Here is a 72,089-nt window from a genome sequence, read left to right on the forward strand (position 1 = left end):
GGAGTTGAGGGTAAGACAACTTATGGAGATGAAATGGCTTATTCTTATCCTCACAGATACTTGTCAAATTCAAATGCCAATAGAATTTTGAAGTCAAAGGGATTAAATATATTTCCAACAATCACTTCACCTTGGAATCTAATGCTTCACAAAATATTAGTATCAGTAGTAGCCAGGATTCTATTTAAAAAATGTGATAGGTTGGTTAAAAAATACATGCCCTGTAAATTCACAATTTCTTTTCACTCTAGTTGCTCTCTAAACCCTCTTTTACCAGGTAAACCTGCTCCAAAGGGGATCCTTTCTACAAAGGTGACCACATAGGCAGTCTGGGATGTGTAGTCCTCTGAGCTTGTCTAATGTTCTCTTGGAAGTGCATTTGTTACGGATACAGGAAGGAAGAGAAAAAAGTACATCTTCCGGTTTTTAATCTTAAACTAGTAAGTGCATAGCAGTGTCGTTTTTTGAAAGTAAAAATACTAGTGTGAAAAAATTACAAATTTATTATAAATATACTTTACTACTTCTTAGTTTAGTGAACTCTAAATGTTTCACTTTGAGAGAAGGCTAGGGGAAAATTGAATTTTAATCATGGACAATTTAAAAGTAGAATCAGTCAACTTTCTATATCTAGGGGTGTATACCTCCAAATTCAACCAAGAAAGAATTTTTAATTATATTAATGCTAATATAATTAGTACTAATGATTGTACCATGGACAAGCTACATTTTTATCCTTATTCTCTAAGCAATGTAATGTAACAATGTGGTAATGGTGTTTACACTGTGCTAGGTGTTATACATAGTCCATAGATTATTTAAAGTACATGAGAGAATGTGCTCAAATTATATGCAAATTACGTGTCTTTTTGCATAATAAACTTGAGCTTCCAGTGACTCCCGTATTTGCTGGAAGTCTTGGGACCAAGTGTACATGGATGTTGATGGATGTCTACGTGTCTTCTTTATGTGCAACATTACAAAGCGAAACCCTTAAACTTGCTCAGTTTCTTAACTGCACTGGACAGTGTTACTTATATTGCTTGTAAGCACTTCATAGATTTCTTTCTGTGACTTTGTTGGGGCTGAGGTCCTTATCAGGAACACAGACAATGTTGCTTCACTTAATTTAATGAACTCTTCAAGATGAAGTGGTTGTATTTGAAATCTTTGAAAGACAACATTTCAAGGACCAAATTTATTGATAGAAAACAGAAGCTTTCTTCTTACATCCAACATCAGAAGCAGCCTTATTCACAGCCAAGTAAAGCTATAAAAAGGAGAAAGCTACAACATCTGACTTTCCATTGCCTCCTCCCTAATAAACTGGCTTTTATTCTCCTGGGCCTCTAAAATGGGTCTTTGCTGAATGAGATTTCCCCTTCCCTGATAAAGTTTTCAAAGATTCTTGTCCTGGAAATTGAATATAGTTACTACAATGAGGGTAAGATTCATCAGAAGATAAGGTCTTATCTTTGCTTCCTCTCATCCAGTCTCATCAAATTGGGCCAAAGCAAGAAGTAATATCAATCCACTGCTGGGACCTGACAATGCTGACTTCTTTGATATTGGTCTTAAGACACCTCACTCCTCCCTGGAATGGGAAATCTTCCACGTGTTTCCAAGCATGGGAAGTTGTTCAAGAAAGAGAAAGAGGGAGAAGAAAGCAAAGGTTGCATTTTTCTAGCAAAACAATACACCCCAACACATTTACAGAGTATTTTCATTTACCCCAGATCACAAGAGCTTCTCTGTTTACTCAGCTGCTCAGAAGAATTAGTTCCCTGTGGATATCATCTAAGGCCCTCATGCACACCATATCCAAAAGGTGTCCTTAGTTCTTTGGCATGTGTTTTACAACCTGGTATTTAGCTTTCTCAGAGAAAGAAGTCAAGAGAATTACATCAAGAGAAAGGTCATAGATGTTCCCATGCATATATTATATATATATAATTATTAGAAGCAAATCAATAGATATACACTCAGTGAGAAGTAAGTGCTCAAGGAGTATACTGAGATGGGGTGAATCCCACACCACCAGGGAAGTCTGCCTGGAACATTCCATTTAAAAGCAGGACAACAGAACGATCCCTCAGGACCTCCGCAGCACAGAAATTCCTAATAGTATATGTTCCAATCATGTTCTTTGTCCTCATATGATTGCTTTGTTTGTTTCTTTTCTCTTTGTATAGTTCAAGGAAATATCTCAAGATATGACAGGTCCAAATATTGGCATCTCCAGCTGGAAATGCATTTGTTTCAGTGTCTTACATGTTTGAGAGATTAATTATAAACATAATGTGTGGTAGCTTGGCTCCGAGTCCTCAGAGTTTTCCTAATTTCTTTTTCTGTAATAGTCACAATTCAGAAAATGCCAGATGCTAAAAGAAGGAAGGAGAAATTTACAAAATTAGGACATACCTGTAACGAGGTGTATAAGCAAGAATAACAGCAATAAAGACACGGATGACATATATGGATTGTGATGATTGAAAAATCGGTAGTACATTGGAATTTAAATAAAATCATTTCCCTTGCTTTGTGATTTTCTAAAAACATTAATGAGTGAAAGATACAAAAATGTCAATAAAGTGAGATTCAAAAGAATATAGCCTGATAATATTTTTGATAGCATATAAAATTATATATATACATATATATATATATATATATATATACATATATATATATTAGTGAAACAAGTCCAAAGGCTTAAAGATCACAGATAAGTACTTACCAACTGTCTTATAAAAAGAAGTTGGAGTTCTTTTCATTGGCAAGAAATTGTTATAGAAAGGTTTAAGCCTTTTGTAACTAACGAGCAAACTGGGAAAGATTTGAATGAGATGAAGTAGAGAGCAAATCAGAAAGCTGTGCTCTAATTATATTCAAAAGGAAGGACATTCTGTATTTCAGGGCTACAGCTGTGCCTTGGACATTAATCCTTCTAAGTTGCAATGACTATGCAAAGGTTCTGTTCTTACAGATTCATCCATTTCATAGGTAAAGAAACAAATCACTAAAAAGTTGAGGAACTTATTCAAAGACTAAGGCTGCCCATGGCAGGGCTGAACGCCACCCTGTGCAACCCACCTCGTCAATCATGGACATCTGACTTCAGAGCTACATGGGTGACAAATAAATCGGTCCTGTGGTATTTGACGTTGGTCACTTCGGCTCGTGCTAAATGACCTATGAAAAGGCATGCGCTGACAGGGATACTTATGCATAGAAGAAACATATTTTCAGAATATAATGGAAAGTTGATAAATATGCCTGGTCTCGTGATGAATAATGGGTAGTGAGCAGGTTAACTCTCCACAGAGAATCTCTGACATACGCTCTTTCAACTTCACGACGATACAAAAGCAAAATGTACTCAGTACTTTGAATTTTGTACTTCACAATGATGTCAAAGCGGTATGTATTCAGAGTTTCAGTTTTCATCTTTTATTTAGAAGTCTAAAATTATATATTCTGATGCTTCCTTGTGTGTGACTTTGCACTCTTGGGTAGCCTTGTCATCTTCACAGCAAACCACCAACGTTCTACAGCCTGGTTTCTAAAACTGTGGGTCACATCCCTCTAAGGCTCATGAAGCTGAATTTGAGTGTCATGAAAAAGTTGGAAACAATAAAAGGTTTCTGAATATGCAGCAACCAAAAATTGATTCACAATCAAACGAGATGTGAGCACATGGTGTTTTTGCCATGCTTGACCATGTGGCATGTGTGCCTTCTCTACAGCCATGCCTCTCAACACAGAATATGATCACTGCACTGCATGACACATGTCTTCACAACGTGCAGCAAATGCTAGCTGGAACACCTCGGCTCTGATCGGAGACTGGGATATTGTGAACTGTAGTGGTAGTTTTGAGGGGGGTCTGTTTGTTTTGTTTTGTTTTTTATTACATTTAATGTTTTCTCTTGTAGAAGTATGGTGGTCTAATTATGAGAAACAAATTTTAATATTTCCTACCACCATTAGTCTGCATGTAAGTATCAAACTAGTACATTATTGCACTAGTATTATGTTAGATGTTTAATTACAAAAGTGATTTTGGACTTGCTGACTGGTCTCTCACCCCCCCAAAAATAGTTTATGAATTTTGACTTCTAAGTATGATAGAATTTCTAATAATTTTTGAAAAATCCTTAAATGTAATTCTGCTGGTTCCTACTATGAATATACCTCTAGCAGCATTATCAGCATTAACAAATATGAAATTGATTATGACAAATATTGACAGTGCTCTTTGTCCTGCACTGTCAAATTATTAATCCAGAATTTAAACCTTTATATATATAAATAAACCAGCACACCCATTCCATTAGTATGCAGCATTGCTTTTATCTATAATAAATGACAAAATTACAAGTTTGTCAAATATATTAGCACACAAGAATATTATCCATAAATGTTTGATTTGCAGTTACATTATGTACATATATACACATATATATGTATATATATACAAGCATAATCACATGAACTTTTCTCACACAAAAAGAAGTCACAAGTAGAAAGTTTAAGAAGTCTTAATGTACAGGCACTTTGTTGATAAACTATGATGTTTTGTGAGCTACATGTATTAAACATGTTTCAACTCATGATATTTGACATTTGACTGGTAACTGTAACTTTAATGTTTTACAAATCCTATTTTTAATGATGGTTCTTAAATGCTTAAACCTTCCTTGTACCCACTAGAGGTAGTAGAAAAAAAAGGATTGGGTGAGGGGTGGGGATTGACCTGTTTATAAAGGTTCTTTGGAGCACTCCTACCTCTGTTGTCTAGAAGTCAGCAGATCAGTTCACAGGTTAGTCAGCAACTTGATCCACTCACAAGCACCTCATGGATCTCATGAAGTTCAATAGAGTAGCAGTCTAGTTCAGTAGAGTCAGGTTAGCAACAGTGGTGGTGACATGACTTAGCAGAGAGAGCCAGGCCTCAGCCTCAGCTTAAGTCAGCAAGAGGCCCAACAGAAACACCAGGAGAAGTTCTCGGCTGTGCCTCTCTCAGGGAAGTGAAGATCAGCGAAGAGGCAAGACCCACAGGTATTGCACGGCTAACTGTACCAGCAAGCCAAGCTGTCGCTATCGCACCGTGAAGTCCTATTTAAACCCTCCAAACACCAGGTGTCCTCCACGTCTTGCCTCAAAATGGCTCTTGCCTTCACTCAACAAGTGCATCCAATCAGCCTGAGTCCTTGGAAGCTGCAACAAACTGCAGTACACCACCAGAAGTTTTTTTGATGCATTTCTTTCTATGGCACAACCAATGCACCTCAACTACGAGATGTAAGGTGAATCAATACATGTATGTCACAAGCACAGAATCTTTCATCACATATTCTTTCAAGTGCTTGTTTAGTAGGACATCCTCTCTCCTGAGTCTGCTTCAGCGAAACGTTCCTTCATGAGTCAGCCTTAGCCTTTCACACCTGTGTCCACTTTAACGAGAGTTCCTTTTACTTGTTTGCCCCAGCAAAACACCATCCACCTGACCTTCCAAAGAACCATGAAGTTTCCACTTTAGGGACAGTCTTAGCTTGCAAAATGTTTATATGGTTGTGATTCAGTTGAGCAACTGCAAGAAGTTTGGTTGCAAGAAAGCATGCAAACAGTTGGAGAAGCATCATGAGTAAACCATTAGATATTTTCCCAGTCGAATGGACTCAGAGCAACATGGTAGAGAATTTCTCATGGTACTCAGCTTGGCCTTTATATCCACAAGCTTCAATTCCTTACAGTCAGCTTCCTGGATTAGGATCACATTATCCAGGCTTTCTGGAGTGGTAGATCAGCCCAGTGCCCCATCTGTTAACTTTCAGTGAGAAATAACAAGCATCAAATAAAGCAAACTCACATACACAGATCAGCACTTTCTCTCCCAGGAGATTTGCAATGTTGGACATGCAATCATACTCAGAATATTGCTTGATTAGCACAGATTTATGGAAAGAATGAAATAATTTATAAGATTTTTAATGGCAAGGTTTTAGGCTCAGATGGTTCATACTCTGGATTCAGAGAAGTCTCAATTGGAATTTCAGTTCTTACTGATATCAGTGTCGTAGTGGGCAAGTTATTCTAATCACCTTATACAAATTGAACAAGAATAAGGATAGCTAGTAAAGTTTCTGTGACGATAAACTGAAATGCTATATGTAAAATATAACTCAACCAAAGTCTGGTGAAAAACTATTCACTAACAAATATAGGTTCTTATGACAATGATTAATGCAATTACTACCTGTCTACCGAAGAAGCATGACTTAGGATGACACAGGACTCCAGCAAGATTGCCTAAGAATGCCTGTCTTCTTTCTCATGGATATCTTTCATTCTGCTAAGAATCTTAGCGAAAGTCAAGGCATGAAGTACTCCCTGGCCTTGAGTTATGCTAATATATACTTGTGATTAAAAAGTAATATTAGTCTATTAAAAAAATAAACTTTTCTTATAAATGATTGTAATAGGCTCTCTACACTTTCCAAACTAACCAATACCAATTTCATAATAATTAGGAGTCTATGACTTCAAGAAATATTTATTGTACTATCAGGGTAGGAGATGATCATGAATCTAAAATTCTCTGTACATGAGTATAATGCCTAGCTAAGGCTCTCATTTGTCCTTTTAACAGAAAACTACTTAGAGGAAACATGAATCATACATCAAACAACATAGTAAATAATCACTCTATGTTAGAATCCAACACTCGGTCTCTTTTTAGGTGGTTTTTGGTGAGACGTTTCAAAGCGAAACTACTGAAGAATAGCAGTTCTGTGTTGAATTTCAAAGTCCTTCCAACCTTTGTAATTCTCATCTCCTCCTCTTTGGAAGAGGCAAACACTGGAGTTAGGAGAAGAAAGAGGATGCTAAAACAAGAGGAGATGATGAAAGTCCCTCTTCAGATTTGGCAAGGACTCTTAGATCATTTTTTTTCTCTCCTGCATCAAGACGAACATTCACCAAATGACACAGATTCATGAGAGAGAGAAAGAGAGAGGGGGGAGGGAAGAAGAGGGAGAAAGAGAGAGAGGGAGGGAAGGGCGAAAGGTTGTGTTTTTCAGATTCTAGAGCTGTCTGGAATATGTTAAATTGAAATTGCATAAACACTTTTTATTCCATTCTTCATAAAATATTTGGTAAGGACCTGGATAGCAGAGATGGAAAATAACACTAGATGAAAGAAAGACCTAGGAACAGCATACGACTTTATGGTTAAATACAACAAGCATGGAGGAAGGCAAACAGTGACAGGACAGAGATGTGGGAGTAATTTTGATTCAGATATAAGGAGGTTCAAATAGCTTTTGTCAAAGTGTGTGACATTTGTGGAGAATCTAAAATGAACTTCAAATTTTACCAAAGTGACAGGTTTCAGGCAATGTGCAGAGCCAGAGGGTAGAAATAGCAGGTGATGTGGTACCACACAGATGAAAGCATGACAGAAACCCAGGCAAACCCTGTTCAGAGTGTCAGGAGATCTTGTGTGAGTTGTCTTTTCTCAAAAAATATATAAAAAAAAAACCCCACTCACCCACTCACATCATTAGCAAAATGAGCACGATAATAGTACAGAATGCATAGGACTGCTATTTAAATTAAATATGTATGCGGACAATGTCTCTGAAATTACTGTTTTGATTCTATGTCCTCCACAGAATACGCACCAGATAAAAATCCAGGATGAGCCTCACAACATGCGCCACACATCAGGGCCACAACTGACATGGACAATGTCAATACTTTGCCTAACAAGCTCACCTCTGGCTTAGCAGATGAAAAGCCCATGAAGGCTGCAGGTTAGCAAGGGTTACCTGGGGGACATTTACTCTTCCAGCAGAATTCCAGAGACCCCGAGAAATCAATCAGCTTCCTTTACTCCAGCCCTGTTTGTGTAAGAGCCTGGAGATTGCTTTTCTTTCTGCAAACTAGCAATACATTGCTGAGTCCAGTTGAGGTGGAAACAACCCACGGGATAGTCCAGATGTTATGAAGGCTCAGGGTAAAATGCACCAATGGCAGAAAGCCTCAGATGTGATATAGACAGTTTGTTAAAAATGATAATAAGACAAATCCTACAGAGACCCAAGTTTCTCCTTTGGCTATTCCAGCATCCCCAGTCTGGTCATATGTGGCTCCTGCAATCTTCATGGCCCTACCTTCTATCTCTCCCTTTCACACTATGGTTCAAGCCCCGCTCAAGTCTTCATACATTTACTATGTTTTTTTCTCACTTCAGATGTTTTCTTTCAGGATCATATTGACATGGGTCTTCGCCATCCTTCAGTGAGTTAATATCCATGTATAATTTCCAAAGCCAGTGCAAATATGCCTTGCTTTCCAGGAGGTTTCTTGCACCATTCCCTTCCTACTCAGACTCCGGTGCCCCATATGTGCCTTTCTTATGCATCCATCAAAGGCCTGAGAATTATTCATTTCCCTGGCAAGCCGTGCAATCTCAAGGATGCTCGCTATTAGGTAATCTCAAGCTGTTATGGTTGTGTAACTGTTTGTCTGTCTTCCTCACTTGAGTATACAGGGGATCATGTGCCATTCATCTCAGTTCCCTTGATGACTAAATAATTTATGCAGAATAATGTTGCTTAATGGGTAGATATATGAAAGAATGGAAGAAAGGGAACAAGAATGGGGAAAAGAAGGAGGAAAGGGGAGGGGAATAGAAGGAGAGAGGGTATGAAAGATGAGAAGTTTTGTAAAGGAGGAGGAAGAGGGAGAGAACAAAAAGAAACAGAAAGGAGTGAAGGATGAGAAGTCTATCTCCCCTCCTTCTCACTAACTACAGCCACAGTGGACAATGGTAAATATGTAAAGTACCAGCCTGCAATGATTCACATTCTGCTCATGGCGCCCCTCCATTGGAGCTTCCAATTTGTTCTAAACAAGTTCCTCTCTAAGCATAGCACAGTGCAGCTAGAGCATGTGTTTTGGGCTCCTCCAGCCATCTGCTCAATTGTTCTCTGCTACTCACTGTCTCTGATGCTAGCCAAGTTATTGTATACCTCTGCCGCACTTCTCTCACTGGTGGAAGCCAGTATTTATGGTGCCCATCTTGAAAGTAAGGAAAGAGTGACATGAGGAATGTTTGACCTGCTTGTGGGCCTCAAACAATCAACAGGGGATCGCTCGACTCAGCCTGTGCAGTTCTTATGAGATTTCTTCTCATTCCCCTTCACTTTTGGAAAACCCAAGGAAGTTTTTGTAAGCAAACATTGTAAAACTGTCCCCTGCTTCTTGCAATCACATACCAAGCAGGCTAATAAAATTAGACCTGCACTTTGCAGAGCTTACGACTCCCTGAGCTTTAATATTTCCTGCTAAATAGATCTTTTTAAAGTCCTTGGGAAAAATATCTGCATTAAATATGTCAAGATAATAAACACGTACCTACAGCATAACAAGAGTAAATTCAAATTAGTGAGAAAAACGTCAGCTTCACAATAAATAATCAGGCGGCAACCATTCAGTTCCTGCAAGGGAATAAGTCATGTGCACAAGGGTTAGCAGACCCTCAGTCCTGACATGGCTCCTCCTTACCATTAGACCTCTTAGCATTTCCACATTTTCTCTCTCTCTCTTTTTTACTTGGAGCATAGATATGAAACTAATACCCTCATCTGAGAGCTGGGGTAATGATTAAAGAAGAATCTAATCTACGCTCATTATCAATTCTAAATAGCTCAACTTACTGAGCATTTAATAAAATTTAGATGGTTGGACATAATAAATGTTCAATAAATTGAAACCTTCCATTTTTGTGGAAATTACTTTACAGATAACACTGTGGCTACTTCTTTGGGTTTGCATGATGAATTACTGGTTGCTCAGCTACTGTCAAAATTGTAATTCTCAGTGTGTCTATTAAGAGTATTTCCAAACTAGATTATAAGTTGAATTATAATACAAAGCAAAATACTTCCTTGTGAGATTGAGCAGGCAGCATCCCATTTGCAGATATATCAAATGAAATAAAAACTGGCAGAGGAGTGAAGTCATTTGTACCACTCTTCTTACGCCTAGACATTCATCTTACCCCGGGACATTAGAAATTCTAGTTCTAGAATCTTGAGCCTTAGACAGAATTACTCTGCCATCTTCCTATTCTCCAACTTGCTGGCAGTAGAGACATTTCAGACTTCACAACTTCATTACCCAGTTTCCAGAATCCATCTGTCTGTCTGTCTGTCTATCTATCTATCTATCTATCCATCTATTGTCTGCCTGCCTCTCTCTATATCTATCTATCTATCTATCTATCTATCTATCTATCTATCTATCTATCTATCATCTATCTATCATCTATCATCTAGCCACCTACCAACCTATCATCTGTCTCTCTGTCTGCCTGCCTGCCTGTCTGTCTGTTTACCAATTATCTATCATCCATCTATTTTCTATTATTCACCCACCAATTACCTGTCTACCATCAATTTTTCTCTTATTTTGTTTCTCTGCAGAATTGTGACTAATTCTGATTCATAAATAGAAAGTGATATGTCACCTCTACCAACTGCATTAATAGGATTTATTAATGTGACAAAATTCATTGATAACAGTGTGTATGTGGAACTAACTGCTCTGCTTATATTTTGCTGAGAATATTGTAAACCTTTAAAATTTATGTCACTTGAGATTCAAATTGAAAATATAAAAAGTATTCATATTAGTTCTACCCATGGTTATTTATTTTAAATAGAAATTGCCAGATTTCCAAAGGAAGTCCAGGATTGTTTCTGAGATGAAGAATTCAAATTAATTTCATGTACAGTAAATTTTGTGGGACATTTTAGATAGAAAAGAGGCCTTTCCTTCCAAAGCAAGAACTTATTCTAGAGAAGCTGGTGCTCAAAGCAAGAATTAAATGAAAAAACAAAAGAGTTATAAACAAGAAAGTTTAAGCAAAGATTTACATAAAATTGAAAGAATATTACTTACATTTGTTCCTTTCAATTCACTGTGTCATTCATTTGCTCTCTAAATAGTAATATAACAAAAATATTTTTGAAAATTAAATTGTGCACTTGACAAAACTCAGAGCAATTAAAAATTTGACCACTATGAAATTTTGTCCTATTATAATAATAAACCCAATGGAGTAGAATGAAAAGAAAAGAAGTTAATGTTTAAATATTTACCTCCAACTATAAGAAATTACTTAGGAAACACTTGTTGTAGCTATAGCAGTTTGAATAAGAATGGTCCCCATAGACTCAAATACTTAAATGCTTGGATACCAGGAGGTTGGAACTATATGAAGGTTAAGTATTAAAGGTGTGTTTTGGAGTAGATCTGTCAGTGCTGAATAAAGTTTATCACTAGCATAGGCTTTGAGTTTTCAAAAGCTCATGCTAAGCCTAGATATCTCTCTCTCTCTCTCTCTCTCTGCTCTGTGTCCCAACATGTCTCTCTCTCTGCCTACATGTAGCTCTTCTCTAGCACTACAACCACCTGATTTCATGCTTCCATGATGATGATGATGATGATGATGCAGTAAGTCTCTGACACTATAAGCAAGCCCCCAATTAAAGGCTTTCTTTAGTTTGTAACAGTTGCCTTGATCATGGTGTCTCTTCACAGCAATAGAATAGTGACTAAGAGAGTAGCTATTATGCTGAGAACACAAACTTCAACATATTTTAAACTTCAATGATTATAGATTGAACCTAAACTTTTATGTTCATGATCACTGACTGCAAGAGACTGTAATAATAATGAAAGTATGATGTTTTGAGATGGACAGATTATATGAAATTTTTTCCTTTTAGCATCTTTGATATGGGTTTGAAATAAAAGAAAATTATACCCTACCCTAAGAAGAGTACATGCACACACACACACACACACACACACACACACACACACACACACACACACTCCATACCATAATTTCTAATCTAAAAGAGTACAACCAAAGGACACTGCAGTTTATGAAATGGCCCATAAATATACTGTTGAAACTAATGCATCCTATATCAAACACTATTTTTTCTGCTGTTATTTTTTATTTTAATTTTGAGATTTTAATTACATCATTTCTCCTATTTTCTCTCTCCAAAACTTCCCATATACCTTTACCTTATCTTTCTCAAATGCATGGTCTATCTTTTCATTAGTAACTGTTACATGAAGATATAGACATATACATATAGACATATTCCTAATGTAATCTGCTCAATTGGTATACTATTACTTCTGTTTTTAGAGCTGATCATTTGGTATTTGATAACCAACTGGAGTGCTCTTCCCTGGGACTTGAACCCTCTCATCATTTCTTAGTTGCCTATAGTTATTTTTGTAGGGTTGAGGTCCATGGGCATGTCTACTGTTGCTTTTAGTTGGTTCATGTTTGGGCAATCATGTGGGTGGGATTTTATGGGGTATCTTCTGATATAACTAAGAGATATGATCACTGCCAACTCCTGGATCCTCTGTCTCTTACAATCTTTCTGCCCTCTTCCAAAATGTTCCCTAAGCCTTTGGTATGAGAGTATTCTGTAGATTGATCCATTGGGGACTGCTCTCCACAACTATGCATTTTGCCTGGCTGTGGTTTTCTATAGTTTTTTCCATTTTTTGCAAAGACTTCTCTTTCTTAGTGAGGGTGAGGACTACATTGATCTGTGTGTCTATTAGGGTTTTGGTACAGGTTATACTGTTTTAGTAAAGGGGTGTTTCTAGGTTCTTCCCCAGGATCCATTACTTCAGTAGCCCTGAGTAATTAGCTAGGTTTAGAAGGCATATGGAGTCCAAGGCTCCAAACAGGAAATGTGTATTCCAACAAGCTCCAAGCTTCCGTTCCTGCCCTCCTTTGATTGATTCCACTTAGCATCCACTTCCATGACAAAAACTTGCAAAATAGTCCTTGTCCATTGTAAAAGAATGCAGGCTCCTTAGTTTGGTCCATGACATCCACCTACTTAATCTTCATCTCCATCTCTAGACCTTTCTCTTCCCATCCTCTCCTGGGACTATGATATTCTCCTTCTTGTTGTTCAAATGTGCTTCTTATTCCTGTCTTGAAGATTGTATTAATTGCTATTTCACTGCTCTGATGAAAATTCAGAGGTTCTATAACCTCCCAAACTATTGAACTCATTTTTGGAAGAATTAGGTGAGGTCTTATAGGAAGAAGTATGTCACTGAGGGTGGGCTTTGAGCTTTCCATACCCTTCCACATAAGCTTCATTTTACTTCACCCCTGCTTGTATGTCCATCAGTAATTGTAGCCAAGATATGTTATCAATCTAAATGTGCAGTATCTGAGAGCCCTGATTACTCGCCTGATGCCATGTTTCCAGCCAAGATGGTCATATTCTAACCCTCTGGAACCATAAGCTCACAAATTAAATGCTTTCTTTTATAAGTTGCCCCAGTCATGGTGTTTTGTCGCATCAACAGAAAAGTAACTAAGACATTAGTTCCTTTTATCTTTTTAAAGATAACAATTATTCTGAATATGAGGTAACATCTCATTATAATTTTAATATGTGTTCCCTGGTAATTAGTGATGTCTAAAATTTTTCCCATACCTATTGTCAATTTGTATATCTTCCTTTCAATAATGCTTACATGTCTATTACTAATTTTTCATCAGATTAGTTTTATTAGAATTTAATTATTTGTGTTTCTTATATTTTGAATTCTAAAACTTTACAGAATGTATTTTTTTCCAATATTTTCTTTCATTTTGTAGGTTGTCATTTTATTCTATTGACTGTTGAGTTCCTGAATTTGGAACTAAACATAGACACTAGAAATACATCCAGATATTAAAGGTCAATCAGTTTTTGACAAGTTGCCCAGAACACACAACACAGAAATGATGGATGCTTCAGTAAGTTCTGATGAGATAAATGGTTACCTATATACAGAATAAAAATTAATGTAGATTATCGACTATGGAAAAAATGAGCACAGAGGATGCTTAAACTGAAAACTTAAAACTTCAAAAACTACCAGAAAAATAACCCCACATTGGACAGCTTTCAGGACTTTAACATAGCTCAGGGTTCTTTTAGATAAAACTGCATAGCCAAATATCAGACTGCCCACTGACTAATTTTCTCTCAATAAAACCTAAGAATGTAGGTGTCATTAATATCCCATTTACAAATCAGAAGACAGAGATCCAAAGAGGCTAAGATAATCACAAAAGAACAATGAAATAATCTGACAGGAAAGACTAACTATGTATGGGGCAGCTAATCTTGACACCTAGGTTGCTAGTGTTGTTATGGCTGGGGTAGGAGGGTGTAAAATGTTTTTTGGTATGATCAGAATAGGAAAGGCTGTGAAGCCAAGGCACACAGTTGGTACTTCATAGATAGGTATCAAATGGCTACATTAATATATTGTGAGATCTAAGCTTCCTAGTTAAAATCTTTGCTTGGGAAGGGGCCACATTCTATGTGCAGAAATAATTTTCTATTCATATCATTCAACTTCTAAGGGACTGAACCCACATTTGTGGAAGGGAATTTAATGACCTGAAAATTGTTGTTTTCTAAAACATACTGATTGGCCAAGGAGCATGTGATAAATACAGTTCTAAACAAGACAATTAAGGGAACAGCCCTGCAATTATGGCTACTGTAGATAAAGGATGCATGTTCAAAAATGTCATGGTAAAAATTCAGATGATAGCATAGATCAGTGAAATAAAGGAGTTAATTTCTGTTTTCCTCAATCTGCATGAATGAGGCATATAATTAAGTCAAATCACCTTCACCCACTCCCACACATGCCAAGCACGTGCATGGTTTTACACACACGTGCGTGCGCGAGAACACACACACACACACACACACACACACACACACACACCAACATCCTTCAGTGTATTCAAAATCTCTTATAGTAAAATAGCATTGGCACAAAAATTTCAATTCCACAGGGAAAACCGCCACCATCTTTATTCCACACTCATCACTATGCTTCAGAATTAACAAGCTTCTTCATTAGAAACCCAGTCAGGGAATTCAGACGGAAATCTAATTCTGAAAACATGGAGAGGAGCTGAGCTTTCCTGGGCTCTCAATTCCACACCATGCAATAGAAAGGATAATATGAAAAGGGGTCATGATTTACTTTAACCTACCCTGCTACCCTTGCCTGACAGATGGTGCCTTTCGAAATGAGAACCCGAAGAGCTACCGTAAATAAAAAGGTAATATCCCCTTGTGGTGGGATTTTCTAGGTGAGTATACCTGATCCAGGGAATATTCCCAAGGTCTCTATATCTGCTAACTTGAAAATTTAGCTTTAGACATCCCTAAATCAAAACACTTGCAAGGATGTCACATCATCCTTGTAAAAATGACAATTCCTCAAGTTTCTGTCTTTCTCAGAAGTGGGATATGGGTGTGCTGAACACTACTTCTTGAATATAGTGATAATGACATATATGTTCAGGGTCTGAGTTTTTATGCCCTAAGTTCCCCCATTCTCCTTTCTTTAGTTATACTGTTTCTTCCCTAGATCTTAAAAAGTTCCAGTCCTTGATTCATATTTCTCTTTTTAATATTTATTAATTTTTAATATATATTGCAGATCTATTCTAAGTATGGCTTCAAACCCTCTCTCCATGATCAGTCTGTCATTAATGTTACTTTTTATACAGGTTTTGATATCTGATATATTTGCTATTGGATAATAGTTCATATATCTTCCATAAACAAATCTAAAGTTTGGGGTTGATTAGTCAGTGGTATAACGTTGCCTACAATATCAAGGCCATTTGGGTTCGGTCCCCAGTTCATGAAAAAAAAAAAAAAAAAAAAAAAAAAAGAAGAAAGTTTCTTCCACTCTCAGCATTACTTAGTTGTCTATAGTTCTTTGGGCAGAGTTGAAGCCTTTTGGAATTTCCCATCTACTTTAGCATGTCTACTGTTATTTCCCTCTTTCAGCTCATATGTAGGCAGCCATATTGGTAGTATTTCATAGCAACAGCTTCTGACATTACTAGGAGATGGTTATCACAGCAAACTCCCTGTTCTTCAGTTCTTGCAATCTTCCCTGGATAGCTGGCTATATTTCCAGTGCCAGGCATGGTTAGGTTACTCTCTTGTTAAATGTGTCTCAAGTCTAATTGCAGGAGCTGGTGACCACCAAGGTATGTGTGCTACTACTGGACACTTAGGGTTATAGTTCCATGCTGACCATTGCTCTGTTTTATATCTAGGTAATAATATAGCTTGCTTGCATGGTGTCTTTTGATACCACTAAAACTAGTCATCAGGGAGTACTCAGTCATCAGCTCAGTTCCAGCTCAGAGGTCTCTGGGCCCTGTGTCTGAAATTCATGGGATCTTCAGCATTAAGAACTTACTTCCCACCTCTAGGGGATGGGGAGATAACTAAAGGCAATAGTAATAGGCTGTACGTTTTGGGAATCTCTTGGATAGCTCTGACCAACAACTCAGAAGAGGGTTTTCGTGTCTGGTATTATAGTTTTTATTAGGCGGCCATTGGCTCTTAGAGGGAGTGTGGTCTTATTGCAATATCCCATTGAAGAAACATGCTAATAGCCACTTACTGATATGACATTCTATTCCCCTACCATGTATTGATTGCCCCCTCAAAAGCCTAAGCAAAGATACCAGAGGTTAAACCTATATCTTATGCAAAAGGCTTTGGAGGCTAGAGATGTTGTCAGATATGTCTATGTTTCCACTCCCACTTCACCCTTTTGTTACTGAATTTAGAGCATTCTAATCCATAAAATGAACATCCCACTTGTGGACCCAATATGAATCCATCAATGAAATCACTAGGAATGTTTTCCTTGATTTCATCATTACTCACATGTTCTGAGCCATCTCTCATATTTGCATTTACAATGGTAGTGATAGTTCCCCATAGGAATTTTATAGACTTTTTGACCGATGAGATTTTCTAAAAACTTTATATAGGTTCTTTATGAATTTCACATCATGAACCCCATCCCTCTTATCTTCCAGCCCCTCTACATCTGCTCTTTGCCCTTGTAATCTCTTCCCCAAAAGAAAAAAAAATAAATTTAAATTTAAAACAATCTCAATATGGAAGCTGCTGTGTGTCATTGTTTGTCCCACAGTATACCCCTTTATCCAAATGAGTTTCACTTGCAAACGCTCATTGGTCATTGGTCTCGTTCAAGGCCTCTGGCTTCCGGTATACTTTCAATGCACAATCCTCACCAGGACTCCATTTAGATATCCTTTTGTAGCTCTGTGTCTTGGAGATCCAGCAGCTTTGCTTCTACAGGACCAGCTCCTTTCATATGTTCCAGCAGTTCATAAATGTGACAAATGTTGGGGTGGGCCAACTCAGAGCCTTGGATCTAGGCCTGGATGAGAGCTGAGTTGATCTGCCTGTCAGCTCTCCAGGGGTCATGTCAGCAGGACAAGTTCAACCGCTTTACTGAGGTGAGGGGCAGGGCACCCTTCCTCTACTCTTGCCATCAGGGCCAGCTCTCCAGTGCTGCCCTGGCAAAGATTGGGTGCAGCTCACCCACTTGCATCCTTTCCGACTGGCTTTCCTATACCCATGCCACCAGGGCCAGCACTACCTAGCTGTCCCAGTGAGCAGGGCAGGTGCTGGGGTAGGGGTGGGAGGGGAGTGAATTCTCCAATCTGCAGCATGCAGTGAGGGACAGGGCCATCTCTCATGCCCTGAGGTAAGACATACTCTTCTGAGTGCTGCAGCCAGGAAGGGGCAGGGTCAGTTCTCCTATTTTCACACCCTGGGGCCAAGCCAAGGGGTGGGGTCACCTCTATGTAGCCCTTGGACATCAACATGGTTCCAAGTGACAGCCCAGACCGGGGACATTGTATAGCCTTTCTTAGCAACATGGGCCTCTATTGTCTATACAGACCTCCAGCTGCTGAAAGGCCACAGATTCAGACATGGGCCTGTGAAACAAAATGGGCCTGGCTATCACCATGGCCTCAGAAGGCAGCACAGAGTACTCACATTAGGCTGATCCTTACCACCTTTGTGTCTCCAGTTCCACCTCTCCTCACAATGCTCTATCTGCTTCTCTTCCTCTACTATTTCTTCACCACACACTTGCTCATCATACAGGTGCCCACCCATCCACGTCACATGGCAGTGGGCAGGCCTTCGGGTGGCCTCCACCTATCCACACCACATCAACAATGACAGGTTTTGAAAGGTAAGATGACTAAATTTTTGTTCAACCCAAAGATACTAAAGAAAATTAACCCCTGGTCAAAGTTAAACACAACACAAAAGAACTACAATTCAACATTTTGACAGGCTATAGGCATTACCCTCTGTCACACAACCCTTTGGGGGACATTTTTAGTTGAACAGAGTCATCATCTATTCTTGTGCTTGAACCAAGCAACTAGAGAGATTAGCAGCTAGGCCGAGGATGAAAAGCAAACAGAGCAGGACATGACGGTTGTGCATCTCCACTCTGAAGGTACTGCTCGTCTTCCTGGGCCAGGATGCAGCTCTAGGAGTCAGCAGCTCTCACAGTGGTCAGTTTTATGAAAAGAGGAAGTCATAGGCCCACTAGCACCACCATTGGTTCCTGGCTCTATTGATGGACAGTGCAACTCATCATTTCCCAAGGAGCAAGAACAGCAACCTCGTTTCATGTCCAGTTCCACCCATCTTCAGAGCACACAGACTGTTTAGTTTCCCTTCCTCTCCCATCTTTCCACCACCTACTTGTTCACTCCTGCCATGCCCGCCTGGAAAGGGTCAGACTGGTGGAATTTTTGCATCACAGACATAATACCTGTTTAACTTGTCAAATAGAGCCAAGCTTTGGAGGTCTACAAACTACTGTTAATACTGGAGACTTTTCTCCATACTCACTGCACAAAAGTTGTCCTGAATGATGGCACTGCCTCACATCCACCATGGAAAATGCACGTATTACAAAATTGGCCCAGGCAGTTAGTAGTCAGACTCCCCTTAGGTGGGAGAAATTCTGTTGAACTAGCATTATACTGGCTAAGCAGATAAAGGAGTAGAAAGCATTACTAAGATATTAGGAAAAGTGAGTTCTTTACTATTTTCCCCCAGATGCACAGTTCTATATAGGAACTTCTCTTGCTTATTTTCCTATAAGCCAAAGGAAAGGTTTAATAGATACAGGCCCATATATCCCACTAGAATTTGCAATCATTAAGAATACAGTGCCTCTGAGGGTTCACTTTTCCATTTTCTTCCTGGCCAGATCTGGTGTAAAACTGTGATCTCACAAAGGTGTGCTTGCCAAGTGGTCCTAAATGATATTCAAATGGAACAACTTAAAGTCTAGATTGAAAACCAAGAATATTCTTAACTTCTTCTAACTGAAGACCTAAAACTATTCTAGCCAACTATTTTTCAAATTCTCTTTATTGCTGAGAATCTCATTCATGTATTCAAAGAAATATGATCATATAAACTGACAATTTCATATCTGTCACATCCATATCAATTCTACACCCCTATGTTCATCAGCTTTTCTTAAATTGCTGTTATAAAATATCTGATATAAGCCTATTGAAAAGGACAAAAGGTTGATTTGGTTTCTAGCCTTAAAGGTTTTAGCCTCTGACTTCTTGGCCCTGTAGTAGTTTTTAGATCTGTGACAAGAAAGTACATCATTGTGTGGCGCCCACTACAAAGTACTATTCATATTAGCTGTCCAGGAGTGAAAGTCAGAGGAAGAGTATGAACCAGGGATCCATTATTCTATAAGAGCATGTCCACAGAGGTCTAACTTTCACTCAGTAGCCTCTCTCTAAGAAAGATTCCACTACCTCTCAATAGTGACAAGCTACAGGCATTATCCTCTATCATATGACACTTTGGGGAACATTTCCAACCCAAACAATAAGTGTTCCCCAAGACTCGAACGCATCATTTCCCCATATAAGTTGTGGATCTCAGAGTATGTATTGTGGACATCGCTGTAGACAAACCTGAAACAAAGTAGGTCAGAGAGTAAGTTTTATTAAATTTTTGTTGAATAATCCACGGATTGAAAAATGATACATCAAATACATCTTTGAACTTTCACTTTAACTAAAAAATTGCTGGTATCAATCTTTACTCTGAAGCAAGTTATCTTTGTGTTCCTTTCCTCTTATGTAGTACTCAATTTCTTTCTGGGAGAAAAAGGGAAGGCATATTTGATAGGCTGTGGGGCTTCCTTTAGCTTTGTTATTCTCATAGTCTGGGGTACAGGTGCATAAATAAAGAGGGGTCGAGCATTAAAAGGGATAGGATAGCAGGCATGATAAGAGATCCCACAGGATAGCACATCCTGGATCAAAATTGCTTTTTGACTAATATTCCTTTTTCCCAGTCTCCTAAAACCTAGTGACAATTATCTAACTAGACTTATGAATCTTGTGGTAATTAACAGAAGAGGTTAAAAAAAAATACAGATGAATGAAAGAGGGAACAGAAAAGTAAGGAAGTAAGAGAACAAGAGGAAAATAAGCAAGGAAGAGACAATAAGAGTGATAATAAAAAACAGAGAAACAGATACAGACAGGAAGAGATGAGGCAGAGGCATACCGAACTAGGAACAGAAATACAAAAATAAAATAAAAGTCAGCAAGTCAGAGAAGGAAGTTTATAGGTTAGGGAAAAACTAGAGAAAAGCTCACAGTTGCCCAAGAAGCACAGCCATTGAGATTCCCAAGGAGGAGAAAGATAACATTTTTATATCTCTTTCAAATGATCACCATTTACAAGATGATTTTCCTCTAGGATATTCTGAATGAGGTAGAGACCTTGGCACTCTCCTGTCATTTTTCCTCCCAAAGCTCTGCTTATACTCAAAAGACAAAGTTATTTGAGTCCTATGTGCTATTAAATGCTCTCTTGCCTTCATTTACAATGTGCTAGAACACGAGGTTCCCCTAGAGCTTTCGTGTAGGAGAGAGTCAGTAAAGCCAAGAATAGCAGAGACGGGTCTGCCAGCCACACTCCAGGAGCCACAGCAGAGCCAAGAGTGGGAGCACATTCACACTTCAAATTCATGAGTTTGCATCTTCAGCTTAATAGGCCCAACAGTGCCAACAGCAAACAAACCCACCCTGGTCCGGATGCAACCCCATCCTCAGGCAGAGCTCCTAATAGTCACTTGCTCAAAATAGAAGACCCAAGCCTGGTGATGATTCTGTCTTCTGCAAGTGTTTGCTGACTGACGGTTTCCCAACAGTTGGATTTTTATCATCTTGGCTTTTGTGGACTTCCAAAATTCCCAGTGTTCAATTGAGTTCCAATGATCCCTGTGTTCAAATGATCCAGGTTACAGTTCAGCATCAAGCCAGAAACACCAGACTTCAGTTTATTGTGATTTTTCTTTTCAAGTGTTTTTGTGTGCTGTACATGCAGGTTGGCATGTGCATGGGCACCTTGTGTAGTAGATGGTCGTTTACATGCTTGCCCATGAGTGTAGAGCCTAGAGGCGACATCAGAAATCTTCCTCCATTGCTCTTCCTTGCTATTTTTTGATACCAGGTCTCTCACTCAAACCCAGAGCTCACCAATATGGCTTGCCATTCTAGTCAGCTTTCCTCTAAAACTGGAATTACAGGTATACCTTCAAACCCATGGGTCATTTATGTGGATCCTCAGGTGTTCTTTATTGTATGAGAAGTGCTTTAATCAGTAAGCCATCTCCCATGGCCTTATTTGAGTTTTAGCCCCATGATCCAGCCTTTCAGTACCTAGGTATCTGCTTTCTTGTTTATAGTGACTTATATACCTGTACATCCTTGAACATGACAGATACACTGTCAACATCAGCGCTAACCCACCTGTAAGGAAGAAAAAGCTTCCTAAATCTCAAGAAAATTCCAAGGAAGAAGAAGCATTCCTTTGTTTCCTCCGAGTACTTCCACTGCTGTACTCGGAGACTAAAAAACAGCTTCAAAATGCAGACTACGTTTAAGTCCAAATTTTCAAGCCTTTGCTCTTAATCCATTTTTAATTGACATGGAATGCATTCCCAATTATTAGTGGAAAGTGTAATTTTGGAGCTTAATTAAATGCTCAAATCACATTTCCGCCACTAAAATGGTTTTAGGGTTTTGTTGTTGTTGTTTTTCTAATGAGCTGTTTGCTGATAACTACAGTATGGATGGAAGGAGCAAGAGGGGCTCAAAAACAGCTCCAGACACTGCAAGAGAAATAGCTTTACTATTGATAAAAAAGAATAACCCCATGTACAGCAGGGGGTGGTAAGAAAGCCTAAATTTATTGCTGCTGTGTTGAATGTGCAAATGTCACCTCCTTAAAGAGGGAAAATTAGTTTCTAAGCCTGGTTTAGCAGCCAGCTCTGGCTGTCTGAATAATATTGGATTTTTCAAGGCTTCTATGATGCCCTGGGGTGGGATGTTTTGCATGCAAATTGCACATTATATAATGCTAAAGATGTTATATAAGGAAAAAAAGCGAAGTCTGAGGCTCATCCTTTTTTCTTTTTTTGTATTATACTTTTCGAGCTCCCTGGTCTTTTAATTTTGGCTAGCATTTACTGAGCACCTACTGTGTCTTCGGTGTTCATGTGGCATTTAAAACTCATGATAATCATTTTAAAGAGGTATAACTATTCAATTTGTGCACATAAAGAGACTGGGGTTCCCAGGGGTTAACTGACTCAGCTGTTCCTTGGAAAGGGGTATTGCCCATTGATCCACACCAGAGCATTGCCAACTGGGGCATGCATCCGTATTCCCCAGAGAACTTGTTAACATACAGATTGTTGGGTCCTAGCCCAGACTTTATGATTCAATTAACTATGAATTTTTGCTAAGTTCCTATGTAGCTCTAACACTGATAGTCAGGAGGTCCCACTGGGAAAAATCTCTGATCAGCAACATACTTTTGCTCCAAATATGAGATATCAGGGACAAAGGGGATTTTTAAGACATCATTTGATATATGTCTTCCTTGCTGGGGTAGGGGAAGGAGAGAATGTCCATCTAGAGACAGCAAATAGTAAAGTATTCTCATCATTAGGTTGACGTTCAGCAGACAGATTATTTAAAGTACAAACTTAAATTATGAGCTGATTCTCTCTCCAACCTTTTGCCCTGTGAAGGCAACGTGAGCATTAACATACAGTTTCTTCTTGACATGAGAATCAAGACCTTCACTCATGATGAGATGGGGAGGAAGAAAAGAGGTGTTGGTATAGACTTGGGCTTCAGATCTACAAAGGCCTCACCCATCGCAAAAAGAATCACAGGTTGTTCGCACAATCGAATTGAGACCCAGAGAGACTCAGGAAGATATCTCATCACTTCATTTTTTACTTGTATGTTCTTCCTGTGCATGCTGCAAAATAAAATTTTCCTGATTTAATAAGGTTATTCCTTTTATAGTTTTTAATTTGATTTTTTTAATTAAAAAGGGGGGCTCAAGGGCCTGGGGACATGGCTCTGTTGGTAAAATGCCTAGTCCACCCTGGATTTGATCCACACAGCTACATAAAACCAGGCACAGTGAAACATGCCTGAAACCCCAAAATTGAGAAAGCAGATCATGGTTATCGTGGTTAATGAGTTTAAGGCCAGGCTATGACACAAGAGACTATACCAAAAATAAGGCTTATATGTTTCAATATAAATATATAAAAGAAGGTTCAAGTTTTGTAGGCTATTCGGGTCTTCTCAGGTATTCTGTTGAAAGGGAGCTTCCAAAGAGAGTTCTGGACTTCTCTTTCAGCAATGGAGAAGGCAACCATGGTACCTACTCTGTGAAGAAACTATGCATCGCAGGAATATTTATGAATCATAATGAGAAGTATAAAGAAATCCTGCCTATGACACAAGCCTGCACCTCTCAGGATTGATGGTGCTGCAAAGCAGGCAGAGCCAGGGTTAGGCTCAACTTGTGCCCTCTTTAGAAAACCAAGGCAACTTTTATCTGCTAAGCAGTCACCATGGCAGCCCTCCCCGCAACATCTGTGCTCCATTGTGCACTAGGGAACTTCAGTAAAGCACACATAAGAACAGGCCATGCCCTGTGTGGAGCCTCCATGGTCCTGGTCCTGGGCACTCCACACCCCTGGGCACAGCTTGCAAAGCTGTAATACTTAAGACCAGAAGCCAGGTTCTCTTCCCATAACTATTGTTTGATATCACTGGTTCTAATGACAAGCAAGTTTGGAGGGATTCTTAAAAATAAATTGATTTTATTTTTGATTACTTTTTGTATGTGTATTTGGATATGGAAATATGCACATAAGTACAAGTTCTCACAAACGCATTGGATTCCAGGACCTGAAGCCACAGATAGTCATGAGCCACAGGATGTGGATTCTGGAAACTAAACTCAGGTTTTATGCAATAGTAGGGCAGGTTCCTACCTTTTTGTGGAAAGGACTACTTTATAAAGCAATAATCAAAGAATTATAGAAATTGACATTAAGATTTGTGCCCCATTATTTGTATAGGTGTATAAGAAAGAAAGGACAGATCAAACCCTGTCACAAAAATACATTTTTATCTTCTTGTCTTACTTTTTTAAATGAAAATTTTTATTTTATTATATAAGCTACATGAGGCCATTATTACACAAATATATAATATATTTTGAGAATATTCTATCTCATACTCCATTGTTCTGGGGTTTTTAAACCTACCATTAGTCTTTTCTCTTCTCCTAGATGGTTTCTTACATTTCATGCCATCTGGACCTTTATAAATTCTCTCTGTGTGTCTCTGTATCTCTGAGTGTCTTTGTCTCTCCCCCTTCTCTGTTTCTATCTCTCTTGCAGCAAGCTAAGGCCACCTGGCCCTTGTTCTGCCCCTTCCAACACTAACAGCAGTCCTGTGCTTTTCTTTAGCACGCACACACACACACACACACACACACACACACACACACACACACAGAGAGAGAGAGAGAGAGAGAGAGAGAAATACGTATAATCATAAATAAGAGAAAACATGAGATATGTGTCATTTTTAGACTCTTGGTTCACTTATACAATTGCATCTTTTTTCTAAAAAAAAATGACATAACTTCATCCCTCTCTCTACTTTTAATAATATCTCAGCACCCACCCTAATGTTTCTCTTGAATTTGAAATAACCCCCATGTTAGTCCAAAAGGGCTTGATCTAGAACAACCTTAAATTCAGAAAATACAAGCATAAAAGAACCTAGGAAAAAAACATGGCCAGGCTCTGTCCCATGCCACTGTCATTGCATCCCTGTTGTACATGGCCACATCCAGTGTACACAGAAGATAAATGGAAGAGAGTGGCGGCAGATTGACTAAATCAATGTGGGGCACGTCTCCGGCAAGTATAGTTAACCTAGCATCTTAGCGCGCTGAACTCACTGTAAGAACTCCAACAATGTCTGTCTTGATTGGTCCTCACATGCCTTTCTTCTGGTTTTTTTTTTTTTCCAGCTTTGCAAAGCTGATTCACTATAACTACACATTTTTTGACCTGTATTATCTTCAGCCTCTAAAATGCTCTGCTTTTTCCCCCAAAATTATTATAAGCCTAAGTTGGAGTTTAATCTTCCCGATGTCCTTTTGTCTTCCTGTTCCTGTGTTGGTCACACATCCTCTTGATCTTTTAATTTATACCGTTGATTCCACTCTGACTTGCATGCTGTCACTTATGTCCTTTGTGACTACTCTGCTCATGGAACTTGGAATCACTGATGCTGCTCTGTCCCCTTCCCTCAAAGTTAGCATCTCTTCAATTTTCATTGTGACTCCACAGTGGTTATAAGATTTTCCAGGACTCTGAAGTGTTCCCGGCCATCTGGAAGAATAGGTGAAGACCTTAGGTATGTCTGGCACTTGAATAGCCAGATAAATGGTGCCAGCAGTGACTGATGAGAAAGATGAATTCGGCAACCAGAAGAGCTTGAGGGCACTTCAATAGCTCACAGATGATGGACCCGGGAGCAATGAGCAACATGAATCTATTAATGATACATCATATCACAGGAAATGAATCAGACTTGGGTTGTGCTTCATAAATGAGATCATGAAAGGAACAGAATGGCTTTGATGTTATGTACCTAAGGGACACTTCAAGTAATAGCCTTCTGAAGTCATGAGAGTGATAGGCAGGGGTTTAAGAGAGAACACAATTATACCTGTTACACAGTTGCACAGAACATGTAATTTTACCAAAAAGAGAGCCAGCGATAACCTCAGAAGAACTCTATGCCAAAACCTATTTTACTACTTTCATATTAAATCGTTCTTGGTGAACATAGTTTCTACCTTTAGTTTCTTCATGCCCATAGGTTTATTAGAATTGTTGGTTTGGAGAGTGTAACCATGTATAGGTCAGGGTGACTGCTTACTCTGCAACACTACTACTTGTGGAAAGAGAATCCAAAGTGGTTCTGATCAATGCAGGAACAGTGTGAGAGGTGGGGGTCTAGCACCATGATGAGAACTGTTATGCTATGTCCTTGCTGTCCCCTGGGCCTCATCTCCAGGTATACTAAACACCAAGTTGACAAGTGTGCATTCAGCCATTCCAGCTGAAATGCTTCTACACTGTTTGCCAAATAGTTTCAGAAGCTACTCTTTAGATTTTGGGCAAGGAACCACCAAATTTTCAAAAGAAGATCTTAAGGGAAATATGCTATTGAAGGAAATTGGTCAGGGTGCCCTTTCTATAGCACTTCTATTACCAATTATCTTAGTCAGCATTCAGTTTCCTTGCTTTCACTATTCAGTCAGTGACTGACTTTTTATTGTTTTTTGTTGTTGAGCCCAGGTCCTACACCAGTTTATTCTTCTTCTCCCTATATCTGCCAGGTCAAATGTTCTAACTAGTGTTTAAGATGAGTACCTACCCAGGCCTTTTATGTATGGGTAATATAAGTTTGGATTTGTTTTATTCACCAAGAGGACCTGCTTCTAACTGGCTTGCCTAATCTCCTTCTATTCTCCTTTGCCTGGATATGAGGTCTGTCTTATAATCCAAACATTCAAGGCTTCCTTGTTCTGGTGCCACCTGGATAAAAAGTATAACAGTGTGTGTTGGCTAGTCTCCATACTGATGGCAATAATGCCAATCAGTCAGGTTTTCTCAACAACCCATAAATACTGTGCCCATTCTCATGCCTGGCACTCCTGTTCTTAGGAATTAGACTTTCCTCTTGACACCCTCAAGTTATTTGCTATGAGTACTTGATGGGGCTTCTCTTACAGATCTATTTATACTGTGTCCATCATTGATTTGATAATTATATCTGAAACTTCCCAGCAAACAAAGAGCATTAAAGTGAACTCACTGGTGTAGATTCTTGAGGATTTTAGGTATACGTGTTCCATTTTAAATCATTCATTTGCAGAAGTCAGGTACACCCTCAGAATATTCACCGTTTGTCCTAAACACCTCACTCTAGTGCTGTGTCTATCAAATGCACTGTCACTTCATTGCTGCCCCCAAGTTTATCAGTCTCAGACTGATAAGGTTTTAAAATACTAGTTCTGAATTTGCTTTTCCAAAGGCATTTTCCTACAAGGATAATGAAAATAGGTGCTGTTAACATTTAACTCACACAGCACAAATGTCTAACTTTATTGTAACATCTTTGGGACAGGGGGTTTATACAAAGAGTAATTGCTTTCAATACATATTTGACAGAGAAGTCCCCTGTGACCTCTAAGGACTGAAAATATTAATGAGGATCATGTTACATTTTGGCTAAAACATAATAGCATTGGATTTTGTATGTCTTTTAATGTCTAACTTGTGGGATTTGTTTTTCTCAATTTCAATAACAATGCTTTTATCAAATTAAGAGTCAACATGATATGGCTATGAAATTATAGTTGAATGAATTGTTTATTCTTCTGAGTTTTAGAGTGGAAGGAGGAACAAGAAAGGGCCTTTGGAAATATTCTTTTTGATGTGTGTGTTCAGTGTTTCAATCATTAAGTATCCAGAAAGGAGAAACAAAGTTAGGACTAACTCAGATTACTTGAAGCAATCAAAAGGAACATTCCCATGAATAGGCAAGCCAAATTGGATGTGCCCATTAACGGAAGAGGAATTATCAAAAAGTGGTCTTAGAAGACTGAAGATAATCAGTAAGATAATAGCATGTGAATCATACAGCCACAAGAAACTGAATTCCGCTGATAATCTTGGATGAAGAGCTTCTGCCTGCTGTGAACTCTGGAGAGTTACAAGGAAGAGCTGAAATTTACCATGAGAAAGCCAATCATTGAAACTACTGAGCCCTAGAGAAATAACAGACTGGGGTTCTATTTGAATCGGATTGACCCTGTAGGAGGATTACCTTGAAGGTGAGGGACTACACCTTTGGAAATGTGGCTCTTAACATGAAACAGAGAACAGAAGAGCAGACAACATGCAGTAGCTGTTACTACATTAGTGATTACTTATCCACCAGAACTCATCTATCAGACTCAATATTGCCAAGATAGCTTATCTGGAAAGCACAAATAGATTTTAAGAAGTGTTCTAGATTCCAGGAAAGAAAAAAAATATCTTTCATGGACTTTATTCAATTATATAGACAGTTATAAAGTAACACAAGTCTGATTGTAGTCATTGATCTTTGTTTGAGATTATCTTGTCTAGCCATAGTTTTCCCTTGTATGTATAGCCTTGATGTATATTTATTCCCAGTTAAACTGGTATTCCAGTATCTGAATTATGCTTTAGTCAAAAGGTGCTACTACTTGAAGAATATGCCATATTCTTGCACCCCAGTTCCTAGCTTATATTGCTCTTGTCTCCATGTCTAGATTATTTATAAGTGTTCTCTGTATTTCAAGCCTAGAATTTTCTAATTATGCCTCCTTGATCCTGTAGAGAATCGAGGTGTCCATTTCAAAGTCCCTTGGACTTTTCCTCTCCATACATACTTCCTATCTTTGGTATTAATGTTTAATTACCTAGCCTGTGAAGTAATATATTCTTCAAATGCTCAACATATACTACTACTTCAAGCCAAAATGTCAGTGTCATGAGTATCTCCTGAGTCATTAATAAATGCTAGAATATATGTATATTATGTTAGAATATATGTATATTAATGACTAAAGGGAAACAGAAAGTAACTGAGGCTGAGAAAGTAAAAACAATTATACAGCTATAAGGGGATCTAAAACCTATTGTGTGGCTATAAGAGATTCTGCCCCACCTAGGGATACATATATATATATATATATATATATATATATATATATATATATATATATACACACACACACACACACACACACATACAGCAACCAAATACCAAATCCAGGCAATATTGCTGATGCCAAGAAGTTTATGCTGACAGGACCATGATATAGTTGTCTTCTGAGAGGCCCAGCCAGAACATGACAAATATAGAGGTGGATGCTCGAAGCCAACCACTGAACTGAGAACAGGGTCCCTATTGGAGGAGTTACAGAAAGGATTGAAGGAGCTGAAGGGATTCGCAACCCCATAAGAATAGTACCAACCAACCAGAGCTCCCAGGAACTAAACCACCATCCAAAGAGTACACATGGACAGAACCATGGCTCCAGCTGCATATGTAGCAGAGGATGGCCTTGTTGGGCACCAATGGGAGAAGAAGCGCTTGGTCCTGCCAAGGCTTGAACCACCTTCCCACCCCCAGTGTAGGGAAATGTCAGGGCAGTGAGGCAGGAAGAGGTAGGTGGATGGGAGAACACTCTCATAGAAGCAGGAGGAGGGGAGATGGGATGGGAGTTTATGGATGGGAAACTGGGAAAGGGGATAACATTTGAAATGTGAATTTAAAAATATCCAGTAAAAATAAGAAAGGAGATCCTGAAAATCTTCAGGGTTACTTTGATCCTTGTTTCATATGCTTATGATAAGAATACAATTCAGGGAGATTATCGTCCTGAATGAAATCTTCGACTAACAACCCATTGGAAGAACTACACAGATCTTAGTGCAAATGTTTGCTAGAGCTAGTTTTGTTCTATAGTCTCCCCCCACTGCACCCTACCCCGCCTCCCTTCCCCCACCACCCATGGATTTGTTTTTGCTTCATGTACTGTACAAGTAGAATCCTCAGTCTCCAAAATTATAGATCTATAGGTCAGCCATGTTGGACTGCAGGAAGAAAAAGAATTTCACAGCTGAGGATATGCCCTAAAGGAATAAATCTATTTTGTCATTGTTCTGTTCCAGTAAGTGTTCTGAAGATTCCAAAGTAAAGTTATAAGCAATAGAGAACGGAAGAAGTGACATGGATGGAGATATATATATATGACTTTTACAAGGGTCTTTCAACCATCCTCTCATCAAACAGGTCATTGCCTTCTCAGTCCATGCAATCTTGGAGACTCCCTAGGAGACCTAAGTTCCATCACAGAGAGAGTCAATAAGTATCCCAAGGTTCAGAGCCTCAATCTATGCTCACATTTCTTAGAACGATTTCTCGTAACTCCTATCACTTCCATTTACTTGTGATTTGAGAATCAAAGAACAAAGTTCAAGTACAAATTTTCCAACTTTCTCTCTCAAAGTTTGTTCCTTACACAGTCAGAGCCACAACTTAAATACTTTTTTAATTAAAAAAAGGTTCTTTCATGTTAAATTTTAAAACTTGAGAAGTTATTTCATAATTAGCCATGTCACTAGAAGGATTCATTTGAGAAAATATTAGAAAAGGATAGACAACTTCAAAATGATTTTCTCTTTTTATCCCTTAGCAAGCGCTCTCCATATTTTTGTTTAGCTAACATTTTCTTAAGAATGAATTATATTTAATGACTGCAGGCATCTCTGGAGCAGGAAAGTAGAAAATAAATTTTAAAATATATTCATAAATAAAATAGTGACAAAGCAATACGTGCAAGTGTGTTTCAGAATCCATGTCATGTTCTGTCGGTCTTTCAAAACCCTTGAAAGGGTTTTCTCTGTAGGTGAGGGGGAAAAATCACTTCCTAGAAAAGATAAAAGTTTGAAAATTAAAGTATCTTTCTTTTCAGTTTCAACTGTGCCATTTAATAGCAACACAATCTCTGGCTTTTGTCTTGCCTTGTCCTCACATCAATTTACCATATATCTACATCATCAATTAAATGTCTTCATCATTCTCTCAACAACCAGTTGCTGACTGTCAATCATGCTGTAGGTACCTGTGAAGGTTTGGGGACACAGATGGTGTGTGATGAAAAATTCATTCATAAACATTAATATGAAGAGTAAATAAATGATTCTTTGTTGATGCTCCAAAAAATGTCATTATCTCCCTACAAAGTGGGACGTTATAGATGAAAATACTAAATTCAAAATAGTTACAAGATTTCTCATTGGTTTTTTATCCAATTGGTGATGTAAAATACATTACTTTTAGATGGTTGGGTGGTCCCATCCCTCGACTAGGGGCCATACCCAAAGTTTTTAACCCAGAAATGTTTCTATCCAAAGAAAGGCAGGGACAAAAAAAATGGAGCAGAGACTGAAGGAAGGGCCATCAGAGACACCACCACCACCACTACCTAGGGATCCATCCTGTCTGTAGACACCAACCCCCTGACACTGTTGCTGTTTCCAAGAGGTGCTTGCTGACAAGAAGCTGGTGTGGCTGGTGGAGGTTCTGCCAAGCACCTGACCAATGCAGATGCTGATGCTTAGGTCCAAATATCAGACTGAGCTCAGGGACCCCCGTGGGGAAGCTAGTGGAAAGACTGGAGAAGCTGAGGTGCATTGCAACCCCACAGGATGAACAACAACAGCTGGCTGGATCACCCAGTGCTCCCAGGGACTAGACCACCAACCAAGGAAAGTGCAAGGAGGGCTCCAGGTCTCCAGATATATACGTAGCTGACGGCCTTGTCTGACATCAATGGGAGGGGAGGCTCTTGGTTCTGTGGAGGTTTGGTGCTCAAGAGTAGAGGGATGTTGGAGCCGTGGGGCAGGAGTGGGTGAGTGGGAGGCTGAGCACCCTCATAGAGGCAAAGGAGAGAAAGGAGAGGGTGGATGTGGGATGTGGGGTTAGTGAAGGGGTAACCAGGAGGGGAAATATCATTTGAAATGTAAATGAATGGAAGGATTAACAAACAAACAAATACATACATACGTACATACATACATCATACATACACTACTTAAAGCTAAATACAATAATATGTCAATTAAAATTTGGGGCAGGAGGGGCAACGTTCATCTAAGATTTGGGAGAACGATGGAAAGGTGAAACCATTCACATGAATGTTGGTTAAGTTAAAGGGGTCCATAAGATTCTTTAGTCTGAGACTAACTACCAATGAACAGAAGCAATCTATACTCCTTAGTTATAACAAAAGGAAGACAGACCAACCAGAGATAGAGTGTGGAATAGTTCAGTCCCTTACAAAACCACTCTGAATAAGAACAGAACAGAAGAAATAAAACCTAAGACTTAATTCTTACCCTGCTCTCTAAGTTCTCTCTAAGGTCAACTCCCCATGGCCAAATTCAGGGAAAAGTAGAGGTCAAGGGGGTCCCGAGTGCTGCAATCTGCAGCATGGGAGGGATAAAATATGTGATTTTGTTGTCAAGATCCACAGCCCTTGGTATACAAACTACACTTAGTTTCTCTCAATTCTCAAAACCCCAATCTGCAATCTATGAACAGAGCAAGCATAGATGTAGGCAAAAGTTCTAGGGGAAGTCCTTTGCTAAAGGTCTTGAATCAGTGAACTGAAAAGACAATTCCAGTTCCCTCCAAACACTCAACCTAACAATGGTGAGACAACAACAAAAAAGTGAGGTCAGTGAGATTTTAAAACCATTGTAATAGACATGTGTTTCAAAGGGTTAGGAACAAATTGGCCATCATTAGTCCAGAACAATTGAGAAATTCAACATGGTGGATCTCCTGATTGAATGTGAAGCAATGTTTCTTCATGGGGATCACATAACATGAAGATTAAGCCCTTCTTCACTGCCCTTTCAACTCTGTCCTTTCGTTGGGTGAAAATTTAAATAGCTTCCCTCACTATAATTCCTAGGGATCCATCAAAACTCTGTCTTCCTGTACCACACCCAAGGAACTTGCTTGACTTCGACTGTTTATTTCTCAAGGGATAAGGCTTCCACCAGACACTACAACCATAAAACCATTAAGATTCTGAGGATGGCATGAGGACACTTTACATTCTTCATACCACTCACTGAAGGTACAAATGTGCAAAGGCTCAGGGTGACTGACATCAAACTAAACATTTATTCCTGGCTAACTGTATTTTAAAGGTCCACGCAGAGTATGTTTGGAACACAGACTCCTTTGGGGTATGTAGTTGCTCCTATATCATATGAACAAGATGAATGGTAAACTCCAAAGGTGAAGTACAGACAGAACAGTAAATAGCACACTTACTCAGCAGTAACTATCTGAAAAATGAAAGCTTGAAGGCATTGTCAACTGAGGTACTAATTAAGAGCAATGAAAATACAAACCGACAATAATAGAAGTCACAGATAAAAGTCATGATCATGTGACCATGTGCAAACGAAGAGCTACACAGTTAAATATTTGCTTTGATATAATTACAGTTTTATGTATAAAACAAGTAATTATATTCTAGTTATCCTATCACCCTCTTATTTCCTATACATAGCTAACAGTAGTTACCTTCACATCTGTATATTTAATTTTCAAATACCATCATAAGATCAGTTGGAGAACTGAGCAGGAACATAGTATATATTGGCCCATAATAATATAGTGGCCATTCTATACATCATATTTTGGAAATACTCCTAATATATTTTTAACTTTGTAAGGGAGCACCACTATGCAAAGTTGCAACATAATTTCTCAATTATTTACTTTCAGAGTTTAGGGAGGGGAAGTAGAACTCAGGAGAAATTAAGGGAAGATGTTGGATGTGGTGGTGCTGTGTCCAGGATGATAATGAATTCAAGCTCTGGAGCTGGAGGTGAACTGGTACAACTTCCAGAACAGAAGGTTGCTTTTCAAGGAAAAGCCAGTGATACTACCTGACAGTGAGTAAACCAGATGTTCCTAACAGTTCCCTCAGATCTACCATGCTTTGGTCCCTCAGACTGTCCCCCTTATGAACAAAAGCATGGACTGTTGCAAAGTCGCTCTATGGTTTGGTACCATTGCTGCAGGCACTTAAAATGGCTGCCTGAACTTAAACTGGGCGGATAGCCATTAGGAGATAGAAACCTCCCTCTAGTATCTCTTAGGAATCTTGTGATTTGGAGACTCTGTTCCTCATTCCTTCCTAAATGATCAACTGCCATGGACAAGGGACCACCTGCCACTTATAATTCCAGCACTCACAGAACAGGAGCAGGGCAGGAAGGCTGGGTGGAGCTAACTGGGTTGCCGAGGGCCTCCCCTAGAAGCAGACCAATGACCTTATACTATACAAATGTCTCCATATCTTTATTATTGAACCACAAATGGGACCCTGAAAGCCCCTGAAATATGTAGCACACCAACATACAGTATAAGTTCCGGATTAAGGCCAGACTTGAGATCATCCCAGATACAGAAGTGTAGGGTGGTAACATTGCATTGAGCACAAAAAAACTGAAATTCCAGGCTCAGAATTGGTAATGTATGCTCAGAGTGGCCAGTCCTCAGGATGGAGTTTAGGGAAGCTTGAGTCCAGATATACCAAGTTTGGAAGCAGCGAAAGAAATAAGTAGAAGCATTTTGTAAATGTATGTAGACACTGAAGAAGGGAAAGAAAATGTAGATAGTTAAAGAGAAAGAAGAATCCCCAAGGTTTGCTAACTATGCAGTCTATCTCCATCAGTGGACTCCAGGTTCATTGAGAAACAATCTTGAAAAGTATGGTGGAAAGCAAAAAAGATACCAGCTATGAAAAAAATAGAAAATATTAATATTTGAGTATAATAAAGTAAAGCCTCTGAAATAAGAAAGAGCAAGATTTGAAAAGAAAATGTTAAAAAATGGAAAATAATATAGTAGAAGGCACCTGGACCCTAATAGTTTCATTTTACTTATCTTGAGGCATATGGGTTACAATAGTTTTAGCAATCTTTCTAAGAGGGCTGGAGAGATGGCTCAGTGGTTAAGATCACTGACTGCTCTTCCAGAGGTCCTGAGTTCAATTTCCAGCAACCACATGGTGGCTCACATTATCTGTAAGAGGAATCTAATGCCCTCCTCTGGTGTGTCTGAGGACAGCTACAGTGTACTCATATACATAAAATAAATAAATAATTTTAAAAATCTTTCAAAGAAAGATCAGGATAAAGAAGAAAATAATAAATCTTACTGTCCTCTCTCAATTTCACAGGAAGCAGACTTAGAAAAGGACAGGAGGAACACTAGGGTACAACCTGTAGAACAGAATTTAGAGGATCTTTTGAATCAGAATAAAGAGTTTTCTCCACTCAGGTCAGACAATTCCATCCATAGCCTACAGTGCCAACTTATGACAAGATCACAGGTTGGCTGTCCAAGCCTGTTAGAAAGTCCACAATGACTTTCCCATTCACTAAAAGTTTCCACAGATGAGAGAAACTCATACTGTTACAATGAATTTGGTTGGCAACACAGAAATGTTAAATCTAAGGAGATTTCAGGAGGCAGTGGTTGTATGCTGAACATATCCTATGTGGAACAAATGTATAACTGAGTGTTTACCAGTTATAAGCTGTAGATAAAGCAATATGGGGTCCAAGTGCTAGAGAACTTTCAATTAAATCTTTAGCTTTGAGAATGCTAATGCTGAATGCAGAAAAGCTATTAGACTTTCAAGGGTCAGATCTGTACCTATTTATTTATGGATTAAAACTACAGTGGATATTGGATCTAGTGTTTCCAATTCAGTTATGATTGGACAGGCAATTGCAAAAGGTGCTTTGAGTCCCCAATGCTTTTAGTTGTGCCCCCCCCCACCTTTACTAAAGGCCTGGAGACAAGCAGTACCTAATGAGAGAACCTAACTCCATTTTAGAACAGGCAGCCATGTTAGGCCTTAAACTTCAATTTCCCAGAAGGACAGCCCAGCTTCTTTTTGTAGGAACCAAACAAAAAGGGCAGCCAATTAGCAACTGCCCTGACATCCAACCAGAGACTTAGAACAGGTCTGAAAGAGTCCCTATAAGGTAACAATCTCTCCCTTGAGGTACAAACCAAATGTACAAATATTCCATACCATAAGCTCCAACAATCCTGGTGAAGGTGACCCAGCAGCAACTGGAAAACCCCAACTGGTTCTAAAAGGGCCTATGAGCTTCCCTCACGGTTGCTGCCATTTTGCTTGGATGGTTGACCCCTACATGCTGACTGTCTCTGCAGAATAAATGCTGTCTTTGTATACAAAAAATAAAAAAAAAAGAAAGAAAAAAAAACAAAATAAAATCTTCTCAAAATAATACCTATTATTAAAAACAACATTTTATTAATGCCATGTTGACAAGGAGTCAACTGAGCTCTATCAATGACTTTTCCTTCCCTATAATAATAAGGGAATAAGTAATAGTAAGCAAGGCCCAGCAAAAAGAAAAGGTAACAGGGTGGAGAGAAGATGGTGGTAGCCAGCAGCACCAACAAGGGCCATGGAACCATGGAGCTGCTGGAAGGAGTCTGAGAGACTCATGGAGATTTTACAGGAAATGGAGAATGGGACTTCAGAGTGCCCAATATCTCTGAAATAATGACAGCACAAAAGGCAGATCTTATGGGAAGATGCTTTTAAAAAGTGGATTCCTGGATTTCTAAGGGAAAGATGGTGGAATAGAGGCGGGAGAAGCAACTAGTGATGGTAGAAAGATTGAGTGTGGCTGCAATCGATAGACGATGGAGCATGTGATTAATGAGTGGGGCAGGTCTTCAGGTCACTAGCAGGCCCACCTCTTCCTGGCAGGACAAGTAGGCCAATGTTACCACTGAGCCTTCAGTGACGCTGCCTTTGCTGCTGCTGCTGCTGCTGCTGCTGCTGCTGCTATATCTTGCACTGCTCACTCTGCCAGGGGTGGGGGAGCCATAGATTCTCCCTGACTGTCCTCAGGCTGCCAGCATGTACTGTATGTGCTAGACAGCTGCCAGCACTGAGGGCAGGGTGGTGTATGGAAACCTGGAGCTTACATAGGCCCTGCCTCTGGACATCTTCCCAACTGCACTGATTCTGAACGACCAATGGAGGAATGGATACAGAAAATGTGGTACATCTACACAATGGAGTACTACTCAACTATTAAAAACAATGACTTCATGAAATTCTTAACCAAATGGATGAAACTAAAAAATATTATCCTAAGTGAGGTAGCCCAATCACAAAGGAATATAGACGGTATGAACTCACTGATAAGTGGATATTAGCCCAAAAGCTTGGAATACGCCAGATATAATTCACAGACCACATGAAACTCAAGAAGAAGGAAGACCAAAGTGTGGATGCTTCAGTCCTTCTTAGAGGAGGGAACAAACTACTATAGGGAGGAAATATGGAGACAAAGTGTGGAGTAGAGACTGAAGGAAAGGTCATTCAGAGACTGACCCACCTGGGGATCTATCCCGTATACAGTCATTAAACCCAGACATTATTACACATGCCAAGAAGTGCTTGCTGACAAGAGCCTGATATAGCTGTCTCCTGAGAGGCTCTGCCAGAGCATGACAAATACAGAGGCAAATGCTCATAGCCAACCATTGAACTGAGAACAGGGTCACCATTGGAGGAGTTAGAGAAGGACTGAAGGAGCTAAAGGGATACCAACCAACCAGAGCTCCCAGGGACTAAACCATCATGGACAGACCCATGGCTCCAGCTGCATATGTAGCAGAGGATGGCCTTATTGGCCATCAATGGGAGGAGAAACCCTTGGTCCTACCAAGACTGGACCCCCCCCCCGCCCAGTGTAGGGGAATGTAAGGGCAGGGAGGCAGAAAGGGGTGGGTGAGTAGGTGGGGGAATAAGCTCATAGAAGCAGAGGAAGGGAAGATAAGATAGGGGTTTCCAGAGAGGATGGGAAAGGGAATAACATTTGAAATGTAAATAAATAAAATATCTAATAAAATAAAAGGAAAAATTTTCAAAAAAATCTGAGATGAAGAATGACTCATTTTCTGGATTAAGTCTCCTTGAAAGATTACCATTATTCCATGCTGCCACAGGAAGCCATGTTGGTGTCCACAGTCTGTGCTGCGACCTGAGGTAATGCTGATGTCCATGATCCATGTTACCATTGCCTGTCATGTAGATGACCATGGTTCATGCTGCTCCTTTAGACCATGTTGATGTTAGTGGTCAGTGTAGCTTCAGGCCAAGAGGATGTCTCTGATCTGTGTTGCCTTTGGGATAGGGCAGGGGTTGAGTCATGTTGATGTTTGTGGTCTGTGTAGCCTCTTCAGACCAGGATGATATCCAGGATCTAAGCTGCCACTGAAAACCATGTGGAAGTCCCTAACTCATGCTGCTGCTAGCTGCTATGGTCAAGGAAGCTTCTTTTGCAGTGGTATCAACGACGAATGACTGCAGACACATAACTGAGAATGGGAGACACTGAAAGCTTCTGTGGCAATGCCTACTCCCTCACTCCAAAGGAAGCAGTCCAGATAGGAAGCTATTGATGAGAGTCCTTAAAAATCTTAACAAGGATTCTGGGGTATATCTCTTCACGATTGATGGCTTCTGCTAGTGGGTTTAGAGAAGGACTTAGTTTTGTTTAAGAAGCTAGCCACTGGAAGTTTGGCCATGTCCCAATGACTATATGAGCAACACAAGTTGGACTTGGTGGGCTTGTTTGTTTGTTTGTACTAGGGTGTGTGTGTGTGTATGTGTGTGTGTGTGTGTAAGGGTGGTAGGGTGAACCTGGGGAAGGAATGAGAGGCTGGTGTACAAAATTCCCAATAATTAATAAAAATGTTATGTCAGAGGGTCATGTGGGGGTCAGAGAATATAATTGTTTAAACTTCATGTTGTCAGACACATGTTTAGACAGTCCATATAACTGTTGGCATGAGCAGCCAGATACTTAAGGCCATCCTAAACTTCCTCACACAAACCAATCATCCAACCTACATTCATTTTGTGTGTGGCCCCAGGCCAGACCAGCAAAAACTCATCTTTGCTTTGATATTAAAACCACTCATTGGCTTCATATGTAGTAATAAGTATTCTGTTTGGCATTAATGCCAGTAGATGATAGTAAGTAGAAACTTTAAAAATATGTGACCAATGTTCCAGTACATATCATTAATATTTTGATTCTGAGTTAGAGACATTTACTGATGAGTACTATAGAACTCTAAAAGTTTTTGTTTACACCTGTTCATCAATGATCCACATTGGAGTACTTGCAGTGTGTGTGTTGTCTTTCCAAAACACATTATAAACTCTGGAATATATCAAGTGACCAATAAATATCTTTAATGGAGTGGAATGGAGCAGAGTGGTATTGATCAGAGTGTTAAACCCAGTTTAACACCACCAAACTGTAGAAACGCCATGGGTGTCAGATTTAGAGCTTCCCATTATGTATCAGTTAAGATAATATCAAATATAGTACTAAGTGTACTAATGACTCATGATTTGGGGTTACCTTCCAGTTCACCGATTTACTAATGGTTTCACATTGGAGCTCTCTCTCTCTCTCTCTCTCTCTCTCTCTCTCTCTCTCTCTCTCTCTCTCTCTCTCTGTCTCTCTCATTATCTATTTCTTCATCTATAAAATCAGAGTGATTCAGAGTGATAACTTACCCATTTGCAAAGCCACTGTGAAGACCAAGCAGTTTAGACTCAGAAAGCACTTAGAAGAGTTCCTGCCATGTGGATGTGATAAGTGTTCAATTACTATATTTTAAATCACATAATAAACCCCAGTCTCAATTTCATCTGTAAAATTCATCTATGACAATTGTTATGCCAGAGTCTTAGGGCTGCAAAAAATTGCAAAACAAATATGTGCAAAGGATGTTAGCAGAAGGTCCACTCGCAAGGACTTTAATCATTTTCTCACTCATTCCCTTTCTTCCTTGTTATTAGTCATCAACAACACAAGCCCAGAAGCTGCTTGGTTCTGCAACATGGAAACCACATCTGTTTTAAGGTTATATGAGGTTCAGATAAGCATGTCCATGCTTATCAAGTGTCCTTTATACAGAAAAGGCCAGAAAATAGTCTCTTCTTTTCCATTAGCTTTATTAGGAGACGTGAGACCTGAACCAAAGAAAGACTAAGACACTGTCTTGGTGGCAGTTAGTCTAAATTGTTAACTTGATTGGTTCCAGAATCAACTTAGACACAGGCCTATGGGTGGGTTTGTGAAGGTATTTCCAGGAAGAAATAACTGAGCAAAGAAAAACCTTCTCCAGAGTTGATAGCAACCCCTGGCACTGGCTCACGTGTGGAAAAGCTCTAACAAAACCTTTGACTCTGGTTGATTGTTAATAATAATAATAAAATTAAGTAAAATTTAAAGACCTAAAAGTAGTCAGACTAATCAAAATGGTCCTGCAAATTTCTGACAACACATACACAACCCAGTTTTTGAAGTCTAGACAATTAGGTAATCACTAAACTACACACCATATATTTTCAAAAACAATGAATCCTTAAGAAAATGTAAGGTGATATTTTCACTGAATATTTATACACATAATGAGGACATAAATAGGAGCAAGTTCTCCTGACTAAACAAATATATCTTTGTTTGTACTTTCCACATTTTTAACTTTGCTTTATTAATTCACTGATGAGGCTTTATGTGTAGGATTTCAAAATTTAAAAGTTATATTTTGAGGTTAAGGATGTAACTCAGGGATAGAGTACTTGTCTCTAACTCATAATTCATGTACACACATACAAATGCATACATATCATGTACATACATATAATGTATGTATGTATGTATATATGTATGTATGTATTATGTGTTTAAAATTACCTTCCGCATACTTCTGTGTTTGCCATCCCAGAAGGCACTGCTTCCCACCAACAAATCTACTGGCAAAACCTGAACAGTGATTCAGGCTGGCTCACGACTTGATTGGGAAAGCATCACAGAAGTTGAAATGGAAAATGGTAAAACCAGATTCTTATCATGTCACTCTTTTACTCAAAACTCTTTCAGGTCGACTTATCAAAATAAAAGTTATATTCTCCTGCCTTCCGTGATGGAGAGAAGCCACATTTCCAGGCCGAGCTCATTCCATGTACACATCCTTTATCAGCCCGATAGTCTGCTTTTCCCTAGATGGATGCTCAACCTCAAACCACCAATCTCTATCCATACATTGATTCCTTCCAAGTACTACATACTTACTCCCAGTGTACCTGCCATCCTAGAAGAAATTATGCTATCCAGAATTAAAATATAACTATTTTTAAGAGCAAGGATGATATTCTATTGGATTTTGACATACCTTACTGGAATCAATATATTGTCTTACATTCATTGCTTGTTAAATATTTATTTTTTCTTTTCTCTTTTCTTTTTTTCGGAGCTGGGGACCGAACCCAGGGCCTTGCGCTTGCTAGGCAAGCGCTCTACCACTGAGCTAAATCCCCAACCCCAAGTATTTATTTTTTCATTTGATGATAGAATGGGCTTGAAAAAAATCAGAGATATAAGAAATAATGTTAATTAAGGACAAAAATATCTAAAATAAGAAATTAAACAAGTTCAAAATTAATTCCAAGAAAACCTTAGATCTAAAGCATACACCTAATCCAACTTAAGAAATTAAATAAAATAACTAACAAACCATAAGCAACAAAAAGGATGTTAATTTTATTGTTATTTTGTGTGGTTGAAATTCGATTGCTGTCTCCCTTGGAGAAATGAAAATACTAACTAAATATAACAATTTGAATGAGGTTGCACTATGTAAATAGCATTGATTTTGATGTTGTTGTTTGCATTAGAGTAAATCACTGTTAGAAAATAGCCATCCAAGTCAATGGTTCTAATTTAAAACCTAATTATTTTAATTATTCCCTAAAGCTATGACATTATACTCTATTCATATGTCCTGGGGAAACATACCAAGTTTATGGACATATACATATTACACTACACTCCCAGATAAATGTAGAGATTTAAGCTTATTGCTTTCTGCTTGAATGTGCCCTACCATCTCATCTTACGGCAGTACTCCTCTGCCCACTCTTACCTGAGTAGCTTTATGGAAAACTTCCTACCACTACCACAGCTGAGATCCAGCATCTGTACTTCCACCATCATTTATTTCATGTGAACTAGCTTACAGGTCAACTCAAGGCAACATGAAGTTGATAGAACTCATAAGTTTATGAGGGTGTTGAGGGCTACCCATAAGAACAGATGGGTAGCAGCCCAGGTCAATAGACATATACCAGCGTACCTATCTTAAGGCAGAACTGGAAGGGTTATACTTTATAATTACCAATTCACTGGCACTGAGGACTTATGTCAGCCCAAAAAAGAAAAATACTACCTCTACCTGCCCTAAAGCAAAGGGACACATCATCAAATTTCGGCACCTACTGTAAATAGCACAGGAAATGAGGCCTACGAGATATCAAAGTACTCTGATGTCCTCTTGTAAAATCAAATGCTGGTTTCTGATCCCATGAAATGTTCACAACTTTGGGAGAGATACTAGCGTGTTGGAAACATCAGTATTCAACAATGGCAGGATGATGGTCCTTTCTTATCCTTGAGCACATCAGAGAATGAACTATATCCGAAAGGGATACATTAACTGTTAATGTCACAGAAAATTCTGAGGCCTCAAGAATAAAGGGAAAGGGTACAGGCAAGCCAGACACAAGGTCTGTCTCTCAAGTCTTAGTGTTATAGGTAAGTGATACTGTAAATGTGATGGTTTGTGTATGCTTGGCCCAGGGAGTGGAACTATTTGGAGATGTGGCCTTGTTGGATTAGGTGTGTCGCTGTGGGCATGGCTTTAAGACTCTACTCCTAGCTGCCTGGAAGTGAGTATTCTGCTAGCAGCCTTCAGATGAAGATGTAGAACCCTCAGCTCCTCCTGTACCATGCCTGCCTGAATGCTGCCATGTTTCTGCCTTGATGAGAACATCTGAACCAACTAAATGTTTTCCTTATAAGGGTTGCCTTGGCCATGGTGTCTGTTCACAGCAGTGAAATCCTTACTAAGACAATACCAAACCATTTTATCATTTAAAGCCTATTTGTAGACTAGGAGCAAGAATTCGGCTACAAATCATGTGACAATTCCAGTCTATGAGAGGACAACAGTCATCAGAGTTGGTTTACAAGTTGAAGAGCTACGGTAGATGGCATCAAGTCATTCTCATTGGAAGAATGTAAGAAGCTGGATCTCATCAATGTGATGCTAATCTCTAGGCTGGGCCTGAATACGAACTATGATTCCAGAGAGAAGAAAGTCCATGTGGTTGAGGCTACAAAGAAATTTCATTTTACCCTTTAAAAAGAGCTTATTATCCTCAGAGTGGATGATACAACTTGATGAAATTGCTCCTTTGTAACCAAGCATGTTCCAGTAGAGTTTAATTCATTATATCACAAGACTGGTTTACTCTAGGTAAAATTAGAAAAATCCTCTCTGTCTACATGTACATATTTCAATATTCTTTTAAAAGCTAAGTTTTCCAGTAAGATTAACTGATATTTGTGATTTCAATAATGCTGGTGTAGTTGCTAGCAACCATGACAGAACACACACTTAGTGTCATCAACTGTTAAACACAACCAAGACCCCTCTACCCATGGATTTTTTTTCCCCTGTAATAACCAATTGGTTCTTTTTTTAATCTTTATTAACTTGAGTATTTCTTATTTACATTTTGATTGTCATTCCCTTTCCCGGCTTCCAGGCCAACATCCCCACCCCCTCCCCCTCCCCCTCTATATGGCTGTTCCCCTCCCCCCATTACCGCCCGTCCCCCAACAATCATGTTCACTGGGGGTTCAGTCTTTACCCATGGATTTTTAGCCACAGATTCAAGCAATCACAGATCAAAAATAATTTGAAAACTGAACTTTAACTACAGGCATAAGTTTCCCCCATCATTGTTTCCTTACAAAAACAACTATTTAGATGACATATACATTGTAGTAGGTATTAAAAGTATACTAGAGATGGTTTAATTAAGGAAAGGTATTCGTAAATTATAAACAAATACTGTCCTATCTTAGACATAAGAAACACTTGAGATTTTACAGACATTTTAAAAATCTGTACAAAGATCCAGGAACCAATTGATCCATATTGAGGGTCAACTGAAATAAATTCATGAAATCCTTATACAACATTCAACAACAAGTATTATTATCTCTACCTCATGTATGAGAAACTTGAACACAAAGATTGATTATCTTACTCTAGCTACTAACTCATAACCAAGATTATACCCACAACTATAGGTATGTTATCCAGATTTTAAATTGTCAAACTATATTAGCTAAAGTGGAATAGGAATTTTCAGAGAATTTCTCCATTAGCATTGACAAGCATAAGGAACTGGAAACTTTTCTACACTGACTTTCAGGAATCCCCAAATATATTATTCAACTTTGAGCATAATTTTAAAACCATTGGACTCCTTATGCTAATTAATTTCTACATGAAGAAACTCATACACAGAGAGCTCAAAGGACCCAGGTTCTATTGAAGAAAACACATGTCATGTGTATGCTTTATCTTTGAATTGTGCCCAAGACGTATGGCCCCCAACTGGTCACACAGAGCTCCATGGATCATGATCTCTGCTCTTTATGGCTTTACAATACTTTCTGAAAAGAAAATGAAAGAAAAAAGAAAGGAAAAACAATGTTTTTATCTCCTGGATCACAAATTACCTCTAAGTAACTCATTGGCAAAATGAGGGTAGTGAAGAGTGAAAGACTGAATCAAGCGATAGAAGTAGGAAGGACTTTAAAAGAGATGGAAATAGGAAAAAGAAAGAGAGGAAGTAGGAGAGGCATGGAGGAAAGGAAGGGATGAGGAGAAGAAAGACAAAGGACAAAAAGACAGACACAGCAAAAGACAAACATACAGCTATGCATGGGAATATGACACAATGCATTGAATGCTAAATGTCAGAAACCTCAGAGAATGAAGAAACATAGATTCGCTTACGTAATGTCCCTAACTATAATGGTGCCCTCATTCTATTCACTCCTCTGTCATTTGCCAGAACTAGAAAAAAATGCACGAGCCAAGGATCTTAAAAAGAATCCAGACTTCATTCCAAAACCACCATATGCTAGACTTGAAACTAAGCTCTCGAACATATGTGCCCTGCAGCAACTGAATTCCAATGGTCACGTGGAAACACTAAGCATAGTAGAGATTGGTGCTTTTTTTCTTCAGGAATTTCCTTAGGTTTTCTAAGCTTTATAAATTCCACTAGCATACCCTGGCCTTCTTTGGTACACTTCTGAGTTTGTAGACCATGAGGCTAGAGTGTTTCAAGTTTTAAAGAATTCCTTACATGATATATAGTACAAAACACTTACCAATATTGGACAGAGATACTGAGAAGTATATGGGAAGTAAGAGGAAGGGATTCTCCAAATGTTTTTAGTTTTCAGACACTGAAAAGAACTACACAGAAGCCATATTGTCTAAGGAATCCATGTTGGGTTTCATTGGCTTTTATTTTTTTTTTTATGTTACTAATTTTCCTGAAGGCCTAAATAAGGTGAATTGACAATATCTTATTCTAACTAAACCAAGGGAGTATATCACAAGCCACTGACACTTACTTATACTTGGTAAGCAGTTTTCAAAGAATATTTTTAATGCCCTGTGTCAGTGGTTCTCAACCTGTGAATCACAACCCTTCAGGAGTTAAATAACCCTTTACAGGGTTCTCCTAAAACCATCATAAAGCAGATATGTACATCACTATTCATAACAGTAGTAAAATTACAGTTATGAAGTAGTAATGAAAATTTATGGTTAGTGACTACAAGAACATAAGGAAGTGTATTAAAGGGTCAACTATTAGGAAGGTTGAGAACCACTACTATATGTAGTTCTATTCCACCTCTTAGTGTTGGTTCTCTCATTCTACCTCCTCTTCTCCCTCTCCCTTTTCCCCTCTAAAACTCACTATTTTCATATCCACAAGCTAACTTCAGTATACCAGACTAAATATTCAAATAACAGAGAATGTTCCTTTATGCCTTGATCTTAAAGTTCATCTCCAAACCAACTTCACATTTTAGCCCACAAAACTCCAAAATACCCATCAGCTCCATTGATATATTCACACTGGTAATAAGAAAGTGTTAAGCAAAACAAAATTTGGGGTCAGCATATAACATAATCAATCATCAGTCATTAGAAGTGTCAAGATCATGAAAAACAAGACAAAACTAGAAAAAAAACTATTACTTTTGGTGGTCACTAAGGAAAAAGTTCCAGTACAATGTAATGCCAGATTAAAATTTTAGTTATGAATGATGTAGATATTATTAGAAAAATTAATGAATTTTCAGCCTCTCTCTACCTGAGGCTCAGGAAACTTCTTGGAAGAGAGGCAGAAAGATTATTGACACCAGAGGTCAGGGAGAACTGAGAAGAGAAAGTGTCTTCTGGACATGACAGGACCATTGTGCTCATAAACTGGCAGCAGGCATGGCCCCTGCACATAATACACAGAAAACTAAGCTGATTGTGGATGGGGAGGTGCTCACAAAGCCCCACTCCTAGCTGAAAAACTATTGACAGAGCTGCTAGGGTGTAGAGAGCTGATTTTCATTAGGGATATGGCCTCTGAGACTTTGGCTAGGTTCCAGTGTTAGTCCCGCACCCAGGTGCACAGAGGCAGCATTAATTTGAATCAGTGGGTGTTGGTTTTCTAGAGCAGTGTGGCCTCTAGAGGTTGGCCATGCAGCCATCTGTCCAAAGGCAACTTCAATTAGACTCAATGGGCAAGTTATTAGAAATCAAGATGACATGAAGAGGTGTTAGAGGGAGAAAGTAGGGTGTGAATATGTTCAAATTTCATTGTATATATGTATGAAATTCCAAAACAATGAATAAAATATTGTATACTGTAAAAATAAAAATTAGTGACTTGATAGAATTCCATTTAGATATAATACCAGTGTTACTTTTTGGTCCTGATCATTGTACTAAATACTGATACTAATCTTGTTAATATAAAGGGAGGGGCAAAGATAAGATAATTTAAAGAAACTCCTTGTGTTATTTTGGTTACTTTTATCTGGATCTAAAAGTACTTAAAATAAAACATTAATTTGAGAATGCTACTTTGATTCTGTTGTGATATAATATCTAGTGCCCATGTTCAAAGGATGAATGTCTGAGGCACAGTATTAAAAACAACAGTCAAACTCAACATTGATTTCTTGAAGAATTTGTAACAACAAATATATAAACAAATAAACAAACAGTAGAGGAGGTCTAGAAGGACCATTGGAATTGCTCACCTAAGCAACTATTAGGGGGGTTGGGGATTTAGCTCAGTGGTAGAGCGCTTGCCTAGCAAGCGCAAGGCCCTGAGTTCGGTCCTCAGCTCTAAAAAAAAAAAAAAAAGCAACTATTAGGGCAAGTAAAAACCAGAAAGAAACATAGAACCATCATCAAAGTTTCCCTTTATTGTCTGAACCTTGGTTTCTTTATCACCTTAATTGTGATAACAGCAATGTTTATAGGTAAAAGAACATGAAATTGTGTCTCCAACCCCAGCCCGGATCACATATCCTGTGCTCTGATCTGGCCTGATAAATACAGCTCTCTCCTTTTATCCAAGAAAGCTACATTTTACAGCAGGCCGAGCCAATTACAGAAAGCTATAACTGCTGATCAAACTTCACAGAACAGTGTACCAATGGGTGCACATCCACCGTACCTGAGATTCAAGGAAAGTCCTGGAGGAGGACGCAAAAAGATTGTGTAAAAGCCAGAGAACCAGGATGCCTGTAGAGATAGTGTCTTCTATATCTGAGAAAGGAGAAGCTCCTAGGATATCTCAGGAGCATGGCTGCCTAACAAGACCTGCATAATGACAACACTGGTTGCTGTGATGTTATGGAAGGGGAAAGTCTCCTGGCTCCCTACCCCTAAATGAATATCTACAGGAAACCAATGGCTGCAGAAAGAAGGAGAATCAGTACCCCCCGCCCCCGAGATGAGCCTATAATTGGCTATCCAATACTCAGATCTAAAACCATATGTATTTGAACAACCCTAAGTGGAATCAGCAGGCTGTATTTATATATTTAATTGTTTAAGTGTATGTGAATAAAAAAGAAGGCCGTGAAAAACAAAACAGAATTGTCGCAAGCAGTTGTGTTTTCAAAGTATATGAGCTTCATAACATTTATGTGCTTTTAAAAAGTAAATATAATTCCATTTTAATTGTTCATTCCCTTGAAGTTATAGTCTTAGTATACTGTGACTTTACTAGCAACGATCTTTTCAGAAAAACTATATTCCAGGAATATAATCCTTGTCGCTGGCAGGAGTTATCATTTCCAGAAGGATGGAGTAGCGTGCAGAAATGGATTTTTTGTCTGCAATGGGCTGCATTTAAGACCATTTGCATAAAGAGTTTTTATATGTGTGTAATGAGAAGAAACTTGCTGTTTCTTAGAAAGAGACTCCAAAATGGCCCCAAGGACAAACAGACATTTAATAACAGCTAAGTTCATCGAATATGTCTGAATCCCAAGGGAAAAAATTTTACTTGACCTTCATATCATATCTATTATCACATTTTTACATTCAATATTCCTACCACCATAACCATTTAATTGGAACAAAATTATATTCTGCTTTCACAGAAGTAGCAGACAGTGTGAATCAAAAGCCCAACTCTGATATAACTGTCTTCAAAGCCACAACAGTGTCTTTGTGACAAGAAACCTAAACTCATCAAATGTCTGATATTTTTTAAAACAGGTTCAAGAATATTTCCCCAAGTGAATACCTCGAGTGTATCCAGAGACCTTCAGTCTGATGTACTGATGATGTTGCTTGTCTTGTGTATATCAAGGTGATTGAACATTTGCTGGGAGAGCAAGTGAACCATTCAGTTTCCAGTGTAAGAAATCCTAAGGAATCCAGAAAGCTAAAGTCTCCCAGGCTTCCACAGGCACAAACATCCCATTTCAGAGCAGGTGACATTTAAAAACTAGCTTGAGAAATGAGGTGAGCAGCCAGGCATAATTGTGCTGGCCAAAAGAATGCTCTATATGAGATAGAGGCATCAACAGAAAAAACCGCAGAGCGACCAGTTTGCATAGAGTGAAGGGACTCATTACATCTAACAGTATGCATGAGAGGAGCATAGTAAGCCAAACATAATTTGCACTCTGTAGACACCACAATCTAGGCAAGGAAGAATTCACCCATGGTGCATGGATTACAAAGTAAATGGAACTCCTGATACTCTGCAAAATGCCTTTCCAACGTTGTCTTACTTCCTCCTTGGCCTCCTCCACCCATTCCCAGTTCTACACCATTAGGCAACTCCAAAAAAAGAAAAAAGAATTGCCCAATTCTGAGTAGTATCCACTCTTAAGAGGCAGAGGCCCAGACATCTGCTACAAGACAGTGATTGTCCTCTAGACATGACAGAAAAGCAATATTCATGAAATCTCAACGGGATGAGTGCCTGAAAAAGACCTACATAATGTCAGCAGTTGATATGCCAGCCTGGACAGACGAAATTCCACAAAGCCTAACCCTAGAGTAAGAACAGGTGGTAAATGCTGTGAGTAGGGAAAATTAGTGTTTTTCAGATATCATCTCCCACTCAGGTGTTCTGATCTCAAGTGATCAGCCCTGACCCCATGCACCTATGGGTAAAGCTAAATGGACACAGTTGATTATAGTAGACTGTATATACATGCATGTAGTGTGTGTGTGTGTGTGTGTGTGTGTGTGTGTGTGTGTGTGTGTGTGTGTGTGAAAGAGAGACAGACAGAGACAGAGAAAAATATTTATGAAGAGGTCATAAATTTGGGAGGAATAGGTACATGGGAGGAGTTGAAATGGAAGTTAGAGGAAGTAGTGATGTAGGTGCCACAATCAATGTATGGCATTTTTAAAATAAATAAAACCAATTAGGAAAAAAGCTTTCTAATTTTCAATATGTGTTAAATTAAAAACTCGCTGGCTAACTATGAATTTGTAGGGAAGGCAGCATGTAAAACTCACGTGCCTAAAATTTAAGCCTGTTGATAAAGAAGCTGATTCTAGTTAGTACCAATTTTACTTTGAATAAAAACTACTAAAAATTTTTTTACCATGTATTGAGCCACATGGAGCATTGAGCAGAGGGGAGCATCACTATTACCACTGATGACTACTGTGCACATTAAGCCATAACAATGAATGCTTGCTCACTAATGTTCTGTCTGCATCAAACCCAGACATTACTATTTTTCAGTGATATTCTCATTGGATCCTTGCACTATGAAGAAGGTACTAGAATCATTCATCTTCTTTTTGAAAGAAGAAACTAAAGCATAGAATTGTTACATAACTTTGCTAAGAATACCTGTGAGTAAGAAGAGCCAAGAATCATCCCTGTGTGTGTCTAGCTGAGACCTCAACTGTGCAGTTGACACTTGAACTATTGTAAATGTGCTATGCTCTGTTCTCTGTTAATTTTGTTAGGAAGCCATGGTGGGATAAAGGAGAAACAGAGAACCAATCTTAGTGCTCGAGCCATGCATCTTGCCCAGATAACAACGTGAAGAGACCGGGAGATGTCGGACGGCATGAACCCTCCTTGAATTCTATATGCTGGGAAAGCCAGTTGGATCTCATGGCTCTGGAAGTATGCTGTGGGAAGGCAAACAATGTAGGTCCAAATACACAACTCAGGTGAGATGACTTAATTCTACTTCTTCTGAAGGCCTGACCCTGTGCCTTTGAATTATGTGTTCTAATATTTTAAGAGAGTATCTCATTCTAGATAATGAGCTAGTTTTATGAAACGTTCCCATATGCTTTTTGTTTCCTTCTGTGTTGTGATATGTGTGGGTTGTGCTGCCCTCCAGCTTGTTCCTGCTGCCTTTGGGGAAGATGAGTAGGTTGTACAGGAGTCAGTCTGCCATAAGGACACCTTAAGTTTTCCATTCCCTCTAGTGATGGCATAATCTCTCTATCCAGAATGTCTGAGTTTACATGTGGAGAAGTATTTGCTAACTTGATAATGATGAAGGACAAATGACAAGTTTTAATATTCTGATTCTGGTATATCTAAATATTTCTCTCTTATTTGTAATCAACTTTAAGAATGGAGGATAGAGGTAGTGGAAAAGAAGAACAGATGGAGAAAATTTAATGCATTGACTAAGTTCAAATATGTGACCAGCTCAAAGTCTCAGACAACCTCTTCTGCCCTTCTCCAACTTCTGTTCTTTCATTGTGCCCTTCTCTCTCTGGAATGAATCTATTAAGCAAGAACCACGGTGAGGATACTGGAGAACACTCATTGATAATTGCACACAATTATTCAATGAAGAATGCCTTAGATGATGATTTAGCAAAAATAAGGAGTATACAAACCATCATTTAAGCATACATAATTTGGAAAGGAGAAAAGAGACAGCCAGAAGGGTTACTTGAAGCCAGACTGGGAAGCATAAAATACACAGAGACCTTGCATTTGGCATTAGGAAAACATGCTACATTAGACAGCGTTTTCATGGTCACAAGGCAGAACCTGACTCTGTTAGCTTAAAGTAGAACATTTGCTTATCAAGGGACTTTAGAGAAAATAATAGAATTTCCAGGAGCCTGGCCAAACATAGTTTGAAAATTTGTGGTAACAAAATAGAAAGTCTTAACACTATCTTTAGATGCCTGGTGAGATCTATTAGCTAAGTTACTCAAGATACCAAGGTAGGAGGATTGTTTGAGATTAGGACAAGGGGCAGCCATTGTTGCAACAGCTATAGTAACAATAAAAAGTCTAGTTGGGGCTGAAGTGGTTTGCAACTCCATAGGAAGAACAACAAAAGAAACCAATCAGACCCTCTGGAGCTCGCAGGGACTAAACCACCAACCAAAGAATACACATGGAGGGACCAATGGCTCCAGCTACATATGTAGTAGAGGATGGCCTTATCTGGCATCAGTGGGAAAGGAGGCCCTTGGTTCTGTGGAGGCGCTATGATCCAGTGTGTGGGAGTGCTGGGACAGCAAGGTGGGAGTGGGTGGGTGGATAGATCGAGGAGCACCCTCTCAGAAGCAGAGAGAGGTGCATGGGATGGAGGTTTGTAGAAGGTAAACATTTGAAATGTAAATAAAATAACCAATTTTTTAAAAAAAAGTCTAGTTAGTGAGAACATTACTGCCTGGGAGCCCAATACCCCATGAACTTAGTGAAGAAGATTTAGAGATTAGGGAAGGTAGAACATCCTGTCTAGCTAGTCTTCTGCCTCATTTCCTCTTTCCCAAGTTGAAATCATAAATTGCAGCTGTAACAGCTGCAAGACTGATTGTTCTACATATGAAGTCTGAAGTCCTGAGTCCTGGAACGATCTCTATCACTAACCATTTTCCTTGGCTACCCTTTACCCCTTCTAGCATAAGAGTTCTTTGTTTGTCCAATGGCATTCCTCTGCTTCAGTTTTTTTTTTCCTGCACTGAGAAGCTATAAGAGTAAAGAGGAAAAAAGAATGATTAAATAGTCACAGCTCCCTTAGACACCTAAAAAATTCCAAGAAGCCTGTTCATAGTCATTAATGTTTAATTATTGCTGGAAAGGATTATAGCATGTACAGAGCAGTCTCCAGAGACACCACTTCAAGGCCCAATACCAACTGTACCTCCTTGGTATCCTGGAGAAGCCCAGCTGACAAGCAGAGCTTCTGTTTGCCATGCTAAAAAACGGAAGTAAGGTTATCTGCCTTGCAGAAGCAATATAAAGATCAGAGTCAATATCAATGTGTTGTAGAGAGACTGAAACTTAAGCGATAAAGTAACTAGGTTAATACAATAATAATCACAGATTGTGTGCCCTTTGTCCCTAACATACCAGGCCATTCTGTTTCTTATTCCACACTAAGCAACTATCATGTACTATTTCATAGTATCGTTTCAATCTTAAAATTCATGGTTGAAATTTCATGTACATTTTTTTAGAAGCTGTTGCTAACGTTAAGGCTGACAATGGAGCTTGCTTAACTTGTAGCCTTATCTAAGAAAGTTAATCTTTTTGTTTGCTTTAACAAACAAAAACAAAAACAAAAAAACAAAAAGCAGAAAAACAAAAACAAGAAAAGAAAAGAAAACAAACAAAAACCCCTGTGTTTATCTGGGTAAGACCCACCGAGCAAGGGGTTCCTGGGGATTCGGAATGCTTACTGAAACTGTCAGCCATTTGACCTTGTTGAAAGCCCTGGGGCTTTTGCAATTCTCCTAGTCTCCTCTGCACCACAACCCTCAGTGGAAAAGTCCTAGCCAGACTCTTTGAATTATTAATCTCATCATGACATCAAATACCCTCTAAAGGAAAAAGACAAGTGGGCCCTACAAGAAGACTCAAAGGGAAGACCAAGGGGCAGAAATACCGTCTGGACCATAATCAGTATTATTCATGCTTGGCTCTGAAGTAAGGAACACACTGTTCTTAGACATGTCACTTGTAAGGGGCAGCAGGTTAAAACACTTCTGCTTCCGTTCAAAAACTGATAAAGAGAAAAGGCATTAAATGACTGCCAAGCTCCAGTCAACAACCACACCCCGAAATAAAACGAGTTTGTGTTTTGAGTTCATGGGAACTGGAGCACAAGAAAGAGATCAAGGTCTTTCTATTTTCTACTTTTCCTTCATGGACCAGGCATTGAATCAGGAAAGATCAAAATCTGCTGGAGGGTAGAAAGTTATTGACACATGGAAAATTCTAGTTGTAGAAGGTCCATAGGAAATACATCTGTCATATTCCCAATATCTGGGCAAGGTTCTGAAGCAAGTTCTTAGTAAAACTAACTTCTGAAAGAATAGATTTATTTTTTAAGCAGGGATTAAAAATAATGGCAGAACAGAAAGATCACAATTCAAGAGGGTTGAGCCTTGGAGCTTTGAGCTGTCTTTGAAAAGCACTTTCTGAATGCAGGGCACACTGCAGTATATATATACATATCTGCCAGAGAAGAAACTATCAACTATTTATGCCATGCATGGGGTCTAGGGCACTCTGTCAAGTTTATTCATCATACCTCACTTTTGTCATAATAGCGAAAGGACATGGGACATGTGACTATAGTCTCTTTTCTTTTGAGATAATTGATACTAATAAGATACTCACTAATTAAGGTTGACAGTTAAAATTCAAATCCAGATATGTCTGGATATAAAACCCTTAAGAATGCCTTATTTAGCTGCAAAGCACTGTGAACCAACAGCTAATGCCAGAGCAGACAGTTAAGATGAGAAGGTCAGATCTGGGCTAAACAAGAATATTTGCAGCTCCCGAACCTGGACCTTATTTTGCTCAGGACTATTTTCTTGAGATACAAAAATGTTAATGCTAAAATCAAAGGTGTCAGGACAAACTGGAGCAGGTCTTTCTCCCCTGGGTAAATGGAAGGCAGGAACCAAATGAGACCTGTGTAGAAGTCAGGAGCTGATCCTAGATAGATAATTGTTCAGAAAGACATGATACTCCGAGGGGAACTGAGGAATGGATTGAGGATCTTGAGAACAGCAGTTTTGTGGCTCAGAATGAAAATTGAAGACTGGAAAGAGGAACAAAGAGAGGAAAGAAAATGGAATAAATCTTTCATTTTACCTTGAAGTTCATGATTCTAAGACTGAAATCTACCCAGTGCAGAAGTCTATACTACAAATTGACTAAACTGATTTAAAACTAGACAAAGATTTAATAACTCTCTCTTACAGGTTACCCCGTATCCCTGCCTGAAGTAAAAAGTAAACATTGAACCCATACTCATAACCTTAATATACACAGCCTGCTTTGGAAGCAGCATCATGACATATGAAACTAGTTAAAATGAGGACAGGATAGTGTATGGTGGACTTTTCACATTATGACTAGTATCTTTAAAAGAATATAGTCACAGGCAGCCAGATGGGCATGGGGAACTCCACACAACAAGAAAAACTGGGATTAGAATTATACCATTGCGAGAAGGTTACTGTAAAGCCACTGGAAGCTGGGAAGAGAACTAATTCCTTTGCAGGTTTCAGAGACATTGGCAGTCATCATTTTGATGTAAGGCTTCTAGCATAAAGAAGAATGAGTCAATACAGTTCTATTACCCGGAGCTATCCATCCATAGTATTTTGTTACTGCAGCCCTAGGAAGCTGATATCAAACTGTTTCAAAACTTATTTCTGCTACAAAGAGACTGGATGGACATAGGACATAATATAAAATGGTCTGCTGAGGTGTATGAGGTGACAAATGCCTTGAACCCCAGCACTCAGGAGGCAGAAGCACAGAGTCTCAGTGAGTTTGAGGCCAGCTAGTCTACACAGTAAGATAACAAGTTTCAGGAAAGCCAGGGCTATATGGAAAGGACCTGTCTGAACCCCCAACTCCCAATAAGTACAATAAAATAAATGGTCTACTGAGATACAAAAAGCAGTCAGTAAGCAGGATCTGTTTTTCAATATCTAACACTTTTAGTAGCATCCAAGGGATGCCCAAGAAGCTAAGATCCTGAACAAGCTTGTCTCTTGCCCAAAGCAGCACAGGTAGGCAGTCTTAGAACCCCAGATTCAGTGCAAGTCACTTTGACTTTAAAACAGATTATCGATTTTTCTCCCTTTCAGTTTTACTAAAAGGAGTGGCAAGTAAGGTTGCTGCCCACGTGAACCAAAGGGCAGAACCCTCAGCCAAGTGAAGACACAAGAAACCAAACCTTGAGGCATTTGGGGCAAGCCATGGAGAGGACATACAGAGGTCCTCTTGCCCCACAGAGTTCAGTCACCACACCGTGATCCACATTGGCAGCTAGATTTGTTTTCCTCTTCTCTTTAGGCTCTGAAGCCCACCAGGAGGCATAGACAAAGCACGCTCCTGGAGAGTTCAGTGTGAGGAAGTCTTTTTTGAAGCCTCTGGGGCCTTACAGGGAAGACACTTTTCCTAAAGTTAATTACTTTCTGTGTGAACATCTGATTAGAAATTTCATTTGCAAGCCCCACCTGCTGCGCGGATGTCTCCTGTTTTTAAAGTGGATGTTCAAAGAATGTTAAACTCCTAATATATATCTTCATCTCCTGTGGAAAACAGAACAGTGATTATTTTAGGCCTAGGGAAGTTCGGATCTAGTCGCAGAATTCATCATTCCCTTATGCAATCTAGGAGAACAAGGAACAGATCGGATGAGAAGTCTGAAAGGAAAACATGCTGTGTGTAAAATTAGCCTGAGTCACTCCCGCAAGTGAGAGGATGAGTTGAAATCAGGAATTTTTTATTTTGTATTTTTTTTAAATTTCTACCAATGATTCCTTCACTCTGACAATGAGATGCTGCATTTGTAAAGGAGTCAGGATGTTGTCCCTTATTTGTTACAGATGTCACTGTTCTAAGGTCTGTAGTCTAGCAGAAGGATATGGCTCAACAATCAGGGAACCATCCCCCCAGTCTCTCTTTCCTCATGTCTGAGATCTACAAGTTGAAGCTATGTTTTCTGCTGTGAGATTATCTCATGCCCAGTTACTCTTTTGTGTCTCTCTGTCCCCTCATAATATTTGACTTCCTTCTCAGCTTTGCACACTGTACCATCATGATAAAGAGAAAAGATACACTGGGTGATTAGTGAATTGACCTGAAGAGGCCTACAATGCTACATACAAAAGTCCGTGTGAATACCTGGAAAAGAAAGGATTGGATGAGAAGCAGTTCTTGCCAAATCTAGCCATTTGCCCACCCGTCTCACTCCATACCTCCTATGAGTCGCAATGAAAAGGTAGACATTGGCGGTAAAAAGTAAAATATCATCTCTTCCTACTAGGAACCCAAATCCTGCTGGGGTGAAAGAGAATCAATGGTTAATCATAACTGAAGGTTACAGAGGTGCAGAACTCAAGATGCAATGGCTACAGTAATCGGGGTCCTTCTCACATCCTTTTCGATCATAGAGAGCATCCCAAAGAAGACATGTCTGGAGAAGAGAGTGATAAAGAGAATATTCTAGAAAGACAAAGCCCAACCATTAGGTAGAAGCTCAGTTAGTTGTTTATCTTTAAATCAAAGATTTAAGATTTGTGACCCCAGCACCCACCAGTCCAATCACAGGGAGCTTCTCAGGGCACTATCAGGAATAACAAATGACTGATTAGTCGATGTCTGCATGGTGAGTCGAGAGTAGCATCAATGTCTTTGCTGTCATACCTAGCAATAAGGTCACTGTTGTTACACTAAGTATCAAGGACGTAACTGAAGTGTATAATGGATCCACAAAGCCACAGGCAGCATGAAGAACAATGGGCAGAGCTTGGAATGTATCATTGTGATGATCTTCATACACTCAATAGTTACCCTTATAGAGACTTTAATTAGAAGCCAAATTTGACCACTCAGCTGCTTCTTTCCCTTTATTGGCAAATGATTCTTAACCTGATAACATTGTTGCAAAGACCCAAAGAAATACAAGACATAAAATAGCTAGCTGCAGCTGGCACATAGTAGGTTTGCAAAGCACATTAGAAATCATAATAATCATGAAACTTTTCAAATCACAGAGTTCAGATACCAGAGAGCAGTTTAACGGTGTTTAACTTGTTTACCGTGCAGAAAGATATGAGTCCTTATTGCTTTAATGACAGTTAGATGACTTTAGAAGCTGCCTAGGGATAGAGCTCTGTCTGTTGTCATTGTAGATAATAAAAGCAGAAATGAGAGGAGAATTAATGAGAAAAGCAGATGAATCCAAAATGCTGGGCCATCATCCGTCTGGACTGCATCAATGCCTTGGAAAGAAAGGATGACGTCAGTGTTTATTTCTAACTCTTTCTTTGAGCCCGCTGAGTGTTTTCAGTCTGGCTTCTGATTTTAGCACTCCCAACACACCTGGATTCCAAACAGCATTCTTTTTAAATCTTTGTTATTGTTGTTGGCTGGGTTCCCTAAAGCAACTGTGTACATGATTATATTTTTGATAGGCTTGTAGGAAGGCAGTCGTGGTGTGTTCCCCATGAAAAAGGAAAAGCACAAAGATTGTCTTCCCAGGAATAAGGTAAGCAAAGCTCCCCACCCCCAACCCCCAGGCAGGAACAGAGCAAAGTCCAGTTTTGTAGGATGAGGGTGGATCTCAAGAAATACATTGAGGTATCTAGAGAAAATGTTATTTTGCTCAGAAGGAAGATGACTAGCAGTAAAACACACAAAATAGGACAGAGAGAATGAGTAAAGCAAGCCCTGTCTAAGGTCACATCATTTACCCAACAAGCCAGAATGTATGGTTGCCCTTGCCAACCATAGGGCAAGCTCCATGGCTTTTGCGGATCTTTCACGAAGGCCCAGATATTTTCTTTCCCCAGAGTTCCTACACAAACCTCTTTAGCTCTAACTTCTTACTACCTTTACAGTAACTACCCTCTAGAAATGAGCTTCTCATTTACTAAATTTTGCATGACTCCTCTCATTTCATTGTGCAGTTTTAACTCAGTCTTCTCAGACAACCACATTGAAAAATGGTTCAACAGAGAACCGGAGGTAGACAGCCTGCTTCTTCTCTCTCTCTCTTTCTCTCTCTCTCTCTCTCTCTCTCTCTCTCTCTCTCTCTCTCTCTCTCTCTCTCTCTCTCTCTGTCTATGTCTCTCTCTGTCTCTCACACACACACTCACACACATACACATACACACACACACACACACACATACACACACACACACACACACACACACATTGAACAAGAGGATGGCTCTGCACAACATAAAGCTGGTGAAATTCTGAGTCCCAGCAGACTGCAGTGCTGCAGCAATTTCTCGTGACCAGGAGAGCTATCCAGAAGGCACTTAGTATGCGAACAGGGTTTCAGAGCCATGAATCTGCCCGAGTAAAGCAAGAGAATACATTTTAGAATATTTATTCGCTCTATCTCTTAAATGCATTTAGTGAAACTTTTAAATTATTCTTTTCTAGACTCTCATTTTAGGAGACCTTGATTTTTAGCAATGGAGGTTTATGAAATCATAGATCTTTGAGGAAGAAAAGCAATAACCCTGTTTCATTCCCATTTGGCAAACGTGTCCCAAATGGAAGATGGAGATATGAGCCTATCCCATGACACTACTACATTCACTTTCAAATCCAATAAATGCCCTCAACTCTGATTTCATTCTTACCAGACAGTGTTCTGGTTATAACTTGACTTTCCAGGTAGCTATGCTAGGGAACAGAGAAAACACAGATTGGACTTGGACTTCCTGACTCCTTGTGTTGAGTGCATGTCTCACTATTGACCACGTACAAAACAAATGCTTTGTTCGTACGTAAGAATGTATATAGTATATGTATCTATATGTATCTATTCTTCTCTCTCTCTCTCTCTCTCTCTCTCTCTCTCTCTCTCTCTCTCTCTCTCCCCCCCCCCCCCCTCTGGTGTGTGTCTGTGTGTCTGTGAATCTCCCAGACACTCCACTCTCTTTCCCTCCTTTCCATCTCCTACTTCTCTGTCTCTCTCTGTCTCTCTGTCTCTGTATGTGTGTGTGTGTGTGTGTGTGTGTGTCTGTGTGTGTCTGTGTGTCTGTGTCTGTGTTTAGTTCAGTACCAAAAACCTTCCCTGACTTCCCTGACAGGGCTGGAAGCAACATGTCTGTGACTCTTTAAATCAAAGAGAGTAGGATAAAGTTTCTTTGATCATCAACTTCTATTAATTACCCTAGGGACTCTTGGGTAATCAAGGGGACTTCTCTAATGACAATAGAGATCCAATGGGGGGAAATGTGAATATGGAGGAGGGGAGGTATGCATTCTGATATTCTAGAATTTGAGAAGCCAGAGTTTGGATAAGGAGTAGAATAAGGTAGAGTCCTTGTGATTCCCCTAAAGCTTCAGAAAGAAAAGGTCAATCCATATACAGCCTGGTGCCTCTGAAGGAGTTTGGTTTGAAGAAGAGTGACTGGAAGAGGTACACTTGTTCAATAAAGTCTAAGACAGAGCTTTGTAAATTTGGTGCAAAAGATGACGACATGGTCCTTTCAAATGCCACGAGATTTTAACAAGTTTTATGCTAACAGTCTAAAGATCCACACGGAGGTAATGGAACTTCCTGAAGACATGAACAGCTATTTTACTTGGTGTGGGTACATTTGAGATCCCACACGCCCTTTTTTACCCTTACTCAGCTGATGGACAATCTAGTCTTCTCCTGAATCATGCAAAGCCAACACTGAGAAGCCATTTTATCAACTTCTGCCTAGACTCTACAGATACCCCTAAGTATGCTATGATCTCTTCTTTAGAATTAAAGCAGGTATGTATGGTTTCTACAAATATCTTACAAAAATTATTTGCTATTCTATTTGTAGAGCTTCTATTCTGAAAGAGGTAAATATAAGGCACATCACACAAACATTCCAACACACAAAACCAAAATATAAAACAAGTAACATATCATCATGGCCGTTATCATCCTGGCCTTTTTAAGTGAGCAAGATGAGGTCAAAAAACATTTTAAAAATCATTTACCACTGCTCAGCTGGTAGATCACAGAGAAGTAGATCACAAATCAAAATCCACAAGTGTAAAGATGTTATCACTACATTAAACCATTTGGAAATCAGGATGTCACCTGGCGATTAAACAAAAGTTTAACTCATTCATTATTTCAAAAGGGGATACTCACACAAGGCCTGTAGCTTGAAGTCCAATCTGCAACAGTATAATACTTCAGCAGTTCAAGTGAGCAGAAACCAGGCCTTTCTCATAGCTTATCATTCTCAAGTAAGAGAGGAAGCAAATAGGGAGGGTAAAATTTTTTTAAGAAAAAAGGATATGCATTGCAAACAAAGGAATTTGAAGCCAAAGAGCCAGAGAAAACCATGATGGAGAAACTTGAAACTAGTCGTGAGAAATGTTAAGAAACAGTAAACTATTTATTTAACTATCATCTAGAATCTTACAGGATATGGTGTTTTGAATAGATTTTGCCCCCATAGACTCATGACATGAATATGTTTGCCCGTAGGAAGAGGCACTAGTAAGGGATATGGCCTTATTGTAGGAGGTGTGTCCTTGTTAGAGAAAGTATGTCACTGTGGAGGTGGGGTGTTGAGGTCTCATATGTATGCTCAAGTCTGGCCAGTTGTGACAGTCTCCTTATGCTGCCTTCAGATGAAGAATTCATCTCAATTCCTCTAGCACCATGTCTGCCTATAAACTACCTTTCTTCCTACGATGATAATGGACTAAACCTCTGAAACTGTACACCAGCTTCAATTAGATGGTTTCCTTTATAAGAGTTGCCTTGGTGATGATGTCTCTTCACGGCAATAAAACCCTAAATAAGACAGAAGTTGGTACCATGGGCTGGGGTATTGTGTGATAGATATGACCATGTTTTTGTTTGGAGGATTTTTGAACTCTGGACTGTGGGGTATTGCTGTGATGGGCCTAAAGATGTTTTTCTTTGGAAGAATGTAGAGTTGGGAACTTTGGATTAGGAAAGCATTGGAACAGTGCTTAATGAGCCATACTATTAGGAACATGTCAAACAGTGGTGCTGGGGGTGATTTAAATTGTAATTGCCTGACTCAAAATGTTTCAGAGAAGAAGAATTTTAGTATCATTCTTGTGATATTTTGGTGGAAAAATGTGGCTGCTTTTTGCCCTTGTCCAGAGTCTGCCTAATGCTAAGGTGACGAGATTTAGATTAATTTCTTTGGCAAAGGAAATCTCAAAACAGCTTAGTTTAGAAAGAAAAAAAAATCAAAAGTAAAAAAAAAAAAAATCAAAAGTAGAGTCTCTCTGGTTGTTTACTCTTATGAAGAGAATTTAGATCAAGCATAACAAGCTTAGAGAGGAAAAATACAAAATGGAAGATTCAAAGACTAAGGGGGCACTAGGAAGCAGAATGGAACTAAATCCTGTGTTCAAGGATATTAAATGCAATTAAGAGGGTGGAGACCTGAGGGCAAGATCCCACCCAGCTAAGCTTATTGTTTATGATTGGAGTTGAACAAGGGATAGTTATATCATGTTAGGCATTATTATGACCTGATTATTTTTTCATTTGGACATAAGGGGATACGATGTATTAAATTGAGAAGGTATAGATTATGAAGGCTATTCTCAGTTGTCAGCTTGACTATATGCAGAATGAACTGCAATCCAGACATGGAAGGCACACCTGTGATTCAAATCTTGAGGTTAGAAGACACAGGGTTTTGATCCTGATCTTGAGGCATAGTGGCCATGCCTATAAAAATCTTGTGGAAAGGAACTAAGGAAAGTCTGGGAGTAATGGTAGATTTCAGCACTCAGGAGACAGGCATGTAAATCTTTAAGTTTAAAGTCAGTCTAAAGAGCAAGTTCCAGAACAGTCAAGCTTATACAGTAAAGGAAAATATCAAAACCAGAAAACTGATGAGGATATAATAAAACAAGGGGCCATGTCCCGGCCCCACAAGCAGCATTATTTGGCAGTTTTGGCCACATGGCTCTGGCTTTAGAGTCAAGAATAGAAGGGGCTACTAGAAAAATTGATGTTGTTTAGCTTGACCTAAGAAATTAGCAGTGATTAAGAGACCAGCACCATTGAGCTGAAATCTTCTGAAAAATAAATGTATACAAAGAAGTTGTGTTCTAGAGCTAGACCTCCTGTGGAGGCTGTACTTTGTAATGTGTAAGAAATACGCAAGTGGTACTAGTTTTGAAGTAATCATGAAGAGCAGCTGAGGCTAGACACTGTGAGAGACCAGAAAGGGCCATTGATGCTGCTGTAACCTCAGTGGCAGTTGAAGGCCCAGAACAGAAGAGTCATCATGCAAAGAAGTTGAGGCTTCACATCTAGAGAAAATATTTTTTCTCTAGATGAAAAAGTTTGATTATGGTAACAAATTGTCACTGTGAGGGAGCAGGAAGGGGATTCCAATTTGTCACCTCTTTTTGCTTTATGATAATGAACCCTCTGCTCTATTAATAATACCTTGGTTCAATTTTTGCTTGTGCTTTAATCGCATCAAAACAAACTGGATATGGCTAAAGAAAAAAAGAAGAAGAAGTAGTTGTTGAGGCTTGGAACAATGAAGAAAGCCTATGGGAGGTTATTGGTGAAAGTGCAGCAGAACTGCAGCAGAAAACCCCAAAATATTGGAGATGCCATTACCATGGGATGACCACCAAGAACAGCAGCAGAAGTAGAGTGCAGTCAGCCAGTACCTAGAGTGCTACAGAGGACAGACTGCAGACCTGACCCAATCCCTTTGAAGGAGCTCAGACACTGGAACAAGAATCTGTGGAGCTGAAGTTGCCTTGGAGACCCCAAGATATTAGAGATGCCAGAGCCATGGAATACCTGCCAAGGAAAGCTGCTAACAGGGAGTGGAACCAGCCCAAGAGGAAGAATTGTGCTGCAGTCCGACAAGCTAAAAGGAGTTGGACACCAGACATGGAGATGCAGAATTTGGAGAATTCCCAACTGGTTTTTGGTCTTGCATTGGTGCAGTTTTTCTCACTATGATGTTTTTGCAATGGTAATGTATATCCTGTGGTGTTGGTAGTATGTGGTCTGCTTTTTTATTTTAATTTCATAAGGGATTACAGTTAAGAGATTACATGAATCACAGAAGAAACTTTGAACATTGGACTTTTAAACATTGTTGAGACCGTGATAGACTATGAAGATTTTTGGAGTTGGATTAAATGCATTTTGCATTATTTTATGGCTATAAGCCTATGGGGCCAGGGAGTAGTATGTGGCCGTTTGAACAGGGTTAACCCTGAAAGATTCATGTGTCTGAATGCTTGACCACAGGGAGTAGCAATATTGGAAGTTTTGGCCTTGTTAGAGGAAGTGTTTCACTATGGGAGTGGACACTGTAGTCTTCTATGCTCAGCATCTACCCAGTAAGAATTGCCTTTGAATCACAATGTAGAAATTTCAGCTTCCTCACCATGCTTGCCTAAATACTATCTTGCTTCCCACAATGATGATAATGGTCTAAACCTCTAAAACTTTAAGCCAGCCTCCAGTTAAATATTGGCCTTTATAAGTGTTGCCTTGGTTATGGTGTCTCCTTAACAATGAAACCTTCACAAAGACATAGTATCTTTATACATAAAAACAGTCACATTAGTTCTTAGAATCAGAGTTCAAGGAACACAGATTCCAGTAATGGCAGAATATATTGAAAAAGAAGAGAGAGAGAGAGAGAGAGAGAGAGAGAGAGAGAGAGAGAGAGAGAGAGAGACTGAGACTCAAGGAACACAGCAGAAGATGGCAGAGATATAAGAATGTTAGAGCAAGAAGATAAAAAGGTGGGCTCCACCATGTCATCTGGGCAAGGCATAGATACCATAGATATCATGAACTTACAAAATAATAATTCCATAGACAGGCAAGAATGGAGGAAGTAACTGGGGAGTGGAACTCCTCATTGCTGACCTACTTTTGCTATTGGTAGACTCAATGAATGAGGAAGTCACTGTTTTCTGTTGTGTATATGCTAATGACCCTACTAGCCTCCAAAGGATACTTCCAATCCACTAATCACACTAATGGCCCTGGTAAAACAAAATGGCTGACAAACTAAAGCCAGAATTCATAAATTAGAGAAAGACAAAAGGAAGGCCTGAGAGAAATGGGAGGGAGATAAGATATCATAAGGGGGAAATAGTAACTCAAACACACACACACACACACACACACACACACACACACACACACAATTGTCAAACTACAAAATTAATCAATATTAAAAAGGTACTTAAAGGGATCCTAATTTTATTGGAAGGTTAGTATGCTTCCAAATTTTGTTAGTCTCTCTCAGTCTTGACCATTCACTGTCTAGGAAACAGTTTAGTTCTAATAGTCTTAAGAATGGTCCTTTTCTGAGAGTCACTTTCTGTTGACATCCTGACAAGTTCATAGAATGTTCGACATGTATAGGACACAGTCTCAATCATAAAAGGAGCCAGTGTTGTCAACTTTTTTACTACAGTATATGCCTTAGGGAAAAGGTAGAAGAATGTGTAGGTTTTCAAAGCTTTTGTTTTGTTTTGCAGTCCTATATATTAGTCTTAGGATCTAGCATATGTTAGACAATTATACTACCACCGAGACACAGCTCTAGCTCACAGATTCAGAAATAAAGGCTACTGGGAACTTTCTAGAAAGATTACTAAGACCAATAATTAAACAAATTCTAAACTCTGGACCCTTAATTACTTCCCCACTGTTGGAATTCTCATCATTCCCATCATAGTAAAAAGTTTTAATTCGGTAAAGATTCCAAGAGCTTTCTTTATATTTAGCAAATCATTAGCAGACAAACACAAGGAACAAAGTATACCAATTTACAAAGCAAACTTGTTCATGGTGTCTATCTTAGAGAGGATGAGAAAAGCAGGCTAATGATAACAGGACTGGCATGACTAAGAAGGGGGCCTCTGGAATCTTCAGTGGATGAAACTAGGGACTCTTAGGTAACCAAAATATTGGTTTCCCGGACTGCTTCCTGGAGCAATCATGCTCAGACGAGCCACAATATGGAATCATTATGGCAGTGCTCCAGTAATGGCCCCACTAAACTGCAGGCTGAAGACATGGATATTAGCCACTAAATCTCTACCTAGGTATCCTCATGCTTTATTTCCAAAGCTACCTTACCTGATGCCTTTCATCATCATCTCTGGACCAATATTATAACCAAATCAGAACCTTCTAGGTTGTGTGGTGAGAAACTAATCAGATCTACTTGTGTCCTCAAGGAAGTAAGCGAGTGGCCATTACTTCCTCTTTAAAGAAGCAGCCTTGGGATCCAGCTCCATGTTGGGGATAAATCAAGCTTTCTCTCTGAGTCTAGTGCACAGGGGCATAAAATCCAACTCTGCACCACACATTCCTGGAGGGGATTTTTTTCCCCTGTGTTATACCTGCAAAACTCCAGTCTTTTTTTCTCTGGCAAGCCTGGATACATGATTAATATTTTAAGCCTCCCAGGTTCTGTTTTCCCTACATTCAAAAGTGCCTGGATGTTGGACTTTTAAAAATTCTATTTATCTTCTCATCCAGATTGCCGAGGAGGAATTGCAAGTAGAAGGCCCAGCCACAGGGGCCTTGACAAATCCTAGCAAATCTTTAAATTGCTTCTGCAGTCATCAGGGTTTTCTCTCATTAGCATCTCTGATGTGTCTTGTCTCCTGCTGACCTTCGTTTGGGAATGGAAGAAAGAAGAGTTTTAGGAGGGCATTCTACCTTTTCCTCTCAGAAGGCGAACTCGATATGAATGGCCAGTGCTCTCATATCAGTATAGACAGAACTGGTTTCTTCTCCCCCATTCTGCAAGATCATGTCCCTGGAGATACTCTCTCTCCCCTCCCCTCCCCCCTCCTCCTCCTCCTCCTCCTCCTCCTCCTCCTCCTCCTCCTCCTCCTCCTCCTCCTCCTCTCTTCTCCTCCTCCTCCTCCTCCTCCTCCTCCTTCTTCTCTCTCTCTCTCTCTCTCTCTCTCTCTCTCTCTCTCTCTCTCTCTCTCTCTCTCTCTCTCCCATAAGCAGCTCTCTCCATCTGACTAGAAAGTATTGAAAAGCTTCCCCCACAAAGCTTCTTGCATTCACCTCACGGATCACTGCAGGCTTCTGGTTATCTCCCCATTCACAGTCTCCTTACAATCTGTCTCCTTTTCGTGAGAAGCAGAGGCAAGTTGGATAGGGAGACGAGTAGGGCTGGCTAAGTGTACTTCAGAATCTGGAATCTGACTGCTTATGCTCCAATTTGTCTCTAACACTAATTCCTAACCAATTCCAGTTTCAAAGGAAAGGTCGAGCCCTCTAATCTCTCTAAGCTTCAATTTACTTACTATGAGATTGGCGATGATAATAACAGCTACTGAATAATGAAGAGTGAATAAACAATGCATGAAAGTGCGTTGGAAAACATGGATGATGTATTACACACCTCTCTTCTGGGCCTCCATCACAAGGAGAATGAGGTCTGGGAACCTCTGGGACAGGAAATTGCTTGCTAAGTTCCCTTAGATCTTTAAAGTCCTCAGCATTGTTATCTACAATGTTAATAGATCACTATTGAGGGGTCATCTCTGTGCTGTATATTAGAGGCACAAAGGAAGAAGAGCTAGGCTGGTTTCTGCATTCATGTTTCACAGTCAGACAAAGCCACAGAGAGAGTCATAAGAGAAGCTAAGGTCATGACCTCCACTTGGCCAGGAAAATGATCAGGAAATGGAAAAGCTCCTTTACTCAGTGAAGCTCACTTGCTGTCTCCGAAATGAGAATATTTGCAGCCAATAGACTCCTCTTTATCGTAGCCTCTGTTTCTGCCCCTGCCAGCCTCTGATTGAATACTTGTCCTAACTAGACTGAGCCAGAGGGTGCTATGTGCTGATAAGGTGTTATGATGCATTGGAATGGTGAAAGCACCTACCTACAGAGAGTGATGTTATAGAACAGAGCAATAATGGAGGGAGAGCCCAGGACACAGACATAGCACAGCATTCCCTGGTTCTATGAATTTGCACAATGTACCAACTTATGTGAGCCAAGGTCATTACTTTGCCAAGGCAGGGATAATTCTTTCCTCCTGTCAAGGAGTTGTGAGGAGTGAGACAATATATGTGAGATGTTTTATGTTTTAGATTGTGAAACTGAAGAAAATAAAACAAAGAAAATCCCCAACGAATTAAGGAACCCATGCCAAGTAAAATAAAGGAAAGAGATCTATAGATAATCTCTCAAAAAAAATAGTAAAATATCTACCATGAGCTGATAGACTATAAATATTCAAGGTAGAAGAACAGGGTATTACAGAATCACATTTCACTTCATTATTGATTTTTAATATAACAAACGATGGTAGGTTAGTGAATGCTCACCACAGACATAAAGAAACCAGTTTGAAAGAAAGACAAGTACAACAACAAAAAAATAACCTGGGGTATGTATTGTGACGGGCAAAATATGCTGTAGAAGAAGTCCAAAATATGGACTCTAGAAGTCCAAAATATGGACTCTAGAAGAAGACATTCAAGGAAGGAAGAGAGCACTTTAGGAATAGTTAATGGATTTCCCACTGGCTGGATGAGGCCACTGTTTTAAATGGAGCAGGGAACAGTCACGGGCATTTGAGTTGTACTATCTCTATGAAAGTCAAGTAAAGGTGTCAGCAGATGGCTGGCTATATAATGTGAAGCTTAGAAATAGCTGATGTGCAGGTTAGCACAAAGGAAATGACTGAGACAAATAGCCTCCTCGTAACTGGTTAGTTAAGAAAAACAAAACAAAAAAAAATAGTGAAATGGGCTGAAGACAGAACCCTGAAACATGCCAGCATTTTTATTACATGCTGCGTATGACTGCGTATTACAAAAGCGTATGACTCGTGCATTATATCAATGGGAGGTTTTAAGTAAACTGAGGCCTGAGTCAAATGGAGTGATGTCCAGTCCTGTTTCTATCACTTTCTACCTGGGAATGTTAGGTCAATTCTATTAGCCTCATTTTCGCTATATACACACACACACACGCGCGCGCGCGCGCACACACACACACACACACACACACACACACACACACACAAAGAATGCAGTGGGAAAAACTGTCATAAAGATGAAATGAAATGATGTGGGTAAATTACTTAGCCCAGAGTCTAACTTATACACCGTTAAATTTTTAATAAATGTCAGAGGTCTAGAGAAAGTTGGTCAATGGGGAGAGACTTGATCAGTTGCATTTTAAGATTTCTTCCATCCTTTGAATAAGAACTGATCCTCAGGCCACCCAGTGAGAAAAAGACCACTGTAAGACCTTCATATAAGATGAATTAATGTGGATGTTTCAGCATCCCTGCTTCTTCTCAGCCACCCTCCTCCCCTCTGTAGGCATCATGCGACATCCCCATTGCCAGAACTTGTGCTGTTCTGGATCTCTGAAGATGCTGGTCTTGAAAATTCCTGACAGTACCACTGGTGACTCCAGACAGTAATGTCTGATGGGTACATGCAAGGATATGCTGCCAAAACTCCCACTGACCCCTGTGTAATCAGCCTGCCAGCCCCCTTCTGTCCACACTATTCTATCACTTTGAATTCAGTGAATGGTCCTATTATTATTGCCTATGACTATTACCTCTAGTATTTGGGAATATATTCATTCATTCATTCCAAAACTATTAAACATTATATTTCCATTTTGACCCAGACATTGAACTAGACATTTGTGAGATTGCAGGGAATAACGAAATATAAAAAGATAATTTTAAATAGTGTTAATAAGTATGTCTCCTCCTCATTCATACAACCCTAAATAAGGTAGTTTTTTGAAATGGAGTTGGGGTGTGTCCTGGTGAAGGTTTCCATTACTGCAATAAAACACCATAATCAGAAGCAAGTTGGAGAGGAAAAGGTTTCTTCTCTTACGCTTCTACATCACAGTGTATCACTGAGGGAGGTCAAGGCAGGAACTCAAACACGGAAGGAACCTGGGAACAGGAGCTGATGCAGAAGCCTTGGAGGCTTGCTCCTCATGACTCACTCAGTCTACTTTATTACAGAACCTAGGATCACTTGCCCAGGGGTGGCACCACCCACACTGGACTAGGCCCTCCCACATGAATGACTAATTAATAAAATGTCATCCAGGTTTTACTATAGCTTAATCTTATGGAAACATTTTCACAGGGGCTCCTTCCTCCCTGATGACCCTAACTTGTGTAAAGTTGACAAAAACCTAGCCAGCACAGGGTGCAAATTGATTTCATCCTTGTGGAGAGAATGTTATTCCTTTCCTTTGGAAAGATCCAAGATAGTTCCTTTTCTTTTCTACCAGAGTGAGGCTAGAGGAAGAAAGTCATTTATGAACCAGAAAACAGACCCTCTTTAAACACCAAATTTGACAGTATCTTTATTTGGGACTTTCCAGCCCCTAGAGCTGCATACAATTTGTGCTGTTTATAAGCCATTAGGATTATAACACTTAGTTTTAGCAGTGCAAATAAATTAAGACAAACAGTGGTAAAACATGATGAAGAAATGAGCACAGAAGTGTGACTGGATTTGACATGGATCTTTGATCCAGTGACATTTTACAAAAATCTGGTCTCTGAAATTACGAGTGAATGTAAGGAGACGTATGGATGAAGATTAGATATTGTTATTTGAACAATTACTGAAGCAAGGCACATGTGCCTATGGTTTTATGCATTGTAAATTCACAGCTCTTTTCCCTCTTGAATTATGCAAGCCCAGCAAAGAGAAAGCTTTACATTGTACTTGCATGGAGCCTTAGAGAAAAGAGTCTTGAATTAGCAGATAGGTTCTTCTGTTTCTGCCATTCCAGGTGTGTCCACATTTTAAGGCGTTTGATGAGTGAGAATATAAGTTTCAAAAATGTCACCACTTAGAGAATGATCTAGAGGAACTTCTCCTCAAGAAACTAAAATGTACAGGACCACAGACAAGTCAGGAACAGAATAACAACTTGAAATCTGTGTAGGGACTGACAAGGTGCAAAGAGCTTGTGTAGACTTTATTATATTAAAAGCCAGGAGCATTATGGGAAATAATATTTTATCAGATTGGCAGATGAGGAGCTCAAGGCTCAAATAAGTCATGTGCCTTATCAAGTCAAGTAGGCCACTTGTAGGTGAAGGTGATTAGTGGATTTGAACCTGTTGTCCATTTGCTTTTGGGTTGACTATCATTGTTATCTGACGGCTTGTAAAATAGCTTGGGGTCCCTTTATGAGATCATCAATGTCCCATATGTCTAGAGTTGGCTTTTTTTCAGCTATAATTTATGTTGTCCGTGTCCTCTGTGGTTTGCCTGCCTTAAAGATCAAAAGTGGTTTCATTGTCCTGCTCTAAGTAAGTCCCTTCCCTATCTCCCAATGTGTAGACCAGACGGTATATACCATGGATTCCCTTGGTTCCCTCTTACTGAGGTGCTGTTGCCCTTGAAAGTTCTGGGACTACCTTTGAAGAGAATAGTCCATTGTCAGTATTACCACTCTCTTACATTGAAGTCTGGCTTCCATCACTGTCCCAAGCCCTTAAGAAGGTCTCTGACAGAGCTCTATTTTAAATGTCTCTAATACAGTAGTGAAGCAATAGTCCAGTGCATGTAAGCCACTTGTTCATATCTTCATAGTAGGTGGTAAAAGGGGAATTGAAACCCAGGTGTGCCTTAAAGCAATTCTGCTACTTAGCCCCTACATTCCCTGTGATATTGTAATTTGCAATAACAAATATCAAATTTGTGTCATTGTTCCTGCATCGGCGTCAGGAAGTCTTGGATTCCCTAGATAAGAACAATTAAGAAGGGTGAAGAAAATTTTCATATGTGTGATAAATACCTTTGAAACACACCTGGGTTTATATTAATAAGATAACTTTTGGAAAACACCCAAACAATCACAGGATAGAGAATGGTTGCTATGGGAAACCAACCTTATGTGAGGACTGGAAACCACAGAGCCAACCACAGATTTCAGGGAAGAGACAAAAGACTGGAAAATGAGTTAAAAACTAGTGCTCATTCACAGCTATGTCATCTGTTTCTATATGACCCAGGCAGATTCTTGTAGCTGTAAATTCATGGAGGTGAAGGGAAAGGGATATGACCAGAGAAGCATGTGAACTCAGTGCCTTTGCTATATCTTGCTTTATATATATATATCTTATACATCTCTTACATTTGGCCATTCCTGAGTTATAGATTTTAACATTAAACTCACACACACACACACACACACACACAATGTACTTTTATCTTGAGATCTGTAAGCTATTCCTGTACATCCTCATGGGAGCCTTCAAGTGGTCACTGGGTCAGAGAGGAGCTATGGGTAACCTGAACACTCACCAGTAGAAATTGTCATGAGACAAGAAGGGCAACTTCATAGGGTGGCATGCTTTATCTGTGGAATCAAACATTACCACTGGCTACATAGTATCAGAATAATCAAATTGTAACATACCCACTCAATATCTGCCAAGAACTGGAGAATATTTTGTTGTAGGAGAAAAATCCCACACATTGGGCTAG

This window comes from Rattus rattus, chromosome 11 (assembly GCF_011064425.1).
Source record: "Rattus rattus isolate New Zealand chromosome 11, Rrattus_CSIRO_v1, whole genome shotgun sequence".
Taxonomy (NCBI): domain Eukaryota; kingdom Metazoa; phylum Chordata; class Mammalia; order Rodentia; family Muridae; genus Rattus; species Rattus rattus.